Raw genomic sequence first — 70,679 nt, forward strand, 5'->3', positions numbered from 1 at the left:
TGCTTTCTGTCTCAGGGCCATGGACATGGGAGCGTAACAAGTCTAATAAAGAAGCCTAGCTGGGACACAGATAGATTTGCTTTTTTGGTGAGCAGAGCTTAGCACGAACACTGCAGATTCTATAGCAATGTCAGTATTTATTATGGTGTAAAGTTAACATGGAAGGCACATGAATGTCCTTCCTGGTGCCAGAATTCAGCAAGTACATGACCATTTGCACAAACTTCGCATACACTGCTGTCCTGGTAACAGGATGTTGGCAGGTGGGAAGATCACAGGATCCAGATGAAATATAAAACGAGATGAGCAATCCTGTAGTGGTAATTTTAGAAGCTGGGTTCTGTACATTATTTACAGTACATTGTAGCTTTACGGGGATGAGGCTGACCCTTGCCACTCATGGATTTAATGTTTTCTGTGGGGTTTCTGTGAGGGGCTTCCCTCAAAGCAGCAGCTGGAGGGATTTTGTCCATCCAGAGAAGTGTTAGAATTGGAAATTATTTGCAGTAGAGCTACCTTCATTCATAGAACACTCATCTAGCACGAGGGGAAAAGGCACCTAAGACCTTCCACCAAATGAAACGATTGAGTGAGTTAATCTGCTTGCGTTGGTCTGAAGTGCAGAGGCCTGGCATAAAGACGGAACTGTTCACAGTGAACTGGAACAGAGTCGTAGTGGTTCCTGCCTCTGGGAACTTCAAATGCGCTTTACCTTCAGTTAGTGAAATATCCCCTCTTTTTCCTGGGGGAGGTTGAATTCTCCTTGTCTCTTGGAAGGCATTTTTGGCAATTGTATCCTAAATATGGTGAATTCTAGTTATTTTGGATGGGTATTTGTTTCTTCAGAAACCTTCTGCAACAGTTTGTAAAAAAAATTACAGAAAAAGCAAAGGAAAAGAGATTATTTTGCAATGTTTGAACAACACCCACCACTCTGCTGTGGGAACGTGATCACTGAGGAGAAAGGGTTTATATTCCCCTTCAGGCTTTCAACTGGGCTGGATTTCTACCCTTGCCCAGATGGAAGGCTGTGGGTACAAGGGGTGTGGGGCGTGACCTGCAGCTGGGGCAGTGGAGGGGCCAGATGGGAGCTGCTCCTTGCTCAGGCAGACCTGTCACTCATCCCAGCCTGCCTCAGGATCAGTGTGGCAAAAGCACCATCCCCACATACTGCACCAACGGGTGACACAAAATCTTTAAAAAATAAACAAAGGGACGAACAGGTCTAAGATCTACCAAAAGCAAAGATTTTTTGGGTGGGGGGGAGGTGTGGGGGGGTGGGGTTGTTTCATGTGTTTCTCTCAGCCAGCAGGTGCCTCTATAGAGTCGATGCTTTGCCTGTATCACTATGAGTCTGTGGCACAGCATTGAAATACCTGCTTTTAAATGACAATATAGCCTTTTCTTTCTTTACTGTCTTTTCCCGCTACCCCTTCCTCAAGCCCATGGTGAGCCCAGGGATCTGCCAGTCTGGACTTCCACTCCATCTGCCACGTAAGGTCCTTGGAAGATGAAAGCAGGAGAAAAATGTATGTTAACACACACATATTGTTACTATGTATGCAGTATGAAGAAATGTTCTGTGTGACAGGAACCAATAGCTCAGCTGGGGAATGCCAGCACGAAACATAGAGAGACAGGGCTGCCTCCTTGCTCTTCCAATACCTTCTCAGAAAGCAGGGTGGGGTTTGTCTGGCAAAACCTTCACCCCTTCAGTATGACACCCTTCTGCACAGCCAGGCACCACTCAGCCAGCACAGGCAGGCCCTGGAGCCACGGGAGAATACCACTGAGTTAAGAGAAATAAAACCCACCTGAGGATAACGCTCCTCCAGCCCTTTAACACATAGATGCTAAGAAATCCCTGTATCTGAAAAGCCACGTCGTGGGGGGTGGTCAGATGATGGGTGTGATTACAGTTTGTCCCCCGCCGCCCCTCTCCCCAAATGCCTCTGCTGGACTTTGGAACAATTCCCACGGGCAAAGTGAATTTTGACCTGAACATGTATCCATCGGCACGGCAGAAGGCGCGGCGAGAAAGCAGGGCAGGGAGCTGGATTCGAAATGAGCGAGCCGCGGGGCTACGGCTCTGGCGTGCGGAACCGCGGGCGAGAGAGGCGGGGGAAGCCGGGGAGGAGGCCGGGCCATAGCCGAGGAGGTGGGACTTGCCGGAGCGTCTCTCCCCGTGGCCGCTGTGCTCAGTTGCAGAGTGCTGACGAGCGGCGGGCGGTGGGGCTGGCGCTGCGCGGAGCCGCCGCTGGAGTGCGCGGAGCGGGGCTGCCGCCGCGCCGGGGGCTCGGAGCGCACGCCGCGCCGGCGGGGGACAGCGCGCCACGGGAGCAGCCCTCCCCGGGCACCGGGACCTGCTGCTAGCTTGCCGTCTTGCTTTATCCTCTCGTTTAATTTATTTTTTCCCCACCTATACTTTGATCCGCTGGGATTTTTTTTCCTCCCTTTCCTACAGAGCCTTCCCACGCCCCAGTTCCCTCCCTCTCTATCCAGCTTGGATTTTTTTTTTTTTTCATATATTACTATTCTGATTTTTTTTTTAAGCGGTGGACATAGAGAGGGAGAGACAGTAACGGAGAGGACAGGAGGAAAACGCTCTATTCGTCCTTTCCGCCACCACCACCCCGATTTGCGGAGAGGGGTCAGGCCGAGGGGCGGCGGAATCAGCCCCTTTCTCCCGGGGAGGCGACCCCGGCTCGGGGAGCCGCCGGAGGCAGCCGCCGCGCAGACGGGGCGCAGGAAAAGAGATGCATTGAAAGTTTCCGCGCAAACTTTGCCGTGAGTGCGCGAATCCGAGCGAGCGCGGCGCGGGTGCCTGCTTGCCCCGACGCGGGGAGAGCGCCGCGGACGGGCGCCGCTGTGGAGCTCGGACTGCCCGGCGGCGGGGGCCGGGCGGCGGCAGGGCGGCCGCGGAGCCTGCGCTCGGCCCGGCGGAGCGCCTACGGAAAGCAGCAGCGGGGGCCGGCGGAGAGCCGGGCTTATGGAGGGGTGAAACCGGAGACCCCGAAGAGGAGCCCCCCTTACCCCGCAACCCTTCGCAGTACCCGGCCGGCGGCACCCCAGGAGGCGGCGGCGGGCACGGAGGAGGAGCGGACGAGAGCGCGGCGGGGCGGCGGCGGCAGCGGCAGCGGGGCGGCGGCGGCGAGGCGGAGCACGGCGGGCCCCGCTTCGCGGCGTGCGCCGGCAACCATGAACTTTCTGCTCACTTGGATCCGCTGGGGGCTGGCGGCGCTGCTCTATCTGCAGAGCGCGGAGGTAAGCGGCGGGACGGGGGCTTTTGTGCCCCGCGTAGCGGAGGGGGAGGGAAGGCAGACGGCCGACAATACTTTTCCCCTTTTTTTGTCTTTTCGCGGCCCCCCTTTGCCTCCCACCTGCTCGGCGCGGTGCGGCCGCGGCGCTGGCGCCGGGTGCGGGTGGGTGCCCGCGGCACGGACACGTGTGCGTGCGGTGCTGCAGCGGGGGGACAGCGCTGCCCGCCGCTCCGCGGGGCCCGGGGCAGCGGCAGCGCCTGCCGAGTGCCCGCGCACACGAGCGCGCCCCGGCGCGGCGCGGCCGTGGGGTCCCGCCGGGGCCGGGGCCGGGCGCGGGGCAGGGAGGCAGCGCGCTGCCTTCTTGCATCAGCCTCGGGTCTCCTGACATTGCAAAAGGCTGCTTCGGCGATATTTGCCTTGGGTCCCAGCTCGGGTTCGTGCCGCCGTGTGGAGTTCAAAATGCCTAGCTGGAAAAACAAATAAGAGATCAAAGAGGACAAAATGGATCCAGGATTTCTTCCAGATTGGAAAAAAAAAAATCAAAATATAGATCTCCTGCACCGAGATTACAAATCCAAGGATTTTTCTCTTCCTCTTCAGTCACTTTTACCTCATTGTCATTCTTGAGGAATTAGAAACCAACTCTTCCTCCTTTCCTTTTTTTTTAGAAAAAAGAAGGGCAGCTTTCTTTGCAAACCTGTCCTGTACATCTGTTTTCTAAAGAGTTAGGAGGGCTGTGTTGCCAAGAGATATTAAGGGGTTTAGACAGAGTGCCCACGTGAAAGTGGCTGTTCGCAAGGCAGGCATGGATTACGTTTTAAAGGTTTTAACAGGTTAGTTCTCTCCTGCCATTTCTGCTCGGCACTTGGAGAGAGCACGGGCCAGATCATCTCCCACAATCGTGAAAATAAACGTCTCTTGCAAACTAATCAGTTATTCACATTGTTTGTTCAGCAGCGATGCTGGAAGGCAACTCCCCAATTAGGAGCCATTTCAGCTGTAACTGAAGTCATGCAAGCACTGCACGCTTTGTTTCTAGCCTGTTATATCTCTACTTTAGCCAGTGACAGCCGCACACTAGGCTGTGCTTGATGGGAACTGAGGCGCACTCTCACTTGAGTGTGGCACAGAGCAGCTCCCTGCTGCCTTCCTGCCAGATTTGGCTGGTGGGACAATTGTTTCTGCTCTCCAGGAGTTTTTCCACCGTCACCCAGAATAGGAGTTTCTTTGCCTCCCAGCTCCTCAGTAAAATTGTACAGTAGCATCTGTTCTCCACTTATAGTATGGGCAAGTCTGTATTGGTGTCCAGTGATAACACCCTTTAACCCTCCCCTTGTTCCTTTTCCCCTCCCCTTCCTCTTCCCCAGAAGAGGAAACGGCAGATCAGGTAGAGCCGAGATCTATCTGTCCTCATAAAAACCTTATGCTGCCTTTTCTCCTAGGCTGGAGGATAGTGCAGATGAGAAAACAATGTAGTGATGGAAAAAATGGTAGGGAAGGATTACAGGAGTTTAGGAGGAAGTGTTGCAGGGACAGACACGACGGATAGCTAGAGGTTCAGTACCTGGGTGCTGTGGGCTATGTAAGTGCTCAGACAGATGGACGGTGAGATCTGCCCTTGGGTTCTGTCCTTATTTGTCCGTTGGTTGTCCGGGCACCGCAGTGATGGGAACGTTAGGAATACCAGCAGATCTCACGTAGGCAGCTTGGTGATGACTCTGAGCATGGCAGGAGGCATGACTCTTTGCACAGGACTAGGGTTTAACTGGCTGTCAGGCTGATCTAGCTAGCTAGCCAGGCACATAAGAGAGCATTAAATAAAAGCCCTGACAGTGTCTGAGTTGGGGAAGCAGGGTCCAGCATGTGTCAGGGAGCTTTCCTGGAAGTAAAGGAGAAGGGATGAAGGAATCACCGCGCTCCTCTGGTGAGGGTTCAGAGGGATGGCTCCTTACTGAGTTGGTTGTTATGGTTGCTCCTGCAGCAAGACTTAGATGGTGGGAAATTGTTTCACGGTCGTGTCTGGGCAGCACTGATGCCACAAGTGGTGGTGATAGCCTTTCCATGCAGGCTAGGGAAGGAAAGGCACTTTTGCAGTGCCACCCTCCCAGCTGATTGATTGTGCTGAGTGGTGTGCACAGTCCTCACACAGCATGGGATTGGAGAGGGTTGCATTGCTGTCCCCTTCCAGTCCTCCCTTTCCTAGAGAATGGGGGACAGGTGGTTATTCCCCATCTTCCTTTATCTGTGGGTCTTGCTCCAGCCTGGTGACAGGTCACTCCTGATGATGGTCTGGGAGCTCTTCCCCTCCTGCCCAGAACAGCAGAGGGACCTGGATATACTAGCTGTATTGCCATGGGGAAGAGGCAGTGATCAGACACCGAGGGAGGGAGAACACGCCTGTGACTAGACTGTTAATGATCACACACCCACCAGGCTGCCTGCCTTTGCTGTGCCTCTGCACCGCACCACCGTGGGGAGCCACCAGAACCTGCTTCCACAGCCCTTTGGCAGCTGGGACACAGCAGGTCACCTTCCCCAGAGCCGTTCCTGTGCTCTGAAGATGGCTGGAAAGAGGAGCACTCCTTTGGGAGCAGGGGAGAGGGATGTCTGAGGGGCTCACTGATTCCTGAGCAACCCCAAATCCATTCTCCTGTCTGTTCTGTCAGAGGTCCTTGGCTGTGCAGGCAGCTTTCAGGATTACTGACCTCAGTCTGCTTGTACAATGGAGAAGGAGTGCAGTGAGTCCCATTCCCCCCCTCTCCTAAGAAGAAAACGCTGAGAATTTCTAGTGCCTAAGACGAAAAGTGCCTTAACTCCTGTCCCAGAGTCCCTCTCAAAGTGGATGGATTGTTTGTTCCAGTCCTAAACAGTTACAAAGCTCTTTTAATGAGCCTGCACAGATTAGGGGGAGGGGAAGGGAGAAAAAGAGTGCTGGTGGTGGTGGTGGTGAGGGGGGTGATGGTTAGAGAGGAATGACTTGATTAACCTTTTCTCTCCCTTCAGAGCAAAGCTTGCTTTGGACAGGGACGGGGGGAGAAGGGAGGCAGGGAAGGTACATGTGGATGATGTGAAGTGAATTTATTTGTTAGAGAAGGTTTTACCCCACAGAGGGAGGGATGTGCATTTGCTACAACCTGCAAAAGAGCACAGAAAGGAGCTTCCTCTGTCAGCCCCATTTCTGGGCTCATTTATCCTACTCTCAAGGCCAGGCCAGGGGTTGCTTCCACATTACTGTGAAATGCTGAAAATCTATTGGAAGGAAATTGTGTTACAGAACCGTTGGGTAATGCCAAAAGCCAGCAGAGGAGAGCATGACCTTCAGGCTCCTACCGAAGGGCACAGTTGGCCTGCTTGTCCTGAGGAATGTTTTTGGTTCCCCATGTCTGATATTAGCAGACTGTTTTGAAGTGAGGCACAAGGCCCTGCCTCACCTGCTGTTCTAGTGGACGTGCTTTGAGGGCTCTAGGCACAGGTAAAAGACACTGCTGAAAGGGCAGAAAAATTACTTGGAATAGTGAGCAGAGAGCCTGTTACTGATAGTTCTGGGAAACCTTTCTAGTTTCTGCTGAGAGTTCCCCTGGGAAAGCTCAGAAGCTCTATGCCCACTTTGCACTGATCTTGTTTCCCATCTTTGGGGTCAGATCACATCCCAGGTCCAGGTGAGCACTGCGAGAGTGTTCTGGCTCCTGCTCCACTACATCAGGGGCAGGGTGAGGTGCTGGCTAGGCACAGGTGAGTAGTGAAAGCTTGTGTGTGGCTTGCTTCTGCTTCTCATCATTTGTGCAGCCTGTGTGCTTGCGCATGAGGAGGCGGTGGGCTTAGCAGCTGGCTGGGTAGTTTTGCATAGAGAATGGGTAAAAATGACCCTCCAGGTGTCTCCAAACTGATTTTGCTTAGTCTGTCATGGTCATTTTGTGTGTGAACCAGAAATCTCTCTGTGAAAAGTCTTGGGGGCGTTGTGACTTGAATGAACTGACTTGGCTCGTGATCCTCTTCCTGTGCCATAGCAGATTGAGGCTTTCCTGCCCTTGATGCGGTTTTCTTTTTACCCAGAGATTGTCAGGCACTGAGTGGCTTTGGAAGGCCGCTGCAGCCTCCACTGCCTCCATTTTGTTTGTGCTGTTGCAGTGACCTTCACACTTCAGGAATGAAACTGTTTCTAGGAACCTGCTTTTTAAAGTGTTGTCACAGCACTGAGACTGGGCACACAGCCCCCCTCCTCCCCAGAGAAGAAACAGATCCACACATGGGGCAGCTCAGGTCTGGGCTGCTGAGTTTTGCCCAGGTATAGAAAGACTTTGATTGAAATGAGAAACAAGTTCGGTCAGGGGGACCTTAGACAAAGGGAACTACACACAGACACAAAGGAATGTCTGGGAGAGGGGCTTCTAGCTGGCTCTCTTGCCCCCTCCTTTTAAAAGCTGACATTTTCGGCTGCTTGGATGGTGGTGCTGCCCTGTGCACAGGACTGCTTAGAAGACCATAGCTGGCAGATTCCTGTTGTGAGCTTGGGGTAGACTTGGCCTTAATTCAGTTCTGTCTTCAGCTGCAACATCAGAGGGCCTTTTTCTAAGCCTGAGCACAGCATATTGCTGACAAAGCAGTATTTTATATGGACCCCTGTGCTTCTTATGGGCCTCTGCTGAAAGGCAGCAGGTTCTGGGGTGGATGGCATCACACAGGTGGCAACATAGCTCGGAGAAGTGAAGAAAGCTTGGCTTTTTCCATTTTGGTTCAGAACAGAACAGCAGGGGGAAGCCTGACTTGGTTGGAAAGTTACGTCAGAGCTAAAGCCCTCACGAAGAGCAGGAAGACTGGCGTTCTTGTTTCACCTGGAATTAAATGGACTTCCTTAGTAAAGTGGTGTAATATTTCTCCGTACCATTTTGGGGGTGGGTTACCTGTCACCACTCCTGCCTGCATCAGTGCTTTGGAAATGTCCCTAGTCCCAAAAGGCAGCAGGAATGACTGCAGAGCTTTTTGGTTTTGGCCCTGGGGAAGCTGTGGAGCGCAGGAATGGGATCCACGCAGGGGCTGGGGACTGGGACCAGTAGGTGAGGGCGAGCGTCGCTCTCCCTTCCATCAGAGAGGGAGAAAACCCGGGCGGTTTGGCGGCGTCCGTCGGCAAAGTGGTGCTGTCACAGTTAATCGCCCTGACACCCGGCCAGATGCCGACACCTCCGTGGCCACCACTGCCGGGTGACAGACATCTGTGACATTGAGAGGGGAGCGATGCCCTTCCGTGCCTGGCTGCCCTTCTCCCCTCTCTGCCCTCCCGGGCCAGATTCACCTTTACGGGGAGAAGCGATGCCCGGGTCCGTCGGTCGGTGTCGGCGGCAGCTGCAGGTCCCCCCGTTACTTCTCTCCGCCGGGCTCGCATTTGCTCCCGTTGTTCGCCCGCGGTCACTGACAGCAGCTCCCCGGGGACGCGCTTCTCCCTTTGGGGCGTCTCTCGGGCCCGGCACACCGCCTTGCCAGCCCCGTCTCCCGGCCCGGAGCCGTCCCGCCCCTGCCCCTCTCGGCTGCCCCGGGGGACGGGGAAACAAAAGGTCCCTCTGTGCTAGCCGGGGGCAGTGGCTCGGCCTCGGGGGCGCCCTCTCCCGCCGGGGCTCCCTCCGCCCCCTGCCCGGCGGGGCGACGGGACCGGCACCGCCGGGGACCCTGCCCGGGACCGCCCGCGCCGCGGCACCGCGTCACGGTTCCGCGTTGTGACCGATTTTCTGTTGTCTTTGCAGTTGTCGAAGGCTGCGCCTGCCCTGGGGGATGGGGAGCGGAAACCCAATGAAGGTAAGCGCTGGGCGGCTTCCCGGCGGGCGGGGACAGCCGGGGGCTGGGGGGAAGGAGCCCCCGGAGCCGCCGATGGCCAACACCGCCACCTCCCGGGGAGCGGGACCGGGGGCTGCCGGCGGGAGGCGCCGCCGCCATCAACCCCTTGGTGGCGGCCGCAGCGCCCCACACCCCACGCCGCAGGCCCGGGCCGGGCCGCGGGGCCGGGGGTGGCCGTGAGGCCGGGCGCCGGGGCGGCCGCGGTGCCAGGGCGGGCAGCAGGGCTGGCCCAGCCCGCCCCTGGCTTACCGCAACTCAGAGTAAAACTGCGTGCGTGCGCCGGTGCACATACGCACGCTCATTTATATATATATATATATATATATATATACACACACACACGGGCGCGCACAAAGAGCTGAGTAGTGGCACGCAGTTTGCTGGGGATTCGCCACAGTGCTGTAGGAGGGGATTTGTCAAATTTTGTTGCCCGCCTCTTTCCCAGCGGTGCTGGTGATGCCCGGCTGGGTGACCAGAGCTGATCCATGAACAAAGGCCGGAGCAGCCCCCAGATGTTAGGTCTCTGAGGAAGAGAAGGAGAAAGGGGCAGTTCAGGATGATTTTCTGGGCTCATGCCTCCCAGCAGTCACAGGTATCCCTGTAGTCAGGAGATTACTAAGCGCTGTCAAGAGCCAGGCTTGAAAAATACACCTTTTTATTCTGGTTAGGGCTGGCAGACTTTGCAGATTCAGGGAATGGCACTCTAGGGTTCTGATAGGTTCTGATGGGTTCCAGTTATTGGTTCCTGGTTGTCCAGTATGGACAGGACCATTGCCTGGTGGGGAAACAAGGTGGTATCTCTGCAGCTGCTGTGATCTTGTGTCTTTCCGGTTGCCCAAAGGCCAGCATGTCACAGTGTCCCCTGCCTCATTGGTTCATGCAAGTAAATGTAGACCAGAAGGCAGCCAGCCCCTGGGTTAGTCAGAGATATCTCCTGCAAGCTCCCTGTCTAGTGAAGCGCTGTGCGTGTCAGGAGGTTGGCTTCTGTCCACAGTCCTCAGTTCAGCAGTGGGATAAAAGAGCTGTGGACTTTGAAACCTTCAGGCTGAGGTGATCATCATATGCTTTAAGACCATCCTGACCGTGTTTTCCTTTCCTGCATAGCAGAGCAGATCACTTGTTGCATGGCAGGGTCTGGCAGATGCCTTGCAGTGTCCCCACGGGCTGTGACCTTCAGCGTTATTCCAGCCAGAGGTCAGCAGAGGGCTCCAGCACTGTGGGCCCAGATTGGCTTTTTTTTTTTCGTAGCAGTCAGTTTCAATTTCTGTAACTTTATTGGTGTGACAGACTCCATGTGTGTTGCCAGAGGTTTGTGGCAGGCTCTGCTTGGGATAGGTGTCCATTTTGTGCTGGCAAATTTTCTGATTTGCTGGTGGACTGCCGCCTGTTGCGCTTGACCCTTGCTCCTGCTGAAGTCAACAGAAGAAGGTTCAGTGACTCCAGAGGGATCAAGATGGAGCCTGCTGTGAGGCTTATTTTGGTAACCAGTTCTCTGCTGTTGGTAGAAAAGAGCTAGTGTCCTCATCTGTGCCATTTGTTGTGCCCAACAAATCCCTCCTGGGGAGGGAAAGACTCAAACAGAATTAACTTCTGTCACAAGAAGGTTGATGGGATTGCAGGAGAAGCTGGTCTGGCAGTGTAAGTGGTGAGACTTCAGTGTTATTGTCTGGTGCTATTTCAGGTTCTGCAGTGTAGATACATCTGTTAAATAAAAGTCAGGACTCCTGGCTCTACTTCTGTCCTGTGGTTCGAACTTAGAAGTCTTCTCTCTATACCTCAGTTTTTCCTCTGTGAAGAGAGATCACGATGGGCCTCTGTTACCCAAGGATGGTCCTGTAGTTCCTTCCTCTGAAGCTCTTAGGGGCTTGGGCTGAAAGGTGGGTTTGTGTCTTTGGCCATTTTATGCTTTCTCTGTGATGTCAAACTGTGACAGGTTTTTATTTGGGATGGACTTACTCTGGTTGGAGACTGTTATTTTAGCTTCAGCCCCTACCCTTTTGAGCTCAAGAGAGGCTTCCACATGTTTTGTGGCACAGGAAGTTGTAGAGGAGTCAGACAAACACTCTTTTGTTTCACAGGAAAAGATTTTCTGGTATAAATAAAGGAAACCACCATCACTTGTGGCTGCACTTTTATTTTCAAAATAACAGTGTGTTTGTATTGCTGCTAAGCTGTTGATGGGGAGAGAGGCAAAATGATCAGAGACTTCTCCTTTTCTAGTCCAGCATGGTCTCACTCAACTGCTCCAAATTTGAACTTAAACCCTGCTTTGAAGAGTTAGTGTGGGTCCTGTCTGTGTTTTAACCTTCCTTCCACCTCCATTCACAACAAAGAACCTCTGACTCAAATCTGGAGGTGTTTTGCAGGGTAGGAGTGTGATTTAATTGTGGGATTAACATCTAATGTGGGCTGAAGCCCAGATTGCAGGAAGGGAGCAGACCTAGTGGTGTTAGTCCTTCAGTGACCTTCCTGTGCTTCCCCATGAAGGAGACCTTCTTCCATTTGTGACACAATCAGTGGAAAGGAAGCACAGGCAGAGTCAGCAAAGTGTGCAGTATGACTCCCAGTACATAGGAGTAAGTGTAGATATGGTAGAAGGGGCAGGGCTTTGCTGTGAGGTTGACTGTACCTCAGTCACGTGCTCTGGTTTGGTTTGGGTGGTAACTGTGCAAATGAACTATGGAGTGTTGTGCAGTCTCCATGTGAATGCTCTGTGTCCAGCAAAATAAGGCAATGTGCCTTTTGTGGCAGGATTTTCTGACTGGCAGCTAGGGAAAGATTCCCTGGTTCCTTTTCAGAGGCTGATTCAGACTTTGGAAAACCATCATGTGTTAAAGTAAATGTAGAAACTCCCAAATTCTTCATGTGAACAATTTAGTCCTGTCAAATCTTTCAGATCTCAAGTATTGTTGTCAGGGTGTAGCTGTGAAAGTAAAGGCCCTGTAAAAGAAGTTGAATATGGTGTTCTGGGGCCTGTTCTGTAGTCTGGTTTCTCTGGTGTAATCCAAATGCCTGGATAAGGCAATATTTAGGAAAGCATGAGAGATGCTGGTCAGTTTCACTACACTTTTCTACTCTTGTTTTCTGCCTCCTTTATGCCCCAGACTGGTGTGGCGAGCAGCATTTGATCTGCACAGGTAACAGCTGCTTTCCCTCCCTCTTACTTTCTGTCCCTCCCCTTGACGTAGGTTTGTAAGCATTTTGATCCTGAACTATGTCTTTACTGCCAGAGTTCTCAGATCCTGTGTCTGGCACAGTGTGAATAATCAACAGTGCAGTTCAGCGACTATCTCTGTGCCCGCAGAATTTCCCACGAATTAAATTGTTCAACTTGTTGGAACATAAGCGGTGACTGAGGTCACTCCAAAGGGAAACAGGAAGAAGGAGGAGAAGGAGGTAGTCCCAGACAAGATAGGAGAACAGACAGGAGACATACAGCAGTTACGGGAGGAGGGAAGAGGAAGGGAAGGATCAAGGAACAGAAACGTTGTCTTCTAGACAAGGAATACCAACAAGCAGTCCATGCCTGCCAGGCTGCATTTCCCTTTCACAAGCCACTTTCTCTTTTAATAGCTGCTCACGCTCTCTGACACTTCAGACTCCTTGGAGGGAAGCTCCTCCCCTCTTGTACCCGCTCTCAGCACTTCAGCACTATGGCACTGTCAGCCCCGCATGACCTAGAATTAACTTTCAACAATTAACTGCGGGCTGTGCGCTCCAAGCCCTGCAGCTTTTGCATTTTTGTGGCAAAGTAACCTTTATGCCAGTTTGTCACAAGTTCAGGGCACTTTAGAAGCGCTTACTGGAGACCATTATTTTCCATGATGCAAGCAGTTTGCTCTTATCACTCTGAGTTATCAACCTTGGTGCTGGAGGACTCTGCATACTGTACAGGTGGATCATTATAGCGCATAACAGCATGGGGCAGGTACTGTCTCCTTGTGCATACTCTTACCCTCTGCTTCATGTGAGACATCCTCTGTTGCCAGTGTGGTGCTAGAGCTGGGAGGCCTGGAGGGCTCCAGGTACTCACTGTTTGCAGTACTATACTAGCACCTGGGGTTTGTGTGTGTACTTATCTATACTATCTCTCATCTCTTTAAATCTCTCCAACCCTTGACCAAGCAGCAAAATGAAGCTTTGGCAAGAGACTGGGAAACATTGAGAAATACTTGTGAAATCAGTGCAGATCGCAAGCGGTTAGTGTTTGCTCCATTTGTAGGGAAGGCATGGGATAATGGCAGATCCACCCTGTTCCCCCTCCCACACTGTCTCATTGTGGTTCAGTAGCCAAATATATAGTCTGGTTAATCCTGGGGGTGCTGTGAGCCTACTTTGAATCTTTCAGTGGGTGGCTTGGTTCCTCAGTCTGGGAAAGTGGTCAGTGTGGAGACACGGAGGCTGTGACTTGTAGTGGATGCTGTCATGGTTCCCTGGTGGCCTCCTGAGGTGGATGTTCTGCATGGCCAAAAGAGGTAGATGGCAGGAAAGGTGAAGATGCATAGCTCCATGGTTCAGAGCCTCTGCTTGCTCTTAGGAGTGTCTGTGCACTGAGGTCTGCACAAAGGATGCTTCTGCCTTTAAAACCACTGGGGCATCAACTAACTGTTTTGAAAGGGAGTAAAGGGCAAACCAGTGAAGGGCCTTAGTCCAGAGTGTAGATTATCTGCTGCAGCTTCAGGGTTTTTTTGGCTGAGCTGATACTCTTAGTGGCTGCACACCAGCAGTATGGGGAATAGCAGAGAAGAGGTTTGGGACAGAATCACCTGTGGCATGCATCATGGTACAAGGAAGGCAGTGAGCTCTCTTGTCCGTCTTGCCCTTAAGCAGCTGTAGGAGGAGATTGTCTTTTTCCCTTCCCACTTGATGTGTGTGTATGTAGAGCCCAGAAAATGGATTTAGGCCTGCAAGACTGGTAGTGAAGATCATAGGGTAGTTGTGTTGCAACTGTCTGGCTCACTTTAAGGGGTGAAGCCCTAGACATTCTTGAGCTAAGTTTGCATTAACTTATTCCCTCCATTCCTCTTTTAGTTATCAAATTCCTGGAAGTCTACGAGCGCAGCTTCTGCAGGACTATTGAGACCCTGGTGGACATTTTCCAGGAGTACCCTGATGAGGTGGAGTACATATTCAAGCCATCCTGTGTGCCTCTGATGAGATGTGCGGGTTGCTGCGGCGATGAGGGCCTAGAATGTGTCCCTGTGGATGTATACAACGTCACAATGGAGGTGAGGGTCCAGCTTGCAATCTGCCATGCTTGGTTGGAAGGAAGCAAGACAGCCATCACAGCCATCCCAAGCCCCAGCTCCCAGCTAATTCAGAGGAAGTGCAACCTACCCCAGGGACCCTTTCTTCTGACCCTGGTGCTCTGTTACACCACGCAGGGTTAAAAGATGAGTTGCCTGTGTCTATTTAAGGCTAAGAGGAGAGTCTGTGTTTTGGCTCCTGCCCAAATACAGTAGGTAGGAGCATGCAAAGAAGAGTTTCTGCAAAGGAGCACTTTGTGCTTGGAGAATGTAGAGGAGCATTTCTGATGGTGTTATCTCCCAGTTTCTAAAGAAGATACTCCTTGGACCCTTGCACCACCTTAACTCTACACACAGCTGTTGTTCTGAAGGCAGCTGAGTAGGGCAAAAGGGGAGAACCTGTCAGTTCTCTCTCCTGAAGGGCATGTGAGGTCAACCTGTACCAACAGAGCAGGGAATTTGGGTCTTTAGCTATCCTGCCACAGCAAGGGTTAAAGGGGATCTATGAAACAAACTGTTCTATGTCAGCTGGAAAAGCCTTTCTGCCTCTGGGCTCTTCCTCCTTTGTTTGGAGACTGCTGAAGGTGGCCATGATAGCAAAGGCTGGGCCTTGGGGGAGAGATTCAAATTGCTTTAGAGAGCTTAGTTATTGCCCTTGTCTGTGAAACTGGATCCCAGCTCTTGTCCAAAATTGTGCTGGTGTCCATTACCCATAACCTATAGCTCCCTCACCTACTTTTGTCCCTTAGCCTCTTGAATGGCCACTGTAAATATTGCTGTGAATTTTTAATATAAATGAGAGATGTTCAGTGCTAAGTGATTAACCAGCAGGTCCTTTTACTTGAATTTTGGGCTGTGTTTGAACTGTGTTGGAGAACCTGCCCGTGCCCTCTCATGGTTCCCCATACTGCTTTTCCACTTGCAGGCTCCAGCCGTACTAGCTAGGGATGGTTTTCTTCCTACCATTCCTTGCTGAATTACAGTTCTTGACTGATATGCCTGCATGCCTGTAAAGGGTCAGAGGCAATAAAGCGGATCTCTAGAGCTAATTTTCCAGCCATGTTCTGGGTTAAGAGAATGTGACAGTATTCCATAGATTCTAAATAACTTTCCTGGATATACCTGGGCCTGGGGTCTGGGTTTTGCAGGACTCTTTTAAACACAGATCTCCAGATTTGTTTTGTGTGTCAAGTTACTGAGAAAGTGAGATGTCAGCTGGGAAGGAATGGTGACTTAAGGAAAAGGATTTGGAATTTTCATTTGAGACCTTTGTGTGAGACTGAAGCATGGCTTCTGCACAAGCAGACTGGATGTCCATCATCAGCCAGGGAGGGCTCATTGAGGACCTTGCTGTGGGGTACACCCTCTCCCATGCCTGTCTCCAAGGCAGTCCACCAGTGCTGGCACTGGGCATGCACGAGCAAACAGAGCTTTGGCACAAGTCTGGTGTTGCCGCTCGCTGGTGATCAAAGGCCTTCCCTGACTGGGAGAACGGGGGCCTCAGAACCTCAGAGCTAGCTCGAACTCTGCCCTGCTCTTCCCAGGAGCACCTGGGGTATGAGTGCTTTGCTGCACAGCAGCCTGATTTGGGGCTGTGAACATGAAGAGTGAACAGGCAGTGACCCTTTCTGTTTCTTTCATTCCAGATCATGAGAATTAAACCCCATCAGAGTCAACACATATCACACATGAGCTTCTTACAGCACAGTAAATGTGACTGCAGGTGAGAATGGAGCAGCACTGGCTCCTCTTGCAATAAACTTACTCTGAACCTTTCTTTTTTTCTGCCGTTGGGTTGGGACTCTTGTTCAGACACTTCTGCAGCCTTCTTGGTTGGTCTGCAGTGGGACAGCTGAGCCTGGGAAAAGAAACCCTCTGCTGTCAGGGCTCTTCCATCTCTAGCTATCGCAGGTGGACAGTGCTAGCCTGCATCCTGGGATCTTTTGGCCCTAGCTACCAGCAAGGGTCAACAGGATAGCAAAACCACTTTGAGTCGGGCCCCTTAACCAGTGCCAAGGGCATCCTGCAATGCTGCCTGTACATGACCTTCCCTGGACTTGGTGGGAACTGGGGATAATACCAGAAGTATATGTGATAAGCTCTCTTCTAATGAGGCCTTTGTTCTGTCTTCCCCCACAGACCAAAGAAAGATGTCAAAAACAAACAAGAAAAGTAAGTGACAAGCTTTTCCTCCTTTCTCTTTTGGTGGTTGGTTGGCATTTCCTCTCCCCACTGCCCCTTGCCCTTTTCTTTGGTTGGATATACTCACTTTAAGAAGGAAATGGCATATGGTACTGCATGGGGCGATGCTCTGAATCCATTCCAGGTGGTCACAGAAACCCGCATCTGATGGTCCTTCCTTCATACCCCAGACATGGACCTTGCATGACCCATGGCCATGGCAGTCATTCCTAATGCTTTTTCCTGAGTCAGGGAAGTCCTGTCATGTCTGTCCTGCTGGAATGGATTCAAGGTGCAGCCCCTGTTCTCCCCTTCCCTCTTCCTGGGGTGTTTCTGGTTACTGCAAATTGCTGGCTTTCTTTTATTATTAATTTTTTTCTTGCTGCTTGAGTGAGTACTTGCTGGCTTCTTTCACAGCAGCTTTGGTAGGAGCTCTGCTGGCTACAGGGAGAGATGGAAGTAGAGGCCTGGTGGAGGCAGGACTATTGCCATGCAGGATGTGACACTGGTTTTGTTTGGGTGGGGACCTGGGAGGGTGTAAAGGGAGGTGGATGTCCTAGCTGGGTCTTGGTGAAGGCTTTCCTGAGGAGTTTTTGAATCTGATGAGTTTGCTTTAGTGGCCTGAAGGAGGTTAAGTCACAACCTTCCCTTTTCTTCCTCTCCAAAGTAAAAAGGTTGTGGAAAGTAGAAAAATAAGCTCTAATCCTGCAGAAGTTGCAGAGATGAGCATAAAATACAAAACAACATTGAAAAGAAAGATCTCTCTGAGCGAGAGGATCAGCTGGACTGCGCATGGCTGGGAAAGCAGCTCTGCCATTTAAAGGTGTGGAGTTGGAGAGGAAGGAGTGAATATTTGGAGATGAGGCTGAATCTGAGACCGAGGGAGCAAACCAGGAGAGAGAGAGCTTTTTTCACCCCTCTCCTGGTGGTTGTATGTTTCTAGCTGCCTTCCAGCCTCTCCTCCTCCCCCTGGAAATCTGCTCCTGGCTGCATCAGACTGCGTGCAGCCAACAGTCCTCTCTGCACAGGGCCGTGTCGGGGACGGTCGGTCTGTGTGGCTCTGTAGTTTGAAGGTGTGTGAGAGTTTGGTCTGTATGAGCTCTGGTGAGGATGGGGTGTGGGTGTAGCAGCCAGCTCAGACTGTGTTGCATTCACTTTTCCTCTTCTAACAGCACCTTGCCTGCTCATTGCTGGTTCTGCACTCCCCAGGGAAGGAAGGGAAGGGAGGGGAGAGACTGGTGTGCTTTGATTTGTGCCAGATTGAAAGTCTTGTTATATTGGTACCCCTCTCCTCCCTTCAGGTTGATTTTCTTCCCCTCACCGTCTCCCTGTGACTCCTGCCTGACATGTAGGGCAGAACTGGGATTGAGCTGATGCTCTGACACTCGTTCCAGTGAGACGACTTGAACAGGGCCTAGGAGACACCCATGGTGCTTTCTCTTCTGTCCCTCCAATTCCCTTTGACAGCTCTCTCCCGAGGTGGGCTGCACCAGGGAACGAGGGAGCCTTTGCTGAACTGCCTCAGAGCTGGGACTCATTTGCCTGACAAGCCCTGGTGCTTTGCCTAGGGCCTTCTCCTTGCATGTCTCTCCCTTGCTCCTGTGCTAATGTGGCTCAAGGAGCAGTACAGGCTCCAGCCTCCCTCGCTCCCTGTGCTCTCAATGGCCCATAGAGATCCATGGTTAGTGTCCAGGACTGCATATCCTAGCCCCTGCCTGCTCAGCCCCTGCCCAGGAATCAGAGGCAACTGGTGAATTTTTCAGAATGGAGTCAGCACCTTGGCTCCATCTACTTGTCTGTCTGGCAGGTCCATGTGGACAGTGACAGGAGAGAAAGGAGGGAAGAACTGAAATCTGCTTGCTGATTATCTCCTGGGTAAAATAACTAGGTCAGGCCATCCTCTTCCCCCTCTTTACTCTTCAGTACTCAGAATAGAGGCTGCCAGAGGAGATGGTACGAACATCCAAGTAAGGTCTCCTGGACTCCTCTGAACCACAGGCAGGAGGTGAGGTGGATAAGCAAAGCCTTCAGGTTGGATAGCTCCTCAGAGATCAGATCTCTTCCTTTGTCTGTGGAGTGCTCCTGTCCCAAGGCGGGATTGCCACCCACCCTGCAGCAGAGCTATTGGAGCTCAGCTGCCCCCTCCTAGGCCCAGTACTGTGCAGTGCATCAGGTCAGAGTGGTTTCCTCTTCCTTGAAGAGAGCCCTTTCACTCAGGTTGCCTTTTGTCAGTCGTTGTGCACCTGTGCTTGTCACCTGGAATGATTGTCTGCACTCACCACGGTGGCGTGATGCTTTCACAAAGCTTTCTGTTCCTTCCCCCTCTCACCCCTGCCCCTTTCCCGCTGTCCCTCCCTGGAGGGGGCAGGTGCCCCTCTGAGGCTCCAGCAGATCCGCCTCTGCTCGCAGCAGCCTTGCAGGAGGTGGTCTCTGCTGCGTTCCCTGGTGTTGGCTTGGCTGTGGGCAGGCTGGTTGCAGAGCTGACAGGAGCGCCGGAGCCGGTGAATGTGCGTGCAAGATGGAGATCTGTGCTTCAGCCCTGGGATTTACCCTCCAGTCCTGCCTCATGTGCTTCTCCCCTCCCAGCAAGGCACATGGCTGTATTTTTTTTCTCTTCTTCCTTGCGTTTTCTTCCGTTTTCTCTCTATTTCTCCCTTTCTTTCCCCCTCTCTCTCTTTCTCTTTTTTTTTTTTTTTGTTTTTCTTCCAGAAAATCAAAACGAGGAAGGGGGAAGGGTCAAAAGAGAAAGCGCAAGAAAGGCCGGTACAAACCACTCAGCTTGTACGTTTGTGTCCTCTGCTTGTAGACTCTCTTCCCTCCCTCTCCCCAAAGCAATCTGCCTGCTTGCTGCTCGCTCAAATCTCACCCTCCCCTCCCAGTCACTGGTGGGCTGCAGATCCTGCAGGGGCAGCACTGGTGGTGGCACTGCTCTGGCACTAAGGCTATCTCAGGGAAAGGTGGCTTTAGCTTGCTTGGCTCTCTAATCATCAGTAGTGACCATTGTCCCAAGGCACAAGAGTGTGGTGGGCGGATGAGAACCCTGCACCTCTTCACGCCTTCTGGTTGTAACTCTGTCATCTGCTTTCCACCACTTGTCTCGTGTCCTCACTGCTATGGTGACTGGTGACAGGCAGGCTGGCATCTGCCATGCATGTGTGTGTGTGTGTGTGTGTGTGCGTGTACACATGTGCGTGCGTGTCTGGTGGAGTCACAGGTGGAGAGGAGAGGTGGGACAGTGGGAAGCCAGAGAGGGGGTGCTGGGGAGCCAGGGGTGGCCTCTCTGTTTTGTTTTTTTTTTCTCTCTTTCTGCTGGATTTGGTGGCTTGTCTCTCTCTGTCTCTTTCGCTCTGCCTCTCTCATGGTGGTTCACAAAATTCTGCATTGTAAATTCACGGCCCCTCCGTAGGAGACTCCTAGGTGGTGAGGTTGGGATGGGGCTTACAGAAAGGAGGGCAGTGCCAGCTGCAGGGTCAGCATGTGGTGCTGGAGCCCAGCTGCTTTCCAGGGGAGGAGAGACCCTGTGTATTTAACTCGTTTAGCCGCTGGCCTCTTTCTACTCCAATAGTCCACTTCAGAGAATTCATTTCACTTATGTGTCAATAGCTGGCTGGGACTTCTCACCTTCCCATCCTTGCTTTCCCCTTCTTCCTCCCTCTGGCCTGAGCCAATGGATCCAATGCAGCATTTGTGAATACTGTGCAGAAGGCCTGTTTCCTTTCTCTGCGCTAATGCAAGGGGTTGCTGTCCTGGGGCTGTTGAGGTGCTGCTGGAAAATCCATCAGCCCACGGCACTCCAGTTGGCAGCATGGGGGCTGCGGGAGGGGGCAAGGGGATTGCTTTGATGTTCAGGGTGTTGCATGTGTATTTTCTTTCTGCTGAAGCGCTGTAGCTTAGACATCTTTCCTTTTGCCTTTTTGCAGTCACTGTGAGCCTTGCTCAGAGAGGAGAAAGCACTTGTTTGTACAAGATCCCCAGACCTGTAAATGTTCCTGCAAATTCACAGACTCACGTTGCAAGTCGAGGCAGCTTGAGTTAAACGAGCGCACTTGCAGGTTTGTGTCCTGAAGGATGAAACACACAAAGAGAAAGAGAGAGAAAGAGAAAGAGGGGGGGAGCTTGCTTCCTGCTGACTTCTGGCACCAGTGCTATTTGATTACTTCTTTTCTCTGTCCTACGTGGGCCAGAGAGCAGAGAGTCTGACTGGGGTGAGGACAGAGTTTCCCTGTGTCAGAGGGCAGCTGTTTGTTTCAGGTGTGCTCTCAGGACTTGGATGGGGATGGCTCCCAGAGACAGGCCCTTTGTATCTCGGGTATTCTTTACCGTAGAATAGCATAATGGAGTTCATGTTGCTGAGCTAGGCAGGGGAGGGTCTGTATCCCTCTGTACCTTACCTGTATGCAACTCTGAGCATACCGTTGGACAAAGACAAATCCTTAACTGACTAGGATTTGACCACCCCTGTCTTCCAAGCCCATTTTCCGTGGCTTGTAGATGCTCTGCTGTGTGCAGAATGAGGAAAGCCATTACGAGCCTCCCTCAAGGCTGAGCCTACATTCTCCTTTGCCTCTGTTCTTCTAAAGGCCAGGGAGAGCACTCTGTGTTTTTGTACTGTGCTCACAGTTCCCTGTCCATGTCCTGTCCAGAATTGTGGTTTGAGAGGCTGCAGTCAGGACTGTGAATGGAATACAGCAGGTTTAAGTCTGACCCTGGGCGAAGGCAGAGATGCCTGTTTCAGATGTGAGGTGGGAGACATAAAGGCACTGTGGGGTTAGTGTTTGTTCAGAGATCCATGTTGTGCATGTGTCATCTGAGTCTGTCACACACCATCCGTGGCACAGACATGTAAAGAAACCGATTCCTGGCTCTCACCTGAGCACTTTGGTGAACTCAGTGGGGTGTCTTGACTCGCACAAGCTACGTGTGCACCTCTGGTGTGGGATCATCCTACGTGTGTAGAGGGAGACATAGAAATGGGGTCACTAATGAGCACTTGGCTGTGACTCTGAACTTGGATCCCCTTCACAGAGATCTAGGAGATTGTTCCTGTTCCTGCAGAATTGCAGTGGCAGTGGCTCAAGGGAAGAATACAAGGGAGACGGATCCAGGGTCCTCTGTGGCTCTGTCTTGAAAAGAGGAGACATCCATTGACTAGGTGGCTAAGGCTGTTACAAGTAGCAAGTGCTTTATTTGGGTGTGAAAATGCATTGTGTCCAAGCCAGAGAGGCATTGGCACTGCCAGCATGATGGGAACTGCTCTGTATACAGAGAATTTTTCTGGGGTGCTGTAATTTCAGTGGGAAATAATGGATGGAGGGGCCATAATAGAGAGACTTTCAGAGTTGCACTTCTCCTAGCAAGTAAAACCAGACTTAGTCTTGGCCTTTTCCCCCTGTTCCTTTTCCCAAAGTCCAGAGTAACTCATAATTACCCCACAGAGTTTGAAGGGTGAGAAATAGTAATAAATACAATGAGAAACAAAAAAACAAAGAAATCATGGTAGCAGAAGGGGTTTGCTAGTTTCTCTTACTAGTCCCTCTCTATGATGGGATAATTGGCACTAAGGGAGGTTTCCAGAGGCGATGTGTTGGCCAGAAAAGTGGGAAGGAGTCATAGGAGTGGTTAGCTTATCAATTTCCAGATAAAAAGCTAGTTAAGCTTAAGTTCCTTTTGCTCTTTCTTGTAGAATTAGTATTGGGACCTGCAGGGGAGGGTAAATTCTCATTTCTCCCGCTGCTTCTTCAGGCCACTGCTGTTCTCTAGTGCTAACCCCAACTCACAGTGTCTAGTGGAATGAAAAGCACTTACTTTTCACCTTCTTGCCTGCATGGGGCCTTGTTGTCTGCACTGCTTCCAGCCCAAACAAGAGGCTAGGTGGAGAGCTGAGGGTGTGTCTCTGCATGCACTGCTTAGCCTTGTTTTTCTGTGTTCGTGTGTATTTGTGTGTATGGTGTGCAAAGATGCAAACAAGACACTCAGCTTATCTGTGAGAAGCCACTGATTCTGCTCAAAAATCTTGTTTGAATATCCCCCCTGCTCTGTCTAGGTGAGCCTGGGGGAATAGAATTCATTGACTCATTTGTGGGGTCGAGATTCTCAGCTGATTTGCCCCATCTGCACAGCACTTCACCCCACCAGTGACGTCATGCCATGTCTTAACACCATGTGCTCTTAAACACATTAGTCACCACCCTTCCTTCCCTTCCCTGCCCTAGCTGCACCCCCATCACAAACATTAACCCCTGTTCTGTTCTCTTTTCTTCCTTCCTTCTCCTCTTCGACAGATGTGAAAAACCGAGACGGTGAGCAGCGGAAAAGAAGGGGAAACAGCCCTGTTTCTGGAGCCTGATTTCTCGCCTGGACAGAATAAAACAAACAAAACACTAATCCAAATGAACCCTAAAAATGAAGGATCGGTAGAGCACAGCACTTTCAGTACGGACGATGGACTCCGGAAGGAACATTCCCCAAGGCACCCGCCGCACAGAATTCACCTTTGGGTTTTGAACTGTTTTATTTTATTTTTCTTTTTATGCTGCTAAATAACAGAGCCAGGAAGACTTATAGGGGTGTATTTGATGGGTTTTCCCATGCATACATATATATGTGTGTATACATGCATATACATATATATATATGTATATATATTTTAACCACATCTATATATACATATATGTATATCTTAACCACACACACACACACACATATATATATAATATATATATATATATATACTGATTATTTTTTTTAACATTGCTAATGTTATTGGTGTCTTCACTGGATAATACTCGACTGCTGTGGACACAAGCGGGCTACTTGGGGCATAAGAAACAAGCTAAGACTGGACTTGAGTAGAAGCGCTGGGTGTAAACTTCTTAACTCCAACTGACTTGTGCGGCCTCCGCTGTTTCTCTGTAGAGTGTGCTGTACCACAAACCACCTTCTCCTTGCCTGGGACAGGGAGGAGAGGTGATGGAGAGGATGGGCAGGGAGTTCCAAAGAGCGGCATCCTAGGGTGCGATGGGTCAAAGGCCAAGGAAATGGCCATCTCCGTGATCAAGGATTCCTCCTCCCCTCTCTTCCCCCAACCTTCGCCCTTACTCGTCTCATAACCTGCCTGCCTTGCCGGGACATGGGATGTCAGTGTACATTTTGCGTTGACTTTATTCGCTGTAGAACCTTTCCCAGAGAGTCATGCTGGCTTCACTTAAGGATGGTGGGCAGCTGATGCACACTGACTTTCTGTTCAAGGAATTATCACAGGAGTCTAGATTTCCCGCCCTTGGTGGCTGCAGAAGGACACAAGGTCTACAATGTGCTGAAGCAAGAATGGGGACCGGTGCATAGCCACACAGTTGTTCAGCACTGTCTGCTTTCTTCATGCACAGAGCTGCCACTCAAGAGCATCCAAGATGCTTATGGAACATTTCTGGAAAGGGATATTAATCAGAAGTATATACACAGTAGTGGGGGTGTGTGTGTATGTATGTGAATGTATGCATTTGTGTGTATGAATGTATGTATGTATGTGTGTTTTTCTCTCTTTTTTATATATATATATTTATTTTTATACATATATATATATAAAAAAATAATATATATGTATGCCAAGATTGAAGGGGGGAGAAAAGAAAGCAACTTTTGCTGCCTTCAGTTTGCGTGCCCAGTGTGAACGACCCTTAAGAACGTCAAGTTTTTTTTTTTAATGACGTACTGTAAATATCAGGCCCCTTTTCCATGTCTTGGGCTGGGGAATCAAATGTGAGGACAGCTGGAGTCCCTTAGCTGTGTCGTGAGGTTCTTGGCTATGTGTGTATCTGCAGTGTAGGCTGTGGTGTACATGAAACCCACCTTACACACGCGCGCACACACACACACACCCCTGAAAGTGTGTTTGTACATCTATGTGGATATATATAATCTAGTTCTGTGATTAAAATTATTATTAATAATAATAATAATCAAAAAGGTACTCAGTCTGTGTCAGAATGCTGCCAAACATCATCTGCAATTGAATTTTCAACGCCTGATAATGTACAACACGGAAAGCTTCCAAAAAGACAAGACAGTCTAAAAACAGACTCACAACAAGCGACTACTAACCACTAGGATCTCCCCATCCGACTGATGGCTTTCAGAAGGAGAGAAAACACACGGGTGGGTGCTTGCATCTGCAATGTAGAATACTCATGCTGCATCGTGTGCAAGACAGAGGCTTCCGATGGGGGGAGGGAAGAGAAAGTGTTTTATATACTTATTTAATATCCCTTTTTAAATTAGAAATTAAACAGATAATTTAATTAAAGAGTAGGGATTTTTCAGTATTCTTTGTTAATATTTAATTTCAACTATTTATAAGCCGTACCTCCTTTTTTTTTCTTTTTTTTCTTTTTTTTTTTTTTTTTTTGTACTGGTTGTGTATAAATTTAACCTTCCTGTTGTCCCATCCCGTCTCTCCCCAATTGTTGGCAGAGTCAGTAGCATGTTATGGGCAGTTATTTAATTAATTTCTCTAACACCTACCCCTACACATTCCTATTGAGACAACGGTTAGATATACATCTACATACTATATATATATTTGGCTATGTGTTTGTATATATATATATGTTTATGTATATGTGTGATTCGGATTAAATAGACACTACAATTTTTTATATATGTAAAAAGAAGAAACAGGAAAAAATAGAAAATTCTACATCTTGAATCTCTCTCCTTTTTAATTTTAATATTTGTTATCATTTTATTTATTGGTGCTACTGTTTATCTGTAATAATTGCGGGGAAAAAAGATATTAACACTACATATTGTGTCTAGTGAATTTTTTCAAGATATTCCTTAGTACATATTTATTTTTAAACAAAGAAATTACAGATATATCTTAAAACAACAACGACGACGACAAACAAACTTTTTTTTGTATTAAAGAATTTAATTCTGACCTTGATTTCCTTTGCCTTCTCCTTCTGCCTTGCATCCTGGTTTTCTTCCATTGTGTAACAGTTTCTCCAGCATTGCCTCTGGAGGCTACAGGGCATCAGCAGCCTACCAGTTGGACTCTTGGATTTGTGCCCAGAGCTTCCAAAAGCACATAGGTACCTGAAACCCCCTGAAATGAATGGGAGGTAGGCACCAGAATCCTGGAATGGAGCTCAGCCTGAGTTCCCTGCTTGGTGAGAAGAGGGTGGTGTGATGGGCAGGACCAAGGGGACAGGACTCCTGGGTTCTTTCCCAGCATGATGCCAAGCAGTGTGGTGATGGTCCCAACCCTGCCTCTTGTCAGGAGCCAAGTCCCATGAGCTGGGTACTGTACAGGCATGAGTAGATGCAATCCTGGTGGAATTTACAATCCAAGGTGAAAGTAATGCTGTGATCCTGCCCTTTCTGGTAATGGACTTGGTGTTTGCAGTTGGATCTGTGTGCATGTAGCTCACTGTCAGTGATGGCTCAGCCAGACCTTGCCATCCTGGATGACTTTGAACAAAAAACTGTTTGGCTGTGGCAGTGCTCATCACTTCATGAGGGATCTTGATACCGTTGCATCTTTTGTGATGTGCTTTGGGGTCTAGGAGGAAAAGCTTTGGCAGTGGTGTAATTTCCTCGTTATCCATGGAGATAAATGTGTCATGTGTCAGTCATCTATCCACACTGCAAAGGAGCATGCAGGATGTTTCCTGGATGTCTGGGAGGCAACTCACTTAGGGTAATACAGACCACTGAGTTCATGGCTGCATCATTCCTGCTCTTGTGAAGGTAAAGAATCTGGCTTCTGTTCAGGATGGACTCAAGTAGCTCAACAGGTGGACCTGCAGTCACTGCCTCAGCAGAGGGTGGAGCAGAAGAAAGAGGATGGAGTACCTGAGGACATTTTGGTTCACTGTATTCAGTAACGTCTTGTGGACTGCAGGAGTGAGGTGAGAACGTAAGCCATCTGGATGTTTCTGCATGAGGAACCCAAAGGAGTTGCTTCCCTTGTATATTCACCACTGGCTTTTGTTCTGTGTGGATCTATGGACTCTTTCGCTTGTGGCTGTGCAAGGTGATGAAGACAGCAAGCCTATCCTCAGGAGACCTGCTCTGCCTATTTGCAATCTGGGAAATGTTTACAAGTTATCAAATTGGAAAAATTGAAACCCTCAGGTAAGTGCTTCTCCCCTGGGCTGAGCTGGATGTGAAATCTCAGCATGAAGGGACCCAGGTCTCCTGTATGGATGAGTCAGGATGTTTCTGTCAGTCACAACACATCAAACCCTCATCAGCACATCAAACCCAACACATCAAATTCCATCCCACTAATGCAAGCTGGACTGGCTACTCCTGGTGCCCCTCTCTTTTCCTACCTCTAAGGGCTCAAAAGTAGGATATCTGCAGAGCAAGGTGACCTGGTAGACACCTACTTCTTGAGACAGGGGCTGGATGGCATATTTCAGATGGGACAGCTCACAGAATTTGTGTGGATGCAGCAGAGCCAAGGTAGCTGCCTTACATCTGCAGGAAGACCCTGTCCAAGCCAGCTCTGGTGGGGTTTACCTGGGGCCCTGGAAGCAATCCAACTCTTCTTTATTCTCCAGGGTTAGTATAATTAGGCTGTCATCTCTTGTGAGGAGCATGGTCATAGTTTGGTGTTGGAAGTGAGTTCAGGCTGGTTGGAGAGGCTGTACATGATTGAGAACCCTGCCTTTGCAGAGGCTGGAACGTAGGAGAGTAGCTGCCCCTCACCCTCCCCAGAGTTTGCACCTGGCTCGCCTGTGCTGTGGCCTGAGGTGAGGCAGGGACACATGGAGGGAGGCCAGGTTGTCAGGCTGGCACTCTGATCTCGTCATACAGCCTTTCACCATGTGCATGAGAACTTTCCCTGAAAGGTTTCTGGTCACGTCCACGTTTTGGTTGCTGGCTAATTAAAATGCTATCTTCAGGCAGCCAGCTGATGCTTTCCTCGTGCCTGCTGCGTTTATTCTGTGTGATTCAGAGAGCGGAGGCACCGTGAAAAGCAGAAAAGGGTGCCCTGGGCAGACACAACAGAAAATCCCACTGGCAATGGAATAAAGAATGCTTTTGGTTGGAAGCCCTGTCTGTCTCTCCCTTTTGGCACCTGCTAGCTGGTTTAACCCCTTGTTGCTGATGTCTTGCACTGCTCATCAGGTCTGTAAGTCAGGCAGGCTCTGCCTGGGCTCCACCACCACCTACAGCGTCTGTGTTAGAAGTGCCTATAAATCTCCTGTCCTTCAGCATGGTCCCACAAAGGACTTTGAAAGCCCAAAGGAAATTCATTTCACAGGATATGTCCTCCACTGTCTGCCCATGGGACCTTTGGTAGTGAGAGATGGGTATTTTTATAGTAGTCCATGTGGTGAGTGAGCAGGCAGTCTCTCTGTGCTTGGGATGGCTGAAATTCAAGGCTAATCCGGATCATCTAGCACAAGGTCTGCAGTCCTGGTCTGGGCAAGCACCGTGTTTGCTCCCAGCTCTCCATTTGGGGCCACGCCAGTGTGGCCCTGGTGGCACTGTGCCACCCCACAAGCAGCTGCTGGCCCTTGCTGTGCCCCACAGCACCTGACACCCTGCACGATGGGGTGGCTGAGCTGCTGGCCCTCCCAGAGCAACCAGGCACTTGTGCCTGGACCTCCAGCCAAGTGCCCCGTATCTCGTAAGAGGTGGTGAGTTGTGGATAAGAGCAGGGAGGTGATATCCCCTGCACAGCCGTGAAGGAGGGTGCGAAAGGAATGCACAGAGTGCCTGACCACAGCTTTGGGGAAAGCTTGCCCTTTCATGTGGGAAGGTGGAAGGACCCCAGGGGCTTTGCATCACGAAGGGAAAAAAGGGTGAGGTTTTCCTTCAAATGTCAGAGGTTTGCTGGCTGCCTACCTCAGGATAGTATCTGCAGAGATGCAACTCTCTGTCTTATGTGAGGTGATAACAGACATATAAAGGGAAGCAGGCTTATTGGGCCAGTGCCACCTGTTTACCTGCCCAAGCCTGGCTTCCCAAGGCCAAAAAAGCCTTTTCATAAGGGTTTCTTTAAACTTGCTGCCTCCATGCATCCAGGTGAGCAATGCTGCCTATCCACAACTGAGAGACTTCAGGAAATATCTGCAGTTCTGGGTTATACCTATACATTGTGACACGGGGCTAATCTTGCTGGTTTGTGCTCTATATTTTTACCTCCTTTTTTCAGATGCCCCAAACACTTCTTTGGGAGAAAAAAAAAGCTCTATCTCTCCCTAGCCTGTGTATGCCCAAGCATCTCTTTAGGCATCGGGGTGCCCACTGCAGCCAAATGCCATCGGGTTCTGTGTGTTTAGCACCCACGTGCTTCTGCTGCCCAGCCCACCACATTGCCCATCTCCTGGCCACGCCTGGTGAGGGCAGCAGGGAATGCAGCAGGGGGAAGGCATCCTGCAAGCCTGATGCCAGCACAGGAGGGCTTTACTTCAGGGCTTGCTTTGACACCTCCTTTGTCAGCCATTCTGAGAGTTGTTGATGTGCTCCATGCTTGGAGAGTGTTGCATGGTGGGACCCAGGCTAGGGACGGTGTCTGACTCTGCTCAGCCCCCTGCCAGGCCTGGTGATGAGTGTCAATTCCTGCTGAACATTCCTCATGAAGGCTCACGTAATCCCAAAACAATCTAGGATGCAGGTCAGGATGCCTTGCTCCCAACCTGTGTGGTAGCTTTGAGGTGAAATCTTCGGCCCCAGATGGCATTATCTCTGAATCTTGGTCAAATGCGTCTATGGAAGGAAGGGTATGATTGATGCAAGCTCTTGAGCCCTTGCAACCCTTTTCAGTGGGAGCAGTATCTAAGGGGAGATAAAAAGGAGGAGAGGCAGCACAAGATGAGCATAATGATCAGCTTATGCAAGTAATTCAGTTCCATCACCTCTTCAGAGATTTTAAGGCCTGAGCCCTTCACCTTCATTTGCCCATAACTCCTTCCTGAGCCATGGTGTACACTTTGGAAAGGTGTCCAAGCTGCCATCTCACTGCCTGGCCTTCCTGACCTTCTCACCTACAGAGAACCTGCTGGTACGGGATTTGGCCTGTGCCACAAACATATGAATACCAGGGAGTAGATGCTTATGTCATTGGCCTCTTCTCCAAAAGCAAGACCCACACCAGCATTCCTCCCTGCCCTTCCTTCTGTCCTCAGTTCTGACACCATGAGTGCAGAAGCAAAAGTACCAATAGAGATTTATGATGGGCTCATTCTTTCAAAGAAACCCCTCACCCGGTTGCTTGGATGTCTGTGCAGAGACTAACTTCTGGAAATGCAACTTCCTGTTGATCATCTCTACTTTTTCCCTTCACCACTCCAATCTGCTCATTCTCCCTACAAGTCCCCTTCCTCATGTCCGACAGCTTGCTGGAATGTTCAGGTCTTTTTTCCACTGCAAGGACCTCACATCTGTGAGAAGCAGCCTGAAGACTCCTGAGCAGATTATGTTTGTTCCAAGGTGCTGTTGCTCCTGGGGATAAGAAGCTGACTCCTACTTACTTTGATTTATCTCACTAGTGTGGTGAATGGGGGTCAACAGCACAGGATATGATTGTTTCCAGTCTTCGTAGGCATAATAAATTATGAGTCATTGGATCATCCCGAGTTATTCAATGACTAATCTGATGCTGGTCCTGAGGCCGAGGGCCAATTTTTTGTTGCAGTGTTGGCTTCCCAGAGCTCTGTGTTGTGGATGTGTAGTGTAGACCTAGTTGACACGCAGCGCCTGGGAGAACTGGCTGAGCTGCCAGAGGAGGTGCTGATGAGTCAGGGGGTGGCACTGCCCTCTGCACCAGTACCCCGCTGAGGTGACTAGATGCACGGTGCAAGTGGCTGTGACTTTTGTGAGTCACTTTTGTGGGACTGAGTGTGATCCACACCCTTGCTGAGTTGTTGGGACCAGTCACGGACTCAGAGACATCCCAAGAGGAACAATTTGTGGGTTCTTGTGCACCACATGCTGCTGTCCTGAACAGCCTAACCTGTTGCACTGCCTGGACTGTCCTTATCTTTACCTTCTCTTTTCTCTAACTAATTTCACCCTTAAGTTTGCAAATGTGTCAGTAGGCGTGTTCCCTTTCTCTCTGATGTAGACCCTCATATGCTTGTGGAGTCTAATTACATCCCTCTGGAGTAATTTCTTGGCCAGTGACATAAAAAGGATCTTTAAATACCATGGTGTCAGCTCATCGAGCTCTGCCCTCTATCATTCCTCTTTCTTATATCCCAACACCTTTCATATATAAAAATAATACTCCTTTCCCCTCACAAGTTGTCTACCGCTGAACACGCTCAAAGGTGAGTCACTCCAAAAACATAGAAGAGGCAGCTGGCTCTGAACATATCCCCTTATGTCTCTCTCTAGATGCATCTCTCCATGGTTGCTCTTTCTCAACCTCTTCTGGCAATTCTGCTTTCCAGGGTGTCCCCTCCCGCTGCAAAGTAGCTTTGCCCCAGATACATTAGATTATCTTTTCCCAAGTTAAATCTCATTTTGTTTCCTGCTCATTTCTAATCTCTCTAAATCCTTTTGGAGGATTTCTCAGTTTGCTCTGGAATTTGCAGTCACTTCTGCTGGAGGTGCCAACTTGGGGAGTTCATGAGACAACCTTCTCCCTGGTGCTGCTGAGTCAGGAGGGTGCTGTGGCTGCCAGTGCTGGGGTGGTGGTGCTGGTGCCCACAGAGTGGATGCAGTGCGGTCCTGCACGTAGCTATGCTCAATCATCTGGTGAGCCTTGTTTCTGCCTCACCATCAGATAGGGATTGCCTAGCACAGCTGAAGGAACCGTGGGAGTCAGCGAGTCCTGGTCTGTAGAACAGAGCAGAGGTGTGGGAAGAGAAGGAGCTGGGTTGAGTTCCTAACTGGGTCAATAATACTGCACTTTCCCTCCATTGCCTTGATTCCTCCATACGTAAGACAAATCCCATCCTCTGTTTTTGGATCCTTGACAGACACCAAGTGCCATTTACTAATTCTTATTTTATTTCCATTTAGTAGAAGGCCTCCCACCTTGCTGAAATAGTTAGGGTTCTCTATATACCTTCTCCCAAAGCAAGTAAGTCATTGGCCCCTCACCACGCAGTCCCAATGACAGTCCCATCTCCCTGCTCCTCTCCATCATTAGAGAGAGAACTTCAACAGGCATTTGGGTACCAACAGCATCTCCTTCCATCTGGTATTTAGGAAGGAGATAGGAGCAAACAGGATAGAGGAATGGAGGGGAGGGAGAACAACAAGGCACAGCTCTGGAGGGGTTTTGTTGGCTGGGAGAGGTAGGACATAGTGCAAAGGCAATGAGAATGGAAGGTAAGGGATGCCCTGTGAGGTGAGGTGGGAGGATGAGGAGGAGTAGGCTGGCTGTGTCTCAGGAGTGGGGTGGGGCAAGTCTGAGATTATCTATCAGCCCCAGGTGCAGGGAACCCTCCCAGTTACGAAACCTCCTGCACTCCCATGGACACATTTCCCACTGGTTTGAATTGGTTTGAGTGCTGGAAACATCATGGTGAGGGTTTTCAGAAGGCCCTGAGCTTCCATCCTCCCCAACACCTGATGCGCCTTCCCTGGGCAGCCCTTTGGCCTCCCCCTGCTACAGAGAGCTCTGCTGCAGACAGGAGGGTCAATATCCTGTGGCTATTGACTATGCAGATGAAGAGGCACCTGCTAGAGCCCAAGATGGCCAATGCTGAGAACCTTGTGCTACTTACACCAGCACAAGACCAATGTGGTGTGAAAACTACCTGCTTTTAGCCAAACCAAAAAGATTTTGGTCTCTCATGCTCCTGAAGATATGAAATCCAATATGACCCAAGCATACGAAAAAACTCAGAAGGCAATCATGCCCCAATTGCATTCATTTTCAAAGTGCTGTGAGGTTCAGCTGGGCAAGTGGTTTGGCAGCAATGACTTTGCTTCCTAGCCTTGGATCCTGCCAGTAAGTCCCCTCAGGCATGCTTCAGACTCTGCTCTTCAGGCTCTTGCTATATCCCTTTACATCCAGGTTCCACCCTATTTTTAATTTGCTCCCCATTTTCTGGTGTTGTCAATTGCAGACTTTTCCTAAACCTGAAAGGGAGCTGTATATTCATCCTTGTCCTGCTGTGGATATTTTACAGTTTCTCACTCAGTTTTAAGTCACATGAGCTCTATTTGCTTCTTAGGCTGTAAATACACATAAACATCCAGACATCCAATCAGGGGTATCCACAGCAACTGCTAAATTTTTTTTTTCCAGAGGAGACCTTCAGGAAACGTTGGTGAAGAGGTGAAGTTCCAGCTGTTCTGTGCCAGGGTATTCACCTTCTGCCTATCTGGGGGCCATTTCAGAGGGCTGTTACACTGCTTCACACCAAAGTATCTTTACATCCCCTTCAGGCACCCCAGACATCCCAGCACCATGAGCCAAACCCATTAGCTCCTCATCCCCAGTGTCCTGGGATCACTCAGAACCCACCAGAGCACTGGCACCCTGCAGCTTCCTCACTGGAGGCTCTGCTCCAAGCAGCAAGTTTTCACTTTTTCTTTAATCACATCACCAAGTTTTAATGCCCAGCAAGAACTTTGACCCTTATCCAGGGATTAGTTGTTATCCTTAAGAGCTTTCTGCGGCAAGCTCATAAAAGAACTCCAGCTTTGGAGAATGTAGGCAAATCATGTCCACTGGGTTAATTTTCTTTATTAGCTGACTACCTCATTTTTCTATCCACATCTCTCAGATATTGTCTCCTTGCTCCAGGAGAAGGGCTGTTCACATCAGTTCACAGGAAGTTCACTGCTGGGATTCTTGCTAGCACCAAGCCATTCATAGCAAGAAGGGGAGATCTTGACTTTGGTGAAATTAAGGGAAAAATGTTATGTTCCCTCATCAGGCTGTTTTGCACCCCAACCCAGCACAATTAGGCAGTGATGGAGGGCTGCCAGACAGATCCTGTAAAGAGGCAAAATGTTTTAAACAGGGGCTGTAGAGGCAGCTGAGGTTAAGCAGAAGTAGCAAAATCCATTTGGCTGATTAGCAATTTTCTTCATGAAAAGAAATGTATGTATCTGTGTGTCTTTCCTTGTATTTCTACCATAGCCTATTTAAAGTATAATCCTATTTACTGAGCAGGATTTCAGTAAGGCATAAAGGAGAAATTCTGTTTGTGTTATTGACTGTTATTTTTCATGTGTGTGCAAGGTACACAGATGCAGGAAAACCGGGAGCACAGTGTGTTTTGCTCTAAATAATTAGAGGCAGGATTCACAGGTATATTCTGGCTGCTTTCAGCCTTTCCCGTGACAGAAAGCAGCTGCACACCCAGCATTAGCCAATCTGCTAATAGGCTGTGTCACAAGACACAGCATCACCATGTCTCACAAAGCAACTGCATTGTCCTCCCTAAGCTTATTGTGTGAAATATCACGGGAACACCACCAAATCGTGTTCCACAGACCGTTCCAGACTAAACATCCACGACCCAGCTCCCTGATCCAAACTGAGGGTCCTTGAGGGAGAAGGCACCTTGCTTTTGCTGAGCTGAGAGCACAAGAGGTCTGTGCGCTCGATCAGCATGTCCACGCAGACCTGCCTGTGTGAACAGATGCTAATGCATCCAGGGACTCTTCATTTTCTCATTCAGATGATAAGTATGTGAACATGCTAGTGACAAAAATCTTTTCTGTGGATACCTCTGAACTAGATCCTTGGCTCTTTCAGTCCAAGCAGCCTGGAAGACACCAGGAAACAGTGGATCCTTTGAGTCCAGGGTGCTGGCTAGCACTGGATGACTGGTCTCTAACTCACTGAGGGTCAGAGGGTGTGAGTAAAGATGGAAGGCAGTGTAAGGATAGGGAACCTGCTCGGAGGATACTACAGAGAATGAAAGGAGTTTTGGATAGGATCCTGTAGCCAAGACAAACCAAAGCTGTAGCATCTATGCAAGATTCTTTTTGCTAAGCCCTTTGTGTAGAAGAAATTCCCTAAAATTATAGTGTTGTGCATTATAGGTGATTCTGTATCTTGATATTCTGCCAGAGATGGGAGTCTTGGGTTGTCTTCCCTGCTCTGTCCCTTGCTTTCTAATTAGTGCGGTGTCAATCACTTCTCTGATCTGTGCCTCAGTTTCCTCAGCTATTAATGCTGATAAGAGTACAGCAATAATAACAGTATTGAGCTGCCCTAGGGCCTGATCTGTAAGTGAATTAACAGTGAGGAGTTAAAGAAGAATTAATTGGTGGCCTCTGCTGAGTGCTCAGAGATTCCTGGATAGCGGGCAGTGAGTGGGGAGCAGAAGCTTTGTGTGCAGTGCAATGCCCAGCCTGTCCCTGGGCCTCTGCTTCTCACTGCCTGACTCCAAAGGAAAGTCGTGCTTTTATTAGGATGAGTGCTCATCAGTCATGTAATGTTAATTCCAGGTGTGCAGCACACTGTGTGGGCAGGGTGGATCAGTTTCCCAGCTGCAACTCGTCTTCCCTTGAAGCGATATGTAATGAGATAATCCAGGACTAACATTCCCTAGGAGACCCCTGCATGTTGCCTGTGATGACAAAGAGAAAGGAAAAAACTAGGAGAAACAGAGTGAAGTGGGATGTTGCTTGTAGCACACTCATGCTGTACTGTTTTAACCATAAACTGGTAAAAACTAGGAAACACAGCTCTTCAGGAAAAAACCTGGAGAGTGGGAAGCATCACATGAAGTCTGCTGGGATGGTAAGATCAAAAACTGTTAGGAAGTATCTGCTGAAAAGTGAATTTGGCCTCCAGCTCCAGAGTATGAACTGTGAGTCTGAGGAATGACAACAGCTTATTAGGTTTCAAGTTTTTTCGGTCTCTGAACCCTTGCCCCTCTTTCAGGACTGTTTCAGAGCTGTTCAGAGAAGCTGGGCATGTAGATTTCTGCAGAACACCTGGCAAAGTGTCCTACTCCATCGATACTTCTGGATCACTAAGATCCAGATCCATGTAGTCATGAAATCTGTGGAGGTCTCTGGAGCACAAGCACTAGTTCACACTTGGTGGATCATTTCTCCTCTCTACACCTCAGTTTCCTTTCCTGTGAAACAAGGATGTTAAAAACCAGTGTCCTCCTAAACAGCAGCTCAGTGCCTAGAGCCTGGCAGGGACAGAGCAGGGAGTCCACATATAGGTCTGAGAAAGGCCCCAGGAGACCAAGGCTCTTTACTGCTGGGGAATGGTGCCTCAAGCACAGCTGAATGCAGTGTTGGGAAGAAGGTGGGTGCTCAGCACTGGTGTCTGCTCTGCACCCATTTGCACAAACTGCACTGCGTGTTACAGCGGTCACTGCAGGGCTCTGAGTTACCCTGGCCCAGGTCCCCCGGTCCATGGGGCTATCCTGTGGCTGAGGCCAAGATGCTATGCCTGTAACCCGCTCCTCTGCACTCACAGCAGGTCCTTGAGGCAGCCAGGCCCGCTCTCCCCATGGGTTCTGCCTCTAGACATGGAGCCTCTCTCCCCTGAGAACAGAGCAATGTGGCAATGCTGTCAGACCTTGGCTTGTAACAGCAGTAACCTCCGAGCTGCTGACTGTTGCTCAGCAATAAACACCACTCGTGCTATTAATAAACACTATCTGTCAGCCTTGGTATTTTTAATGCCGGGACACTGTGCCCTGGCATGCGGAGCCACTCTGAGACTGAAGGCCGGATTCAGAGACGAACCCAAACTGCTGTGAGGCTCTCCATTGTGCAGCCCTGCACCCCATGCCTGCTGTGGGGTGGAAGGGCACTGTTCTCCTTGGTGTGTTAGACAGGATCCAAGTTCTGCCCCACAAGGGATTTCCCCTCCTGTCCTTTGCAATCCCAGAGCACTGACACTCACAGAAGGCTCTACCCACTGTCATAGGCTGGGATAGATCTAACAGGATCTCTGGACCCGTATGAGTCAGGGAAAATACTTCAGCTTTTTTCCCGTGATGATGATGTGCCAGTACATTCAGCTGAATCAGCAAGGGAATGCTGTCTACTTAACACTGTGTCTTTGGACTCACAGTCCTGTTATGGGAGGTTTCACACAGCAGACCTTGAGAAGTGCTCCCCAGTGCATAGAGGTTGTCAAGAGACTGACTGATGGGATTGGTGCCTCTGAATGATGCACATGGATATGGCCTGCCACATGAGACCTCTCCGCCAGTAGCCTGGAAAATAATAGGAAGGAAAAGGAAAATTAAGAATTTATGGGGGCTGATCATGTACTGAAGTTCCTGGCTGCTTTCAGGTGGCTGCAGTGTGAGCCATCCCTGCACCCATCTGGTGTGTTCTCCTCTGGGGTTAGCCTGTACCCAGGCTGCGCTGAGGGCATTGCTGTGAGGCCGTGGCGGGGCCTGCATGGCTGGCAGCCCGATGCAGCAGGACAGAGCTGCTTTCACCTTCAGCCCCAGTGTTTGGCCCTGGCAGCGGGGCTGGGGTTGTGGATGTGTGGCAGAGCTCAGGGGCAGGGAGGGGTGAGGGTGATACCAGAGGGGAGCAGGGCGGCCCCGGTGCTGCCGCTGCTGCTGGTGCAGGCCGCGGGCTCTGGGACTGCACCCCAGGGATTCTTCGCCCTTTGCCACCGCTAAAGCAGCCATGGAGGGTTTTGGATGGGTGGTGGGAGAGGAATAGCCGAACAAACAGTGAGCTGGCCGAGCAAACAGCGGCTAATGTGAAACAATCGGGTCCCGTTCTGCTAAAGCTCAGCAAATACTGCGTAAGGCCTGCTGCTGGCAGTGGTGCTTGCCCTAGTCATCAGGTAGAGTATCAGAGGGCAGATACAGAACAACCTGGGGAGGCAGGGAGAAGTTGTGCAAGAGAAAGATCTGGCCAGCATGACTCAACACTCATTAGCAGTGGCACACCTACGAGAAGCCCATTAAACCTGAAAGGAAGAAGATCAAGTACCTTATTTCGTCCCTTTGTTGTAAATGATCTTTTTTATCATACGCACATCTCAGTGTCTGCATAGAGAGAGCAGCAGAGAGAGCAGCCCTGTGTATTATAATCCCCTCCCAGCTCTGTGTGGACCCATCTTTCCTGCCCCACGGCCCTCACCAGCCCAGCTCCAGGCCTCACAGAGCTCCCCAAAACTGACAGGCTTGTCAGTGGTGTGATCCAAAAAAAACATTTCTCACCCACTGCTGTGGATTCTGCCTTCTTTAGAGCCATCCACCCTGATGTCTGCAACCTCTTACAAAGGCTGAAATAGCTGAAGGGCAGCACTGGCCTTGCGCTGTGAACCATCCTGCACTGGGCTGACAGTGCCCATAGCACAAGTTTAGAGATGCCCTCAGCTTTTAGGTTCAAGCTGGGCTCTCTGAACACCATCCACTTGCACCTTGCCCTTGCCTGCTTGCTGGTTTCTTGGACATGCAGTTGAAGAAAGCATTGAATGAGGGAGGGACTGAGGGAGGAGACTTCTTTATGTCTAGGCATAAATATCCTTACCTGGGGAATTATGTGCAGAGTGGAGACATGAGCAGAAACTCTGTCTGCAGTACACCTGACACTGGTGTCCCTTGCTGGTACATCACTGGGAAAATGGCTTCGTTTTTCTGCTCCTATTAAAGGCAACAAAACATAGGTTTACACTGAAGTGCTCAGTATACAGCTATAGGACTGGCCAAGGAGAAAAACTCCCTCAAGTCACTTCTCCATTAGTATTTTACAGGGAGATAGCTAAACCCAGCCATCCCTTGCATATGTCTGCATTGTATTCCAGCAGCGGGATTGCATTTTGGTAAACACACCCTGATGAGCTTGAGTTTTAATCTGAGTTTTAACCTAGTTTTCTGTCTCACAGCATGTCACTGAGATGTCTGGACTGCACACACCTCTTAGACCAAGCTTGGCTGTCTGCTGCTGCTGCCCATACTCTCCCATTACTCTCCATCTAATTTAAAGATAAAGGGATGTCTTCTCAAGCCATTCCCATGATTTTGGACTGCTCTTTTGTCGCTTTATGTCACTGTCAAACTCTCATTGCATCCTCTACTCCAGATCCACCCCAAGTGTTCCCCTTCTACCCTGATGCTCCTAATATGTCTGAGCTTTTGAGCTCTCTGGTCTGGACTAAGATGGGCATCTCTATTGCAGTTTTGAAGAAGGGAGCTCACTGCAAAGGCAGAGGCTCTGGAAGGTTTGCTGTGGGGATGGACTGTCCCAGCCCTCTGAGCCCAGAGTGGCTTTGCTGTTCTAGACTGTTATCTGCTGCAAAGGAGACAGAGAAGACCCCTCCAAAAGGCTTGCTGTGGGCACTCTGAGAATGGGAAAGGGACACAGGAAGGAAGGATGGGGCAGGATGAACTCTCAGGAATACCATCTTAGGTCCACTGTCTATTATCTGATTCAGATTAAGCTTCTTTCTGCTTTTCTCTTTCTGCTGTTGACACACAGAAGAGTGATGCCCCCACAGGGGAGGGTTCGGATATGCTCCAAATGATGTCAGCTTTGATTTATTATTGTTTAATATCATGTTGCTTACTGTTGCCATTTCATGGAGTTAGCTCAGTTTGGGAAAGACTGCTATTCTTTGGACAGGACAGATGGTCTGAAAATTAACTTTTTCCCTTGCCTAACTAAATATCCAAGGCAGACTGTTCTGTCATCAGAGCTTTGCTTAGGCAAGATCTTTCCTTGGCAGAAGTGGTGGGGGAGAAAGGGGGGATAAGGGAGAAGGCAAGAGGGGGATGTGTGCGCTCTACCACAGTCGAGGTTTCTCAGTTTGTCTCCTTGTCTCCCCTCCACAGAACCTCCTTCCACTCTTGCCAGTTTCCCAGTGGTTTAATTCAGAGTTACATCTGGGATGGGGCCAGTGCCAGACATTTCAGGGAAAAAGGGCAGGAAATGCAGCTGCAGGTAATTACAAACCAACCTGCTCAGATATGTCCTTTTGTCCCTGTCAGCCAGGGCTGGCTTGTATTTTGGAGGAAGAGGGCTAAGATCTCTTACATTTCTATTCTGTCTCATGTAGCTCTGGTGTTCTTTTTTATCCATTGAAACATCTGATCCTTTCGTGCTTCCTGCAAAGCTCTTGGCCTCCCTGATGACAATGATTTCCATCTGTGCTCTCACTCAGATCATTTCCAGGCTCCTTTTGGTGAGCATGTGGATTCACAAGGATCAGGACTCCTGTTTTATGAATGAGCTTAAAGGGAGACTGCTTGAGCTCTTGCTGCCTCTCAAGCTCCACAAAGCTCAGCTCCCTGTCCTGTAATCAGCCTGGTTGGTGTAGGTGGATCTCCATCAGGGTAGCTGGCTTCTGTTGCATGTCTTGCCAGGGTGATGAGCCAAACTGGTGAACTGTTCAGAGCAGGGAGAAGAGGACTTCAGACAGAAGGAGAGGAAGGCTCCCTGAACCACATGCTCAAAGCCAGCCCTAGTTTCCACCTTGGCCAGAACATACCTGACACACACTTTACTTCTCCTGTGTCCACCAGGAAGAGAAAGAACACTGCATTTGTTGCCACTACCATTTTTAGTATGCAGCTCTCAAGCACATAGACTTATATAATCTCAAAATGTTTTCTTATTTTGTTTGGCATGAATTCTAGAGGACATAACTGTGGGTTTCCGAATATTTAAGGCAAATGTGTTATTTATAAGCAATGTAGGAAACATCCTAAGCATGTGAATTTTAGCGAGGAGAGTCTGGGTTTGGTATGTCCACACACCTCAGGTTTGCCATTCTGCTACGCTGTTTGTGGTGATTGCATTTGTGGTTAGCAGTGTCTGTAGTGGTGCTAGACTCATGACATTCTCTTCTCAATATCTTCAATCTACTGGCAAACAGCAATGAAATTATCAGGCAGGTAGTCAAAGACTGAGTGAGACCCTGCTTTTGAATCCCTTGCAGTGCTCCTGTTAAAACTCCCAACAGCCATCACACCACTGCTCCCTACTCTCCTTTGGCCCTCAATAGAGCCCTCATCATTTTCATCTGAGATGGCAACCACCCTGCTTGGCATAGCACCACAACCTGGAACTACATCCCCAGGGAGGAGCAGGAGGCAGAGAACTGAGCCTGCTCCTCGGTGTACTCCTCTGACCACCCATCCTTCATGGTATTTAAACAAGGTTCATCTCCATGCTGGCTGCCACAGCATCCATCTTCAGCAGCCTTTCCTCCAAGATACACAATCCCAGCAGCACAACTGCCTGACAATTAGCCAAGAGCCAGAGCAGCTCCTGTGGCCCACGTTTTCCTTCTGCAGGAACAATTAGGCTGCTTGAGACTATCTTCAGTAGGCTGATGTTATCTCTGCCCTGATGCAGGCGAGCAGCCCTAAGCCCTTGTGGTAACTATGCCAGGGTCACAGAATCACAGGATATGCTGAGTTGGAAGGGACCCACAAGGATCATCAAGTCCAATTCCTGGCCCTGCAGAGGAGTATTAAATTTCTCCCCTCTGCCTGTGTTCCTCTACCTGCAAGACAGGCTGAGCTTCAGAAGCCTTCCAGCTATCTCCAACCAGTGGGCAAAGATTTTCCCTTCGCAGCACCAAAGATCAAGAAAGCCTTTCTGCTCTGTGCTTGAGTCAAGCCTGCAAGGCTTTTTGGAGATGTGTCCTGCACTGCCTGCAAAAGCCACGCTTTTCCTGGCATGCTGAGAGTAGGGAGCCACTCGGCTGGTTCTGTAGGGGAGATCCTTAGCTTTCCAACCAAATCACAAAAGGTCTGACATTTTGCTGCCTGCTAATTGAGACAAGATACGTTTGTATTAGGGATGCCTGTTCCTGCTGACACTGTCATATCCAGAGGGTCTGCTCTGCTTGGGTGTTAATTGTGTCTAGGAGCACTTCCAGCCACTCTGTGTCACAGCCCAGGGAGAAACGATCTCTACCCTGGAAAGCTTTTACCTAATTAGACAAGACAGATAGGCAGAGAGACATAAAGAAGGAAGTGGCAAAAGCCTTGCCCAGGGCCACGTGTTGGGTGAGTCGTGGCAGCAGGATGTGCAGTCAGGTCTCGTGATATTTGCACTGTGGATACACGTTACGTCCACCACAGGGATCAGGCACAGCATGGTACCAGAGCCATCTCAGCGTCCACCTTCCAGCTCACCCTTCCCCTGCATGAGGGTACTTCCCTCTCCTGGCATAAACCCCAGCTTGGCAGGGAAAGCCTGGCTTGGCTGGGAGTGTGGGTAGAAGGACAAAGAGGTAAGCCCTGGCCAGCCAGCAGCCCTCAAGAGCAGATGGAGGGTTTGGAGCATTGTCTGCGGTGGGTGGTGACATCTGGGCAGATGCAGGGTATGTGGCACTGGAGCCCGGGGCTCGAAGGTGATGTGGCTGATGCTGGTGATAAACACGCAGCCGCAAGAGTGATGTGTGTGATGAGCCCTTCCTGTGTATTGGTGGTGGGTCCCCTTCCCACAGCAACCACAGCACTGATCACTGAGCCTCTCTGACACTGTGGTGTCTGATGCTGCATCAGTCACCAGAGAGAGAAGACCAGGGTCAAGCTCCATGCATGTCACTGGTTTAGTTGGACTCTGTCCCCAGCTAATGTGGAACTTGTCATGGCTCAAAGAAAGCAGATTGGCACCAAAACTGTTCCTTTGGTACCTGCCTTGCCTTGAATGGCTCCAAAGTAAAATTAATGAGACTACCGGTGCTTCTCTCTATGCTGTGGGACACATTCTCTTAGGTCAGCTCCAGCCCTGTCCTGATCTCACACTGGCCAAGGCTCTATCCCATATCATCCAGTTTTGCTGCAGAGTTGGGATGTTTGAGTGACAGGACATGGAAAGAGACCAGTACAGGCTAGGGGCCTTCTTGAGGAGATGTTTTAGTCTTCTACTCATGATTATTTGAGGTACATCAAGATCTTTAGTTTAACATTCTGGAGGAACAGTTTATAACTTACAGTGACTGCAAGTTCTTTAAACAGTAAGCCAAGGTCTTGCTAAGGAGGAGAAGGGCAAGAATGAGAGAAAATGACCCTGAACTGTGAGATACTGAATGGAAAAAAAGATCCTTATTTCAAATGTTTCAGCAGAGTTTCTTCTAAATACCAAAAATCATTTGGGAACTGCTTGCTGCTGCCCAGAGCCCAGAGAATGGGAGAGGAGGTAAGTTAAGAATGATGTGTTTCCAGCAGGCTGGGAGGATCACGGCTACTGGGCTTCAGAATCAGCCTGATTTGCAAGCCATTTCAGTGTGTACATGCCACACATTATTGCCCACTATTGTCTGTTTGCCCTGTTCAGTAATTTCTGATATTTGGGATCACCCAGAATTTGGCTCAGGGGCTTTGTTAATTGAGGAAAGTCAGCTGGGGCAAGAAACCAGGGATTTCACCTTTCTCCTTGATTAGATGAACCAGTCCAATGCAATTAAGCAGCTTAGCTTAAGGCAACAGAAGCCATTATTGCTGGGCTCCTCTGCTCTGCTTGAACTCTGTTATCCACACCAAAAACGTCAGAGGAAAAAAAAATTTCCTTCTGTGCCTGGCGTCTCTCTGGCGCTGGCTGAGTGGCAGGTGCATATCTGAGATAACTCTGTGTGCATCTATCTGATCACCTTCTCTCCCTACTTCAGGCTGTCTCATTTGAGGTGGGGTGGCAGCTAGCCTCATAAGAGAGCAAGAACACCTGGTCAGGTGTGACTCTCAGCCCTCTTTATGGAAAACCTCCTTGTTTTGGCAGCCTTCCTCACTGTAAGGGACAGAGCTCATCTTGGCTGCTGAAGGCACCATGCAAATGTCTCCACCTGCCCCTTAGGAAACAGCAAGGGTTGATGAGAACTCCTCTAAGTTTTTTGTGCTTCTTCATCCTTCTTCTCCTCTAGGCCTGCACCAGAGCACAGGGGATGCCTGGGGAAGGCATGTGACACACTCCATTTTTGGGATAATCCTGTGACTTTTTATTTGAGCCTGACCTTGATGTGTACTGCTGGGTTGGAAGGGGGTTTGCAGACTGGCATAAATATTGCATAGATGATTCTCCTCTGCTTATGGATATCTATGGTACAGTCTCACTCCCCCTTATTTCAGCAAAAAATGTGTAACATTCAAAGAAAAAGAAACACACACACACAGATGTGTTCATGTACATACATTCATACACAGCTGTGCAATACAGAGAACTGATCCCCATACACATCCCCAATAACAAATGGAGCTTGAAGGCAGGGTGTATTCACTCCTCCCCAAAACACAGACCCTCTCTTCCTTCACAGCTGGTCCCAGTTGATTTCCTATTTACCCAGGTGTCACTAAGCATGGCTCTGCTACTCAGACAGGTTTCCTAGTAATTACTCACTGTGAGTTTTTATATTCAGGTGCTGCTATCAGCCATTAATGTATTAATAAAGACAACTAAGGTGTCTTTATTAAGCCTGTGTTTAGAAAGAAATCAATTTCCAGTGAAAATGCCTCTAATCCATCTTGCTGGTTAGAAAGTCCTCAGTGTCCATTTGGCACAGCAGGAGTTATGGTCCCACAGTTGCTTCCAGATAAATAGTCTGAGAAGTTGTCCCAAGCTTCCTGAAAGGGATATGGGCACTTCCATAGCACTTCAAAAACCACTTTTGCTACTGGCAATGAAGTTTCCCTGCAGGATATGTTGGCATATATCACAGCAGCTGCAAGGTGATGCTTAGAGCAGAACAGCAGGGCTTGAGAGACAGGGTACAGAGGGCAGAGTATGAGCCAGGAAAGGGTGCAGAGATCAGTGGAGGTAAATGCACACCAACACAGACTCCTGTGGACATAATAGAAACTGCAGTTATGGAGACGCCTCTCTCTTTCTTCTAACAGACGCAAGACTCACGCTGTACCCTGGGAGAAGACCAGAATGGACTGGTTTGGCTTCAAGGTGAGTCTCTGTAGAGGATTAGGTAGGAATATGAGCTCTTATTCTCGTGACAGACCTATTGACTAGAACTGAAAATCTCATCCCTTTCCTTGAAGAGATTGCATGCGTTTTAAGAACTAAACTGCAGCAATGAGCAACAGAATTTGCTGCCAAATGGGTAGAACTCCTCTGGGCTGCCAGAAGAGCTGTCTGGTGGGCTAGATAACTGTCTGCAGGAGCAAAAGAACATCACAAGCCTTCCCATCTTCTGTCTTATGCATGAGGGCACTTGAAAGTTGCTTTCTCTTCGATACCTGGTGAGGAAAATAAAACACTTGCATTACATTCATGCTCCTGCCTGTGAGAGAGGAATGAGGAAGGGAGTCCTGTAGGGCAGATGTCAGCCAGACTGCCTCAGGTGCTACCAGGAGGTCTTCAGATACCACCACAATAGTTTGTGTAAGGAAGGGATCAAGTCCAAGTTTACGTTACTGTGGGATGGGGGTCATGGCTGCTGGCATAGAGTCTGACATTTGGGGAAGAGTCATCAAAGCCTCAGAAGTGGGAGAAATGTCTGGTCCTATAAAAATGACACATGGATGGGGAGGAAAAAGGAGGGCCTCTTTTTGTGAAATAGTGTCAGGAGAAAGCTTAGTTTTTCACTTTAGCAGGTAGCACATTATTCTGGGACGGACAATGATGGTTTCATTTCTGAAGCTGCTTGTCCCTGTGTTCCTGCAGACACAAATATTCTCCCCAACGGCTTTACAACACAGAGAGGAAAGTGACTTCATGGTATTCCTTTTCTGACTGTTTCTCTGACATGTGCTTTCTAAACATAGATCTAAAAATCAGAAAGCACCGGGAGAATTACGGGTTTCTACACCCTATTGTGTATTATAATAATTATAATTATTGTAAATATGGCCCAGACACTGTAATTTTCTGCTCTCCATTGGGCCTTTCTTTTTCATTTTGTTCTTCTTTTTATGACTGTTTTCTAAGAAAGTTTTCATATGTCACCTTATAGATGGGAAATGGCAGAGTCAGCTCTTAAAATAAAAGGAAAGGAGTGGCTTGGGGGGAATGGAGAAAATTATGAGAAGGGAGTGAGGAGAGGGAAATGTCATATAATCTGGTGAGGGCACCAGTGGAGACAATCAGGAGACCTAGTACTGTACCGAACCTATTGCCAAATTGCTGTGTGATTATAGGCTCCATCTTTGTACGTATTTTTGGTTGTGGAAGCTTTCTCTTATCTCTTATCTCATTGCCCAGCTCAGCAACTATGTGATTGTAAGTTTAGAGGTGCTGAGCACTTCTCACATGCAAAGTCTGGTTTAAGTTATTGTAAGAAGGTATGGTAAAGATATTTGAAGAGGTGGAGTTTTTACAGCATTGTTCAAGTACAGTCAGAAAAACCTGTGTCATATTTTGGATAGAGTGATACACTATGGCACAGGCTCTGGTTCTGTGCCCTGTGAGTCTCCAAGGCAGAGATCTGTCTTCGATGTGTCTTCTTGCACAGGCAACTTGATCCTCTTCCTGTGGACATTAAGGCATGGCATAGAAACATGGAGACTGAGAATCAGTATATTCAGTATTGTCCCAGCAGGAAATCAGAATGTGGCCAGAGTATGGACTTAGATGTGTAAAGCAGAAAATGTTCCTACACCTCAGAGAACAGATATAAGTAATGCCACCTATAGCTGGATGAACAATGAGAAATGGAAAGATGCAGCAACCAGCATCAGGAGAAACAAAATATCCAGGCACCCTGGAGTCGTGAAAGAGAGCTTACCCTGAATTCAGACTGAACTTCAAGAAAAAATTATTAAGAAAATAGAAAAAGGTAAAATAAGATGGATAACACCTGGGGGATAGAGTGCAATGAACAGTAGGAAAACAGCAAAAAATATCTATGTGATGTAGAGAATAGGAAAGAGGAAGGCAGGCAAAGGAGAAATCTCCTGGAATGAGAATAATAAGCTGAGTTGAAACATCACCACCAAAAACACAGCAAGAGATTCAGATTGAACTTCAATGATTTATTCAATTTTTGCCTGAACAGGAGCAAAGTAGTTTTGAGAAGTCTCTCACTGAGAACTTGGACTTCTTCCTCTCCTCAAGAGTCTTCACTGGAGACTTCCTAAGGAAACTAAAGAGCAAGAAAATGCACTCTGCTCCATGGGAACTTTGCTTTTACGTAATTGTAAAGAAAATAAATTAGTCTTTCTGGGTGACTTTCTACTAAGAGTGTAAGGTTTAGAGTGTGGACTAGGAGTGTGAGAGATGAAGGTATTATTCTCCCAATGAAAAGGGAAGATTGCAGCCAGTGCAATCAGGATTTTGGCTTGTAATTCAAGGCTGGAGAACTGATTGACTGTAGCCTGAAAGTGGGTTAGTAGATTTAATTTCTGCCTTTCCCACTGTCCTGCAGTAACCTCCTGAATCATTCTCTTGGTACAGCAACTCAGTTGCTTCATAGAGGGTTTCCTTGATGCTGAATTTGCTGTTTGCAAATGTCCAGAAATCCACTGCTGAAAGAAGGAGCATTATCCCTTTGCTGTACGGGTCAAGAAGTTCTTACAAGAAGGTTTATGTATTTGCCTCTAGCTGTCCATAAATACAGTGCTACTGCAGACAATGCAATAGGCTGAGCACAACCCTGTGCATTAAGAGGAACATTTGCTGTAGTATTTGGAAATAAGTCAAATCATCTGCTATCTGCATTTCTTACAAATACCACAGATTCCTTACATTTGTGCCTCCACCATTCCAAGCTGTTGCTTTGACTTGCTAATAGGTCTCTGTTGTAAAAAACCCATGTGTGCTTCTTTTTTTTTTCTTTTTATGGAGCTAACACTCAGATGTTACTTTGTGCCCAGAGAGACAGTAAGGACATGGAGTCTGCTGGATTCCAGGAGGAAATGTCTGCAGGGCTCCTGGAGGAAAAACTACCAGACAGGTATTTATGAAAAGAAGGTGATCTGGTTGAATTCACGACTGTATTACAAACTGTGTGCTTATCTGGTGTCAATTGGCAGTTTCATTGAATTAATTGGAGCAGTGCTGATTTATAACTACTGAGGGTTTAGACAATTCTACATAAAAAGCTCTAATAAAGCCCCAAGAGTCTGTACCAAGAGATAAATCTTGAAGATCTATAGGACCTTGCCAATTGTCTTCCAAATTCTGCTCTTCCTTGTCACTGTAAAGAAAGTATGGAGCTTTCCTGATCCACGTTCAGCCAAATCACTTTTCATTGCTCTCAGCTTTACTGATGCAACTCCTCCAGCCTGTGCTGAGTCACTGATCACAATTAAAAAACAGCAGCAGCAATCACAAAGGGATGGATATTCCCAGCAGCATCATCAGCATCAGGTGAGAGATGGTGTATGGAGCTAGGGTCATTTGCCAAATTCTAGTTTGACCCATGGAGAAACACACACCAATGGAGTGGGATCACTGAGCCTTGCGCTCTCAACTTGGCTGTCTTTCCAAGAGACAGGTGTTCACCCCAAGACAAGGTGTTACCTTGCTCAACAATCACCAAGGCTTGTGGAAAAGAGGACTAAAAGAAAAGTTATGGCTAGTACTGGGCAGGTGTTAAGAAGAAAGTTGGGTGAAAAGTGCCTGAGGATCCCTGTGGGCATGCAGAGGCAAGGATTTAGCCCCTCAGACAGTAGCCATTCACCTTCACTGCAGTCCTGTCCGTGGTGTAGCAGAACACTCAGCAGGCATCTCCCCAGCAGCGGGTGGAGGATATGTTACCCACCACACAAGACTGCCAGAGGGCTGTGTCACATCTGCTGCACCTGCCTGGGCCCTGGTACTGGTGTTGCTGGGAGCACTGAAGAAGAGAAGAATGTGAGTATCTCCAGAATAGGCAGCTGGCAGTTTAATTTCAGCAGGGGTAGGTTCAAGGTAATGCAACATGAAAAATCAATTTAAGCTACTTATGTAACATGACAGGCCCTAAATTATTTATTTCTTACTCAGGAAAACATCAAGGTCCTTTTCAGGCTACTTAATCAGTAGGGATCACAATAGCTAGCACCGAAAATGCTGTATTATGATACCTTCCTATGAATCAAAATTATGTCTACATTTGAAACGATGTACTCAGATTTTGTCACTTTTCTGAAGAATATATCAGAAATAGAAGATGTCTAAAGATAGTTGATACAAATTATTAGAAGAGGATTTCATAAAGAAAAGTTTAGGACTATTAATTTAGTGAGAGAGATGTGACATGGGAATGAAAAGAATATTGGCAGGGAGAAGGCGCATAAGATCCAGGCATTTACTCTTTATTAAAATACCAGAATGAGCAAGAAAAAGATCATGACTTAAAATACTGTACCTGAAATACTAATAAAGGAACACGCTGCATTACACAGTATGTAACCTGTGGAATTCACTGTGTGAAAGCACGACTGGGGCCAGGAGCTTGGGAAGACATTACTCTCACATTTTCCATACAGAAGCAATAAAAATATCATCCACCCCTACACCAGCTGGGCTAAAAAACCTACATGGGATATAAATCTTCATCTTGCATGACAATAATTGCTGCGAGCTAGACAAGGAAGCCTGTTGCATAACTGTCCACTACGAGAGTTTTACTACCTCCCATGAAGCATGTGGTGCTGGCTGCTGGTGGAGATGTGCTGCTGGCAGGGATGCTGCCACTTTCCCTTGCCATCCCTCCTGTTTCCACACAGTTTTTCCTTGGGAGCAGGTCCTTTAGTCACGCTGGCAACCTCTGCATCAGTGGGACAGACAATCTTCTTTGGTGCTTGCAGCAGTGAGGGTTCAATTTGGAGTGTGTGGCGTTGTTCTGGTGAGTTGCCTGAAATGAGACATGCCTCTGGCCTTGGGAGATGGGAAAGCTGGGAGTCATTCCTGTGGCTCCCTGCAGGGGCAAGCTCCATGGGTGGGAGTCAGCTGCAGGGAAGATGCCCATCTGCTGCAGACATCAGCATTCCATTGAGACCGAAAGTTCTAGGGTGAATCACTGCTGCTGTGAGCAGCCACCACCAGAAAGCATGAAACAGTTCCCTTAGGCAGTCAGCACCCAAACTGTGAATTGGTCTGGAGAGAAGAACTGGAAGTCTGGCTTTGGCCCAAAATATGGTATAGAGCTAGTGAAGAGAACAAAAGGTTCTGATGTTTGGTGCTGGTGCCCAACCTGGAGTTAGGGGCGATAAATTTGTTGGCAGTCATCTGTGGAAAGGCTGATTCAAAATGTGAGTGTAGCAGGAAAGAGGTGCTGTCTTCTTGCCAAAAGATGCTTTATTACTCTTCATCAGTAGTATCATCAGGTGCCAGTCAAGAATGGGACTCTGCTGTTCAAGGCAATGCTCATACAGAGCAGCAGATACAAATCTAACAGACGTGGCTATTTCCATGTCTAGAAGTGAAGAGGAGCCAGGGGACCACCAAGGCTGTGGGTTGTCCTAACACGCCAAAAAATTGTTCCATGATTTTCTTCTTAGCCCTTGCCCATGGATTTTCAGGGCAAGACCCTCAGCTTTTCCATGTGAAGAGTAATTGTGAAAGAGATTTGCAAATCAATTTTTTTTTTCTTACAATATGGATCCTCACAGTGTTTCCAGTTTCGGGATTTTAGAGTTTACATTTTATATTTCATTTACATCTTGGAATTTCAAAGCATCTGTTAAAAATCCTAATTCGTGTCTTTTTTTTGTATTTTACAGAGATTGCTGCCTGTTTTAGGACAAAGTTTTAGTGCATGATATGACAACAGATATGAAGCCTTCCATTTTTCTATTTTTAAGCACAATTAAAGTCAGCTGTTATATAGTACTAATTAAAAAATCTAGTCTTTCTCTGCAGATCAAAGTGACTTTTGTTTGTAATGAAACAGTCTGACAAAAAGTCAAACACAAAAAGTGTCACACTGCTTCATTACAAAACAAACAGGAGACACTTTGATCTGTGAAAAAAGATAAGGTGTTTTAATTAGTACTAAATAGCAGCTGTCCATCATGATTTAAGAAAGGAAATAAAATGGCAATATTTCAAGTCTTTCATATGGTGATAGCATGCTGGGCCTCTCATTAAGTTAAAAAGCATTACAATGAAAGCTGCAATAAAATTTTGAATTTTTAAAATTTATGAATATGTATTTCTCCACCCAGAACAAAGAAGATGCCCAAGTTGACATATTTTGCCAGGGAAAGTTCCACTGATATTCATATCTGGTTATTAAAAAATAATTTCATTTAATATAAAAATCTTTTGGGGCAAAAAGCTATGTTTTAAAACATTCTAGCCTGCTCTGTCTGCAGACACTGGTTCCAGGTGCAGCCACGCTATGGGGTATGGAGGTAAATAACACATTGCAGAAGCAGCTTCACCAACACGCTGCTGGCGTGTCTGCAGAAAGGTGCAGCCCAGCACTCCAAGCACATCACCTGGTAGAGTCACTCTGGCCTTACAGCTCGGCCCTTGGCACCCTCTTCACTGCACCATGAAGCTGCATGCATCCTGGAGGTGCTGGGGGAAGGCACATGAGCCGAGGTCTCACAGGTAGTGAGCGGGCTCTGAGGAAGCAGCAGCTAATACCAGTCTTCTCTTCAACGAGCAAGGCACCTTCTCATTGCAATCCTGCTGAGCTTTTTCATGTTCCTGGTCCAGGAAAAGTGTTTTGAAGCTGGCTGTGTCAAATGTTGCCAAAAGCAATGCAAGTCTGCTCTTAGAAAAACAGTGGTTATCTATCTGTAAGTATTTCCACTGATTCTCCCTGGCTCTGTGTGTTGTGCAAACCCGGTGAAGGGAAACTCCTGTCCCAGGGAGCTGTACTAGCAGAGGGTGCATAAGCTGCAGGAGGACCCCATTGCTGCTAATGAGGTCAGTGTGATGGATGACCAGGCAGTGGGTGAGCATGTCAGAGGGTCAGTCAGTGGTCTGAGCTATGGAGTTAATTTTGTTCTTCTCTTCCACTTTGCTTTTAACAGGCAGTGAATTTCCTACAAGAACCCCATGGAAAGGGTCCTCAGAACAACATCCTGTGATCTCAGGGGCAAGCAAACATCAGTCTCAGTCCAATTCTTGAACGTCAACTCTGCCCCTTGTTCCCGGATCATTGAGAGCTGCTGGGCTCCTGTTTATCTCACCTTTGGTCCTGCTCTGTGTTTACAGTTAAGCTGTTCATTCAAGTGCCATATAAGTTTGTTAGGATTTGCTGAGGGAGCAAAGGTCTTCAAGCAGAAGATGAGAACAGAGGAAAAATAGCCTCTGGCTGCCACACTTCTCCAGGGCTTGCTTCAGAGATGTTACTCAAGATGGGATGGCAGCTAATAAGTACAAAAAAAAGAGCAGTAGCAGTAAATCAGCAAAATTCAGAGGCCTTCAAGACTCCCCTTTGTGCTTGTTTGTGGTTGACTTCTCAGTGCCTTTATGATGGTGATGATGCATTCATTGCTGATTTTGCTTCTAGTATTTTATCAGGTATGGTTTTTATGGTTGCACTAAATTCTGAAATGCAGATGGGATGACTGCTTCTGCTACCTCACCCCAGCCATTCACGTTTACAGTCTTCCATATTTGTGTTTATCTGTGGTAGATAATAAAAAGAAATAAAGTGTCACGGGGAGAAAATATATCTTTTGCTTGCACCAAATCACACAGTTAGAAAAAAAGACAAGCTTTAGGGCGCATAAGGGCAGGTTTTCCCTCACTTGCCCATATTCTACAGTAATGTAAGACATCCAAATTTAGCATTTTAGTTTTTCAAGGAAGAAAACCTTGTCAGGCTAGACCTTTTTGATAGAATTCTTGATATCTCTGTGAGGAAGGCGCAGGCCTCCAATACTGTAAGAATCCCTCAGTTGTTGCTGTGACTGAAATACTGTGAAATTATTTGGGATGCAAGAAATTCAGGGCTCTGGCTGAAAGGCACTTGTTGCTTATGAGGTAGACAGAAGTGAGAGCCACTGGAGAAGAATGTTAACTCAGGCAGGGACTAAAAAAAAATCTGCATAATGAAGGACAGTAAAAATATTGTGTGAAGGTGGAAAACAGGTGATTGTTTGTACAATTTCAAAGGCACCCTTGAAATAATATTTATGAAGGGTCAGGAGAGGAAAATACATCTGTTTATCCAGGAAGCCATACTGAATAAAACTGGAAATGGCAACAGCATTAGGGGTCAACACCAGGTGTGGATGTCATGTTTCAGCCACTTCCTTCAGGCTGGCAGTGGTGTTTGGGAAGGGTGGCCATGCAGGTGGCTCGTGCCTCAGGGTGTGACTGTGATGGTAAGAGCAAGCCTCAAGAACCAAGCTCCTGTGCAGGCCAAGAGTTAGTCCTCCTGGTAGGCAGTGTGATGTAAACATGAAGGATTAGAGCTAAGAGGCTAGGGTGAGGAGTGGCTGGAGGAACTGAAGGAATAAACATGCTGGAGGTGGAATCTAATGCTTTGCTGTATGTTCCAAGTTGTGAGTCTGAGCAATCACAGCTGGATTTGCAGGACTGGCCCAAAGTGGAAACTACTCCTGTCCATAAAGTCCACCTCTATACCACCTACGCCCCAGTGACTCTGCACATCCCTTCTGCCTAGGTCTGTCCTTTTAGGGACTCACGTATTCCTTATTTCTCATAGCCCATATAAATATGTTCCCAAATCACAGTCCCTTTCTCCACTAACCACCCCTTACCCAGGTTCATAAGGGAAGAACAATCAGCCCCTCAGGCATCAACAGCTTCCTTTGCAGCCTTCCCCAGGTGGGAGGACCCAGAATCCTTACACAGCCCACATGCTCTGGAGCCATGCCAGCTACAGAGTGGAGCCTTCTGAGGCTGCCCTGGAGCCGTCCCTTTGATGGCAAGCTGCATGACATTTCCACAAAGGCCCTTCTTTGCTTTTCCCCTCAAGAAACTCCCAAAGATCAAATAGTCCAAGACACACACCACCATGTTGTGGTGGAGGAAGTGCTGCTGGGGTTGCAGGCAGGGAGTGGAACTGCTCTCACGAGGGTCCCTTCAGCCAGTTTTCTTGCTTGCTTACCGTGGGTACTCTTCCTTTTCCAAGCAGGCATCTGGAGGTGAGCCAGATCTGGTGGCCTAGCCATCAGCAGTGTATGTGAGGGGTCTGTGGCACCCTGCCATGTAATTCAGGCTGGCAGTATACACCTGTGCAAGCCCTGCCCTCAAATCCCAAAGAGCCCCTTTGGCCCCATGTTCTGGAAATAGCCCAGCACTAGGCATGGCCGGTGCCTCATGCCTTTTCCCCAGGATTATTGGAGACTGTCCCTGTCAAACTGTGTCTCTGGAGATGCCTCACACTCCATGCTGTGGTGAAGGCCCGAGGAGACCACAGTCATCTCTGCTCTGAGCTCAGCCTCGGCTTGTGACTTGTGACCTTGTACACATTTATCCCATAACCACAGAGGGCCTTGGCCTGCTCCTGTGCTCAACGCAGAGAGCAGTATCCCAAGTTGCTGTTTGATATCTCTGGTTGGGGATCTGCTCATGTTCTGCTAGCTGGGTCTCCAAATGGCTGCTTCAGTCCTCAGTGGGAGAGGGGCACAGGTTTTCAGGGGTCATGACCTCCTCCAGAGTACACCAGGAAATTTGTGGACAGGACATCACAAACCCTTTTCTTTCTTAACAAAAGTCATCTCTAGACGAGATTATGGGCTTCTGGCCTGCGTGGAACTTCCCACCTACTGGTTCCACAACTTAATTGAGAATTAGTTTTCAGCCACTTCCTCTCAGCAGCCACTGTGAGAGGCTCTGGTCCATGAAAACAAAGCCCTTGCCTGGCCTCATGCTAGAGCTGAACATGCCAAGCAGATGGCCAGTCAGCCGTTTCTTCCCATCTCTTCAGTGGGGGATCGCAGGGCGCTTTGATCATGTCCTCTCAGTGAGGACAGCTGGGCTGTAAATCAGGGTCCCTGCTGCTCTCAACTCTTTCGTCCACCCAGCCACCATAGAGAGGAGACATGTTTTTCCTTTCCTGCAGGGGTGAGCCAGGGTGAAACCTAGACCTGACAGCTGGGCCAATAGACCTATCTCTGCCATTCACTTCTTGATTTTTCAGAAATTTTCCACTTTAAAACCCCATCTAGCTTCACCTCTTCCATGCAAATAATATAGGCAAGAGGTCAGCTTTTTTCTTGTGTGAAGAACAACCAATTACACTTAGATGATAAGCTGAAAAGGTGCCAAATTTCTTTTTATAGCTTCTTTATTGCTCCCTGTCTGTGTGTATAGAATGTGGGGAGCTGTGATTTACATGGTAACTTTAGGGCTGATCTGTGGAGACTGGGAATAGATCAAGATAATTTTAAGGCAAATGGGTCATAAAAAAATAAACAAACACTGGGCAGCTACTGAAGCATGCATGCAGCCTTTTCCATCTTAAAAGGCAAGAAGGTGATGCACGTGAGGGCAGGACAGCAAATTTGGAGGGAAATTTGAAGGAGGCTCAATATTTCTGATGTTACCCAACCTCTAGCCAAAGCTCCACTTCTGCAATCACTTTTCCAATGAGGCTCATGACCTCTGTTAAACATGCCATAACCCTGGAGGGGTTGTGTTCAGTAACTGGGCTCTGAAACAGATTTCTACTCCAGGCAAATACCAAGCCTCTTTTAAGATGGAATTCAATATATTCCTGAAATGTGGTGCCTGTGAGAACTGAGGACCATGCTGCGTGAGCCAGGCAGACTGTACAATCTCACATTCCTTGGCTGGAGACAGGTAGTGGATGTGTGCAATTCTTGTACAAATCAGGTCTACAGTCGACTGGATTTTTCTCTCTCCAGCTGTCACCCTGTATCACCCTTGCCATTTGGAGTTTCCAGGTCTCTCTTTTCAGTTCCAGGGGGTTCTGTCTGTCAGACAAAACATTAATTAGAGCCTCTATTGATACCACCACACTCATTTTGTGTCCTTGCAGATGTCAAGTGAGTGAAACAGCCTCCCTGTCTGTGCAGTCGTCAGAGCTCTGCTGATCTCCTCTCCACATTTCACCTGGTGCAGGAAAACACCTGAGCATTAGAAAGAAACCCATAAACTTTGTATGCATTGTATGTGTCCTTGGTGTTATAAAAGCACCATGCTCTACAACTTCTTTACTCAGGTGACCAATCTGTGCACTGGTATACAAGACCCAGAGAAGCTCAGGATGTAGTCTAGGAAGACAGGACTTTCCTGAGGGCTGTGGAGGAACTTCCCATCTCCTGCGCCATGCTTTCTAGCATCAGAATAAAATCTTCAAGCAAACAAGGCTGGCTTTTGGGCTGGAGTAATTTCATTTTTTTTTTACCACCATGTATTTGACAGCAGGCTAACAGGCTCCTAGCTTTGCTCATGGTACTGCCACTGCAGCATGTTGAACTGCTGACCCTGGTGAGCAGAGAGAGGCTAAAGTTGCCATGGAACCTACCTGCCTTCCTTTGGGCCTCACTCCCAAGTTCAGTGATTGACAAAGAAATGGCCAGGTCTAGTGAGCCCCTGGAAATGAGGTTTGCCAGACTGCACATACGTGTTAGGGTTTCTTCTTCTTAGGACCTGCTTTACTCAAAGTTGGGCGAAGGAAACAATTCTTTGGGGTCGTGCCTACTGCCAACACTGGCTTTTCTGGTCACTGCTGTTGGATATAATCCCCACTCTGAAGCACGCTTTGAAGCAACCAAGCATGTTAGAAGCATTGAAGAGTGTTTTAGCTTGCATGAGGAGCGTGAATTTCAAAGCCTTTTGGTCGGTTGGAAAATCTCAGTCCTGAGATTTAGAGTGAAGATGGATGAAAGGGTAACACACAGGACACGCAAGGAAGTCACCACTTCCTCCCAGGCAGCAGTTTCCCACAGAAAAACAGGACATGTCTGCCATGCAGAAAAGTGTAAACAGTAAGTTCTGCCCATATCCATTGGCCAGCGCTGTGTTTTGAAGAGGCAGGAAAACCTGTCATGCTGGTGCAGCTGCCCATGAGAGCAGGTGATTAGAGTACAATAGGCAGCCCTGCAAAATCACCAGGCTGATGCCAGAATCCTGCAGTTGCTGTGGACCATGTCTGAGTCATGTGCAGGGTCCAGAGACTTCCCTTGTGGTGCAGAAAACGAGCAAGGCTTTCCTCTGAGTGTTCCGTTTTTCCTGGTGCAAATTGTTGTTGTGGCCTTCAGGTGCAGGCACATCAATTATAAAACCACACAAATTAATGCCTGACCCTTCTAACAACATACCAGCAGAGGGAAACATCCTGAGCTATGAAAGAAACTCAAAGTCACTCAACCACACAAAATCCAGGCAGACTAGGTGGACCTAACAGCACACACTGGAGATGGCAACTGCACTGCACTGTGCCCTGAGGCGAGCCTGTCCAAGGGTGTGTGCAGTCCTTAGGGCACCTACAGGCCTGCCACACTCCCTTTCTGCAGATACTCAACGTTACATCATCACTCGATCTCGAGGGGTTGCTGATGAGTTTTGGGCACACTCTGTTATTAGAAAGGACATCCTAGCAGCTGCACATCCTGCATGGGCTGGAGGTGAAGGGGATACAGCTGAGAACCAGAATCCAGGGGGCAACACTGACAGACCTGCCAGTTTGTAGCATTGGTGACATGCAGCCACATAGATATGACATAGGTCAACACAAAGGCCAGGCTTTGCTTCCCTCCCCACTGACATGAAACAAACTTCTATTCCAGAATGACTGCTAGTTTTGTCTAGAGAAAAATTAGAATTAGTTTTGTTCTGAAAAATGTACCTAGTCAGGAATGAGAGGAGTTCAGGACTCATCTCTGGAGACGGAGACTTTTATCCTACCCATAATAACATCACTTTTGAGAACTTTCCAAGAGGACATTGGGCAGTTGTTACTGTCTGAAGGCTACAGATGGAACCATTTTCCTCATGTATGAATTTATCTACCAAACAAAACCCACACTGGTATGTAGCAAGAATTTTCAAAAGCTGTTCACACCCCAAATCCTACTGGTTTTCACAAAGAAGTATTTGGCACTAGCTTGTATAAGTCTTGAAGCTTTTGGGATCTCAAGGTGAAGCCATGCTGAGTCTCCTTCATGCAGAGTGCAGACACAGGACACAGAGATCCCTGTGCTCTACAGGACACTGTCTGCAGGCAGAAGTTATCTTTACTGTAGGGATGAAGAAGGCCTGGGTTTATTTTCCAGGGGCTCTGCACACTGCTGTTCTGATTGTTGTCATGCCCATTAGGGAGCCAACTGCTGCTGGGTAACATGGGGCACCCCCATCACCTCTGTCACTGACTCAGGCTCACCGTAAGAGAGAGGTGAGGAGGACGGCGTACCTTTCCCATCTGCTGTGACACCTTCTGGCAGAAGGTGCCTCACAGTGACAGATACTTGCTCCACAGGTGTGGCTCCCTGAGCACCACCTTCTCCAAGGCAGGCAGATCATGGGGCTGTGCAGGGCTTCCAGACAGAGTCCATAGGGCACAGGCGCACACACGTGGAGCTGCTCACATGTTCTGGATGGTGTTGTAGGCATGCTGGGCCATGTGGGGCAGGGAGCATGCTGATCTGCTTGGCTGCTGGGGTTCCCAGCAGTGCTGGTGTTTGTGGAGTGCTGTGGGTGTTTGGTCATTCCTCAAATGCAATAGTTTGCCCTAATGCTTGGGAATATTCTTGATGATGAAGTCACAGGGCCACGTGTGATCTCAACAAACATACAATCACAAACATACAATCCAGGGCCAGGCTGTGCAGTATTCAGGGCAGAAGGCATTTAGGCATTTTGTCTTGGGAGATCTGTCATCACTCAACAAGTTAGACGTATTTGAGTTTCTGGTGAACTTATGTTCACATAAAAGAACAAAAAGACCTATTGGATCGTACACAGCACATAAGAACATAGCAATGGCCTTGCTGGCTTGGACTCAAGTGTTCACCTGAACATTCACTAAGGTCTGGGTATGGGGAGCCAGGAGGTCAGGCAGGTTGGAGTGGAGAGGGTTGAGGTGTGGGAAAGGACAAGGCAGAGCCAGCAGGGAAGATATGCCCTGGCTACTGGGATACTCAGCCCAGGGCGCTGTGAGTTGGTGGCATATGGGTGAGAAGCATGCATGTGGCCAGGTGTCTTCCTGACAGGCTGCAGCCCTCCGTGAACATACACACATTTCAAAGCACCACACAGACAGCCACAGGCATAGGTAGGAAAGAATAAAAGAATAACAGTGCCAGGAGGCCAAGGGCCCAGAGTAACTCAGGTGCATGGACATTTCATTATTGTTAGGTCGACTTGGCACAGGGAAGAAATTTATAACCAACAGTAGGTTTGCCAGAGCAGTTAAACAGAACAGTGCAACAATACGAATAAGCATTTAAAATATTTTATTTTGCTTTGTAATTCCTTGCAGGCTGCAAAAAAGGGTAATTTTGTCAAACCTAAAGTGACTTCAATAAGGTGGACAAATTCTCAGATCTTGATGTTGAATTGTCCGCCCCTTTGCCTCTTTCAACAAAAAAGAAAAAAAACAAAACAAAAAAAAAAACCAACAACAACTTTTTTTTTTAATTGGCACGTGTGGACAGTAGAAAACTTGAGCAAGGGAACAGTTCTTGTCTCTTCTAAAAGTAGCACATCGGTCCAAATCATGAAAACTTAATGAGGATAGAGGTTCCTCTCATTTTTAAAGCTAAAATTTTGTAAGACCAATTTATCAGTGATAAAATCAGTCCCAATGTGACGCTTCAGATATTTACCCAGACACTTACTGAGATCAGTGCTGATGTCCTAATGCCACAAATCCATCTTGGTTACTGAAGATAGCTGTCTGATTCGCTTTGTTGCTATGCTGATTGTGAAGCAGCTTGGGCAGTTCCCTCTCCAGGAAGGTACTTAGATAGACTGCACCTGACAGCCTGATTTACAAAGGTGCTTTTGAGTACATTTGTGGTCATGGTTGGTTGCCACAACAGAGGACTGGATGTAAAAGTTTCTTTCCACTGATCTGCGCTGTTCTCAGATACTCAGAATTCTCAGGGATGGTGATTCAACCTCTTCCCTGGGCAATGCTTGAGAATTGGTGAAGCATTTCTTCACCCTTTTGGTGAAGAAAAATCCATTCTAAATATTGAATTTATACCTCTCCAGGCACAAATGGAGGCTGTTTCATCTCATCCTGTAAGTTGTTACCTGGGAGAAAGACCAGTATCCATGTGGCTACAACCTACTTTCAGATAGTTGTACACAGCGATAAAGTCCCCTCTGAGACTCCTTTTCTCCAGATTAAACACCTCCAGCTCCCTCAGCTGCTCCTCATAAGACTTCTGCAGCAGAATGGGGAAAATCCCTGTCCTGGTCCTGCTGGCCACACCACTGCTGGTACAGGCCAGGATGCCAACGGCCTCCTTGGCCCCCTGGGCAGACCCTGGCTCATGTTCAGCTGCTGTAAACCAGCACTCCCAGGTCCTTTTCTGCTGGGCAGCTTTCCAGCCACTCTGCCCCAGCCTGCAGTGCTGCAAGGGGTTGTTGTCACCCAAGGGCAGGACCCGGAATTCACTTTGTTGACCCTCCTACAACTGGTCTCAGCTCATTGATCCAGGCTGTCCAGATCCCTCTGCAGGGCTTTCCTATGCTCCAGCAGATTGATACTCCCACCCAAACTGGTGTGTCTGCAAACTGACTGCAATCTGACAATTTCAGATAATTGATAAAGATTAAACAGAGCTGTCCTCAACACTGAGCCCTGGGGAACAGCACTTGTGACCAGTCAAAAGCTGGTGTGACTCTGTTCACCACCACTCTCTGGGCTTGGCCATCCAGACAGTTTTTTCCCCAGTGAAGAGTGTACCAATCCAGGCCATGCACAGCCAGTTTTTCCTGGAAAATGCTGTGGGAATTGGTACAAAAGTCTTATATCCAGGTAGATACATCCATTGCCTTTCCCTCATCCACTAAGAGGATCACCCTGTCACAGAAGGTCAGGATGGTCAAGCAGGAGCTGACTTTCATAAACCCATGCCTGATCCCCTCATTGTCTTGTGATGCTTTCAGTCCTAGAGAAGTTCAGTACTATTCTCTGCAGGCAGAAGATTCCATGCAGACATCTATAATTTCAGAAAGATACAATGGAAAAAAAGGCTGCTTCCCAAAGTTGACAGGACTTGTGCTCATAGCTGTGTACCTAGCAGTCAGGATCTACTTTTGGAGACAAGTGGTTTGGGGAGGACATAGCATTGCCTTTTATGGCAGACCTGATGACAGAGGGAGCTGGTCTGGAGGTGACAGGTGCCCAAAGAATCTATTGCTCCTTGTCTCTGCCATGATGAAGGTGGCAGTGATGCCTGTTCCCTCAACCCTGTGCACAAGAACCCCCAGCCAGTGGGTTGGATACTAATCTTGCACCCCAATGGAGCAAACAGCGCTCACTGATCCTGTTAACTGGGGGCTGAGCTGCTACTTGGCATTTGCAGCTGCTGTTGTAAAACAGAATAAAATAAACTAAGAGCAAACAAGACCCAGATTCTGCAAGGCCCTCTGGCAAGTTTCCAGCCTTCTGGGACAGACATAAATGCAGAGAAACAAGGCAAGGATATGTTATGGCATTCCTGCTTGAGACTTTTGTCAAGGGTAGCACTAGCAGCATATTCTATCCCAAGCAGTCAAATGCAAATGGAAGTGGGGGGCTACATGCCATTTCTTTCCTCTTGCCCACTTCTCTTTCCAGGCCAGTTGCCCATACTAACATATCCCTTCTTGAAGAAAGAGTAGCTATCACAGGAACCAGCCCATGACCTCCTCCATAATTAACTTGGTCCCCATTCTGACAGCCTGAACAACTTCTTGGTTGGTCCATGGAAGAGGAGTGAGGAAGTGAGTCTGCCTCCCTAGGACTCATGGGTGAGCTAATGAAAGGCAGCTCACTGTTTCTCACTGTTGCTGGAAAATTGCAGCTTATTCTGCTCTCAACTGGGGCAATTTCTGCATCAGTGTGATTCTCCTGACTCAAGTGGCGTGATGAATGGAAACAGCCTTCTTGTCAGCAATGCAAGAACCATTTAGCTTGTGAAAACGCCAGTGGGAATGTGTTGCCATTTCACCATCAAAGTAGTTTGTAATGGTTTCCTTATGTTATGGATGGTCTCCAGACACTACGTGATCACGGTGGCCCCAGGCCTGTTTGCTGAGTGGAAGGATGTCCCTATCCCTCCTTCATTCCCATTCTCTGTGGGATTTCCCCCACTCATTTGACATGGCTGGGATTCTGCCCTTGCTTTTATTGAACTGCACAAAAGGACAACAGATCACCAGTGCAGGAGAATCCAAGAGCAGAGCAAAGAAGTCTTCATAGATGCTGTTTGAAATTCCCAGGATGCCAGCTGGGTCTCCTCATGCTGCAACATGACAAACACCAATACAATGCCTGAAGTGTGAGATGTCACAGAACACCTCACACCCAGCCTGTCACCCTGGGTGAAGGGGTGGGAAATAGGACGGTGCACACAGCTTTCAGCAGTGCTGCTGACAGGCTGGAATAAACCCCAGGGAATGACTCTGGATCGCTACCAGTGACCTGAGAATTTGGATCAGCACAGCAGAAGAGGCAAACAGAGACAGTGGTTACTGATATAAGGGCTTCAGTATGTAACAGGGGCAACAAGTCACATCAAAACCTCAAATCTGTTAGTGAATATTTTTAAAGAAAGGATTCACAGAGAGGTAGGAAGTCTAGAAAAATTTATTCAGGCAGTGCTCTGCCTGGGTTCACATTTAAGCCTGTTTTAAAGGGGACCTGCAGCACTAATGCAGAGACTGTTCTTTAAAAGCTGTCAGGTGATGGTGGGGTAAGGAGGGGAGTGGGTCAGGATCACAGGTTTGTCATAAGCTTCAGTGAACAGTGACACTTTTGCAGGCTTTCTAGTCTTAGTATTTGTTTTTGTGAGGGGGCATGCAACTGAAGAGGCATGGCAGGACAAGTGTATGCACCTGTCTCTGACAGTTATTCTTGATGCCAGGTTGTGCTGCTGCTGCTCTTGTGTCTTCATTCTCTGCTGGTTTCCTGGTTTCTCACAGGTTTCCATGGCAGGATTTCAAAGCTTGAGAGAGCAGAGGCTCTCCTGGTTAATTTTCTATTAAGCGTGTTAGGAAACACATCTCAGAAGGATGATGGTCATGCTCTTTTACCTATAGCAATCATTAATGCAAAGGTCCCAGCAAATTCTCATTTCCTTTATCACTACCAACTCCATCTTCACTTAACTCAAACCCTATGCTACTTTTCAACCCTGCTGGGTTTTATTTTGCTGTTTCCAATACTGCCTGACTCCTGGCAGTAAGGGCAGCTGAAGGAGTTAAAGCACCAGCTGGCCAGGAGAATTCAGACATGCAGGAGCTGTCTAAATACACGTAGCAAGTCGGCTGGCTGGCACATGACCCACTGAACAGATCAAACAATGCTGCTAGGAGCCAAGAACAATTTCCAGTACCTGCTGCAGTGTTCATATCTTCCCTAGGTCCATCCCCCCTCTTTCCTTTTATGGCCAAGTCAAAGACATATCCTCCAGCGTTATAGAAGTGACACGCACCTGGTTCTGAGCACATGTGTCTCACAAGGTGACAGCTGCTCGTGCTCAGGCAAAGTTTATGCTGCTTATGTCCATGACAGCATTTGAGTCAACAGATCACTGGGTTGTGAGCGCATGTGCATCCACTGAAACACAAGTGCCTGAGCCACATGGGAATAAAGCAGTGCTTCATCTTTCACTGTTGTATACCCCCAACCCTTCCCTTCCCCTAACATGACCCACACTAAACATTGACAAAACAGACAAACACTTGGGGCCTCTGGTTTGCAGAGGCACCAAAAGTATCCTAAGCCCCTGCATAATTTGTCAGTGCCACAGCACAGACACTCTGGCTGATGTTCACTGTTGCTCAGAGTAGAATTGGGAGGCTGGGGTGGGCAGCTGTTGAGAAGAGTTGGGAAGCGTGAGAAGAGTTGGGAAGTTTGTATGCCCCAGCATTCCAGATGCAGAAAGAGCAGCAAGGTGAACTCCTCTCATCCATTCATTTGTCCAGTTTGTTTCTGGGAAACAAATTCCTATTTCCCCACCCAGGGTGAGAAACTTTGAGCTAGTTTTGCAGAGTGATCCTTACAATCCCTTCTTCATCCTGTTTCTGAACTCCTGAGCAGCATGAGGACATGTATGGTTGTCAGAGGAGAGGTAGATTGTCTTGCTATGCTGAAGTTGGGGAGTGTTATTTTTCCTTTCACTTTTCATTTGTGTCTTTGAAGGATGAAACAGTTCTTTGTAGAAATTTCCTCACACTTGGAGTAGAAAGAATGTGGTGACTTCTTGTAGAAGCTCACACTCCATGCATGAACCCACATCTGTTCCAACCAACAAGAGGAAGGTTCATCTTGCAGTTGAGATTTCCCAAATGCTGAAGAAGTCAAGCTGTCAGCCATGATGTTAATCTCAAGTGATAGCTGGTCCTTCTGTTTTCCCAGCCTTTGCACTGGGACACTTTGAAGTTAATGACTCTGACCTCTGACTTGGTTGGGTGTAATGTGGGAGTCCAGGGAAGAAAGGCCAAGATCTCAGATGGGGACAGCTTGTCCTGTGGTAGGGGATCCACACTGCCAGGAGCCTGAAAAAAATGCATAATACGTTTAAAGTTTTATGCACTGCCACATTACACCGGTTTGCATCATCAAACCGTGGTGACAAAGAAGACAGGGCAAGATCTTGCAGTCCACCCTGTTGCAAGAGCTTGCTCTGCTGGCTGCAATATGTTTGCAACTCTACACAGTCTAACATCACTGCACACTTTGCTTTCCAAAGGTAGTGGAAACATTTTCAGTGATTTTGCATGAAGCTCTGAGCAAACTGGGACCTTATAGCTTCCCTTTGTAGCTATAAGGCTCCTTTTTCCTAGGCAGTGACACTGAGATGGAAATTCTGCTGGGACTGAAGGCCATTCTGAAGGGCATTAGGCTGCAGGGGCTAAATTTTGCCCCTAACTGCCTGCTTTGCTTGTTGCCACATATGGAAAATAGGAAAAACACAAATTGGCCATTTGTGCGTTGCTATCCTCTGCCTGCCCCTTTGAGTCTGGTTCTGGCGGTGTGATAGATGAAACTGGAGAACTGGGGTCAGATTGCAGGAGGGATTTTGACTGTGGCCAGAGCTGGTTGCTGGAAGGTGTGGGGCAGCTCCATTTGTCCTGGCATTACTGAAGTCAATGGGATTTTGGCCATAGTCTTCAACAGGGCTAGGGTTTCACTGTGCGTGCCTGAGAAAGCACTGTATCATACAGTTGTGTTGTCTGCCATGACATTTACTGCTAATGAAATCAATGTGCCCCATCTCACTTGGCTCCTTGTCAATCTTTATAGGTCTTCACCTGTGGTTTTTTCTGCCCTCCCTGCCACTCTTCTCTCTCTCTCTCCCTCCTCACTGTCTGTGCATTCTTGTTTCTGTCTGACACTTCTTGCTGTCCTCCCTTGCTGTCTTCTCAGCTTATTTTCTTGTGTACTCTGCAAGGAATGTGCCCACAAGAGGTATTTTTATTTGGCAGCCTGAGTAAGCTTTCTGTTTTGGCTGCAGGTACTGAGATGAGCAGCCAATGGAGCTGACATCTCCTGTGTCATGTTTTTAGCTCCTTCTATCTGATAGAGAGGATGACCTCATTGGCTGACTGTGTTGAGGAGGTCTGGTTGCAAGGGCAAAAAAATTAGGAGTTAACCTTGAAGGAAGCAACAGAAGGCCTCACATGGGTTTTTAGGCTATTTTGCTGTAATGTGGGGGTGTACCAAGGGATTCAGACCTTACTTCAGTGCAGAGGGTGTGCAAAGACATTGAGCAATCCAGATACTGGGGAGCAAAAGATTTTTGCTAGGACTTTAGCAATAGGAAGAGGTTGCCAAAGGGGCTTCATCAGCTTCTGAAGAATGTCCTCCTTGGAGCAAGTTCTTCTCTGACCAACCTGGAGGTGATATGAGGTGCTGTATGGCTTTTCTCTCATCTGCTAAAGAAAGTGGAGCTGTCATGTGTCAGGGATACAACTGATATGCTGTTCTGTAGCATCATACCAGGTCACAGTGGCCCAGTATAAATCAGGATAACACAGTTCATGATTGCCATGGAGGGGCTGAGCCCTCAGAACAGTACATCATGAGCAAGACCAATACAATGTAATCCAAGACAAATTTAATGTTGACCTGATTTAAAGAAATGTAGGAAAATATTCTAGACACAGATATTAAAATCTCCTCCTGCACTGATCTTTAAAAGGGCAACACTGGCAACCTGAGAGGACATTTTCAAGACATACAATTTGTTACTGCAAAATCAGGGAAAAGCTAAGAGGAAATTGTTGTCTGAGCTATTATGAAACAAGTACCCAGGCAGGCCAGGGGAAAATACTGGATTGTATTGCTTCTGTTGATGAAGTTTCTGAAAGCCTATCCCCTTAGCACACAGCAAAAGATAGTATCAGAACTGGCTGCAAGTGTAGAAAGCCACGTAGTGCTCTTGAGACTTTGCTTTGCACACTATCCTACTATCCCTTCCCAGCTTTCCAACATCTGATGCTGGGAAGGAGTTGCTCTCCAGAGCAGGACTGTGGTGACCAAGCTGTTACAGCAGCGTGATGGGGGAGTGATCTGTGTCTATTTTGGGTAAGAAAGGCCCACCATGAGCAGCTCGCACGTCACACGCCTGGAGACATGAGCTCATTTTTCCCTCTCGGTGTGACACGAAGGAAAGCGTGACACTTTTCCAAGGAGATGAGTGCGTGTGCATCCACAATCCCAGCTAATTCTGGGCTATGCAGGTGCTACCTCGGGCTGTGCATCTGTGCACGTAGTAATGATGGGGCGGATGGGGGCGTGTGCTGAGACAGCTAAACTGCTACGCTCTGACAGCTCCTTTGCATGTGTTAAAATAACATCACCCTTACTTGTCTCTCCTCTTCCACTCCATCCCCTCACTCAAAAAAATCTAAAGGGAACAAGCTCTAGGTATTAAAATAGCTCCAGTCTAGCTTGTTCAGTCTATTTCAGGAGGCTGGTTCCATCCTGACACAGATAGAACACAGAGACATTGTGGAAACCACAGCCACAAGAGGCCATCAGCCAAAACTAAATGCTTTCCCAGCGTTTGCCGAGTGGTTCATTCCCCCTGCTCCCTCCCTCCAAGCCCTCTCCTGGCTTAAAATAACAGCTGGAAGCTGTTTGGCTTTGTTTTGTTGGATTCTTCTGCTTGCTGTACTCAGTCTGGTGGCATTGAGAGGGAAAGCTGGAGGCACTTTTGTGGCAACAGTGTCTCATTGCTTTCTTCACTTTTAGGTGAGACCTTCAGAACCATCATGGAAATGAGAGTCCCACAGGTATTTCTGGGATGAGTTCTCAAAGAGCAGGCAATCAGCTGGGGCTACAGCAGTGATAGTGCACGGATTTACCAGTTTAGGCCATGTATTTTGTCTCGTAGCCTTTGATGGACTAAAAAGGTAGTGGACATCCAGAAATAGGTTAGGGGAAATGTCGCTGAAGGGTAGCTAAAGTCCAATAAATCAATCTGTAGGGAAGGACTCATTTTCTGGTTTCTGTGACCCTTCTGTTGCTAAATTAAGGCTTGTGACATGGAAATGCACTGCTTCACTCCAGCTGAGGGTTTGGCCCAAAATATCCATCAGCTGAGGATCTGGATGATAAGACTGTTACGAAAACACCGTGAGCAAGACATAAATGCCTCATCTGGGATAAACACCTTCCTGCCTCATCTACATCCAGTGTTCTGCTTGTCTGCTTGGGGCATCAATGTTTTCTGCATTTTCTCACCTTCAAATTTGTAGGTGTCCTTCCAGTTTCTACTTCTCCCTGGTGTTATCTGTTCTTCCATGGAGAACAAGTGACACCAGGCCTGTTCCTCACTGGGATCAAAATTAGGGGTTTAGGTAAACCTCCATCCTTCAGTCTAAACAGCACCAGAGTTTGTGAATATTTCCAAATACCTGGTTTGAATTTGAAGGTGCTCTTAACCCTTAAGGAGAAGAGTCATGAACTGTCAAATCTTTGCAAAAATCCTAGCCTTATTTTCCCAAGAGAGATGTCAAATTGTGGGTGTGCAAATTACTGTGGGAAACTGCAAACATGAACGGAGCCTTGGGACTGGATGGCTCAGCACCAGAAGCGTTCACAGGCAGCCTGGCTTCAGGGGTCACCCTTGGTGCTTGGCAAGTGAACTCCTAAGGCTTGCTCTCAAGAGTACTAAAATCCAAAGTTTAATATCATTCTTTCGTTCTGCAAACCTTATGACCTGAGGTCTTTTCTGCCTCATCCCAGTTGTTTCGTTCATTGTACAAAGAAAATTTGTTTTAACAGCATTCAATGAGCCATGCAAGCAGTAACAGTGCACAGATGCAATATTCAACCTCAAGCAGCAAAAGTTTCTAAGATTCATTTAAAGGTTGTCAACACAGTGTAAGCATGTAATTTATGAGTTCTCTATGTCAAAAACATCATTTATTTTACATAATAGCAAATCTGCTCTATAACTTAATAACTTGAGCTAGAAAAAGATTACCTTTTTCTGTGTGTGTTTGCTGTTATTCAGAAAGAAAGCAGAATAAAAATGAGAATTTGTATTTAATGAAATAGATGACTCAACATTTGTTTTATGGGACTGTTCCTTTGAAAAACAGAGGGGTATTTGAATGAAAAAGTCTAAAGCATTTACATCTGTAAATTGCTTCTATTGACATTTCTAAGGGGAATGGGCTATTTGACTTTTCAAGGTGGCAATGTACTGAGTAATTTCATTCATTTTAGCAGAAATTGCTTTCTTTTGTTTTCCTTCAGTATTACAAAGAATATTTGTATGGGGGCACACAAGCCAGGTTGAATGGTCGCCCCATTTCCTCATGTGAACCAGCAAATTGTTGTATTATGGAAAAGAAATGCAAACACTTAGGTGACATTGCATCACAGTATGCAAATGCACTTGAGAGTATTTTGGGCCAGGTAAACAACAGAATATAGTCAGTCACACTGAATTATCTAGTTTAAAATATACAGGTTTGATTTTCCTAGTAGAAACTTTAAGACAAAACAGACAGTGGGATATAAAAACTGCTGAGTTTAAAGTCCGTTACCCTCAGACAGAGATTACAGCAGAAATTATTTGACTAGATCTATTTTAAGGTACATAGAGTTTATCTATCTATCTATCTATCTATCTATCTATCTATCTATCTATCTATCTATCTATCTATCTATCTATCTATCTATCTCTTTTCACCTTTCCACATTTCCACATTTCCATCTTTATGGATCTTGGAGTTCAATCAAGGTTTAATAATTTTGCTCATAAGAACAATATGTCCTTAGACTTTGGACCAAGTCTGAAGTCACTAGCATGTGTCAAATTATTTGTCATGTCCCTCTCTATGTGCAAATCCACAGACGTAACACAGCAGCCTATTGTCAGTAGCTGAGTAATTACCTTAATTTAAGCAAAAAGGTCAATGGGACCAAATGTTGCTGTAGCCCTGTGGTTGGGGTATTACATACCAACCCACCCACACATGTTATTATTTGCTCAGTCTTCTTTTTTTTCCCCCTTTATTTTCTTTTTCTGCCAGGCTTTTTTTTTTTTTTTTTAACAAATCATAAAAATAAATTGTAAGTTCCTGAAATATTATATGTCAAATTAGCTTGTGTAAAAATGCTTTCCACTTACATAGCTTCTAAACAGTGCTAGGACAGCCTGCTCTCATTGAGCCAGACATGCAGATCCCTATTTCAGGAAACATGGCACAGGAGGCGTAACCCAGCCAGGGCAAGGCAAAGTCAACGAGGCCACCTTGATTTGCCCTAGCAGAGAATCTGCTCTGACTATTCCTGCCTGAGTCTTCGTGTCCTGCTTCACCCCCTGCCCAGCAGAAGCCCTCACTGCCTCCCTCAGGCCTACCCATGTTTTTTCAACTGCATTTGCCTTTCCTTTGCAGCAATGAGGAAAGAGGTGCCTGAGTGCCGGCAAGGGGGTTGCCCAGGACCAGCTGAATCTTCCTAATTTGTGATGGGCAGTTTGGTAGCTGGGTGGGTGTTTAACCAGGGCTGCAGCACAAAATTCGGGTGTCTTGGGGACCCTGTCGTTTGGGGGTTTCAATAAGAGAGGTGTTGAGGAGTCTCTGAGAAACAGAAGCTTCATAGTGAACAGTTTTCCAGGTATATGGAACAAATTTTCTGGAGTGCTTTTATCTGGCACACTGGGAGTCACAACCCAACACTTTGAACCCAACAGGGGAGAGAAGCCTAGGGTTGTCAGGCTGCTCACATCCACCACCAGAAGTGACAAGTGGGGTGAGAGATTCCCACCCTGTCAGATAACACCTCTGACTGCCAAGGTAACAACAGCAACAGGATCTCTGTCAGTTGTCACCAGAGGAGCTGCAGACACCAGCCCATCCATCCCTGCTGTACTCATCTCTTTCCCCAGACCAGCCCCAGGAATACTGAGCATGATACAGGCTCTCCTTTCATGGAGTGAAGGCAGGTTCAAAACAGCCTATTAGCTGCCACAGTGTGCTGGGATATCCCTCTCCTGAGGGCTGGATCAACTGGTCCTCACGTTGAGAGCACCTGGGCAACGACCTGAATGCCGCTGGGACTGGTCCTTATGAGCCATGAGTAGAACAATGAACACCAGACAATCCCATTTACAGAAGGGGAATTGGAGCACAGGCAGCTGAAATTGTTTCCTGTGTGTCACAGAGAAAATGTGTGTCTCAGTGTCATACAGGGCCTCTGCAACAGGAATTATATTCCATTATATTCCTATATTCCCAGTACCAGTCTGCTGACTTCCCCTAAAGACATTTCTCCAGCTCCTGCCTGGACCAGGACACATCTCTCCTGTTTTCCTGCCTTTATTCCCTTGCTCCTTGTTTTGCCAGTGTTTTTTGTCTTCAGCTGTAGAAGAAGAAAAAGCAGAGTCTTAGCAGCATTAGATTCCTTTTCTAAAGAAACTTCTTAGGAAAGTCTTTTATGGGATACCAAGTGGGGTTCCTGCTTCATTTCAGATGCTAAGGGCACCTGTCAGACTCCAGCACAAGTGGCCATAGCAGACTGTCCAAGAGTGCTTCCTGTCTTTGTGGCTTGCAGGACAGCAGAAGCAGAGCCACAGCTTAGAGGCAGCAAGTGCTCGATGGAGGCCAGGTGCCTGCAGGGGAAGGCAGTCTCTGCTGGGAGTCCTTGCCAGCATGCAAACTGCTCTGCATACCCAAACTGGCTGGGCAAAAGCTGGCTGCAGGCTGCTGCTCTCCAACTCCACTACCACAGTGGGCCAACCAAAGTCTACACTTTCAATCCCACCCCTAGGTCTGGTTGTGGTGCCCCATGTCAGGTAGGAAATGTTTACACGGTGCTGATCTCTGTTGAAGTCATTGC

At 48.0% G+C, this 70,679-nt stretch overlaps 1 protein-coding gene across 6 annotated transcripts; it reads left to right on the plus strand.

Moving 5' to 3' along the window:
* Positions 1-2,576: 2,576 nt before the first annotated feature.
* Positions 2,577-44,262, plus strand: VEGFA (vascular endothelial growth factor A). 6 transcript variants are annotated; one of them, XR_010439598.1, is made up of 10 exons: positions 2,577-3,264; positions 8,996-9,047; positions 14,118-14,314; positions 15,979-16,055; positions 16,472-16,504; positions 19,223-19,294; positions 20,434-20,565; positions 22,795-24,667; positions 25,514-26,650; positions 44,227-44,262. XR_010439598.1 is itself a non-coding variant. In XM_064708851.1 (8 exons), exons 1-8 carry the CDS (start codon positions 3,199-3,201, stop codon positions 22,814-22,816), a joined length of 651 nt encoding a protein of 216 aa, XP_064564921.1. In that variant the 5' UTR covers positions 2,577-3,198; the 3' UTR covers positions 22,817-25,406. The 6 variants fall into 6 exon arrangements, 5 of the variants coding, with proteins under 5 accessions (XP_064564921.1, XP_064564924.1, XP_064564923.1 ...); XM_064708851.1 differs by lacking the exons at positions 25,514-26,650; positions 44,227-44,262 and having other exon boundaries at positions 22,795-25,406; XM_064708854.1 differs by lacking the exons at positions 20,434-20,565; positions 25,514-26,650; positions 44,227-44,262 and having other exon boundaries at positions 22,795-25,415.
* Positions 44,263-70,679: the final 26,417 nt, after the last annotated feature.

Source organism: Zonotrichia leucophrys, chromosome 3, assembly GCF_028769735.1.
Source record: "Zonotrichia leucophrys gambelii isolate GWCS_2022_RI chromosome 3, RI_Zleu_2.0, whole genome shotgun sequence".
Taxonomy (NCBI): Eukaryota; Metazoa; Chordata; class Aves; order Passeriformes; family Passerellidae; genus Zonotrichia; species Zonotrichia leucophrys.

What these genes read in the sequence shown, in the direction of transcription:
- VEGFA (XM_064708851.1), top strand. Translation starts at nt 3,199, where the DNA reads ATGAACTTTCTGCTCACTTGGATCCGCTGGGGGCTGGCGGCGCTGCTC. An exon ending in TCTATCTGCAGAGCGCGGAG is followed by an intron (nt 3,265 to 8,995) that starts GTAAGCGGCGGG and finishes TTGTCTTTGCAG; the next exon opens with TTGTCGAAGGCTGCGCCTGC. An exon ending in GGAGCGGAAACCCAATGAAG is followed by an intron (nt 9,048 to 14,117) that starts GTAAGCGCTGGG and finishes TTCCTCTTTTAG; the next exon opens with TTATCAAATTCCTGGAAGTC.